The sequence below is a fragment of the Daucus carota genome, chromosome 9 (genome assembly GCF_001625215.2).
Source record: "Daucus carota subsp. sativus chromosome 9, DH1 v3.0, whole genome shotgun sequence".
NCBI lineage: Eukaryota > Viridiplantae > Streptophyta > Magnoliopsida > Apiales > Apiaceae > Daucus > Daucus carota.
The window spans coordinates 4085319-4157407 of record NC_030389.2 but is presented as its reverse complement, the minus strand read 5'-3'; the positions used below and the strand labels follow the sequence as shown (position 1 = coordinate 4157407).

Genomic DNA, 72089 nt, shown 5'->3' with positions numbered 1-72089 from the left:
GATGGTGGTGAAGCAATGTTCGTGTTGGCTTTGTTCGAGGTATTAAAGAAAAATAATTTCGGAAAGTTTTTCTATCGGTTTGATATGGATGAAAAACAAATGCTTACAACTTATTGAATTTTCTCAAATATTTTGAATAGAACAAGTAATATTATCTTTCCCGTAATGAAACATAGCGGGGAAAATGTACATAATTTTCCTCTCCACGGTAATGAAACATTGACGGGATTATGTACCACGTAATGCTTCATTTATTCCGCCACAATTCAATTATTGTTGAGAGTTTATTCTTCATTTTGAAGGTGGCTAGGTGAGGTGGATATAACAGTTTCCCGCAATGATTCATTGTGGGGAGTTTATTTTTCAAAAGACACACCAAAACGGTAAAATCGAGTATCATGATTCGAACACATCACCTATCAATTATAGTAGAGGTGGTCATACCGGTTCAACAATGGAAACTTCCTTGATCATTAGTCATTACCCATTTCAAAGATATATAACCTTCGAAATAAATTCAATAATAAATCAATTTTATTATATATTGAAATTGATATTGTAACTCAATTTTATTTCATATTAATTTGACATGATAAATAGGAATTTTATTTTATTATAAATTTGTTTAAATTTTTTGGTTCTAATTTAGTTTTATTATGCATTGAAATTAATAATTTAATTTAATTTTATTAATATTATAATTTAAGTAATATCAAATTTAATTAATAATATAATATAATTAATACTATATTTTAATTTAACAATAACTCAAATAATTTTGAATAATAATAAAACAATATTAAATAATAAAAATAAAATCAATTAATATTATAATATAATTAATAATATAATATAAATATATTATTTTAATAATAGTTCAAATGATTTCGAATAATAATAAATTAATATTAAAACAAAAAAAACATAATAAATTAAATTAATAATATAATTTTAATGAAACATTACTGGGAAAATTCGTACTGACAATGAAGCATTATGGGGAGAATTCGTACCCACAATGAAACATTGTTGGGACCATAATTAATGTTTTAACTACCTATTACAACAAAATTACTCCAGCATCTTCACCCATTTCATTCTTTCATTTTGAACGTTATAAAGATCAAAAAAGGAACTCCTCTTTACCATATTATGGCATCTTTATTTGATAATGATTATAGTTATTCAAGTGATCATAATATTTTGATTATGCTTCCGTTACAAATCCTTTTATGCGTTGGGAAAAAGTTAATGTTTTGAATGAGGTAATTTATGTCGAAGAAAATGATTATATTGATAAAGGGAAAAAAAGATTATTTTTGTTGATTATGAAGATGATTGTGATGATAATATTAGGAAAAAGGATGGTAATAAAGTTTTGGAAGAAGTGAACAGAAAAATGATTATGATAATGTTGATGATGTCGATGTTGATGTTGAGGTTAAAAATTTATGATTTTACTTTTTCCAATATGAATGATGTTGTTCCTTGTAGTGGTATGCTTGATAATTAAGATGAAGTCGAAAGACTTTATCGAGATTATGGGTGTAGGGTTGGATTCGAGGTTATCATTAGAAATATTCATAGGCATTTTAAAAGTAATGAAACTTTTTCGCGTATGCATATTTTTGTCGACTGGGTGGGACAATATGTTCAAGTTCGGTTAATGTTGATGAGGAATTAAGTTTAAAAAGGACTCAAGATACAATTGATCGGACATATTGTAAGACTCGAATTTCGGTTGTTCATATAGTCAAGACTGGTAAATGGGAAATAACCACAGGATAGTTAGAACACAATCATCCAGTGATTACCCCAGACAAAGTATAATTCATGAAAAGATCACGTAATATAAGTCCGGTCTCCCGATCTTTAATTGAGACGTTGAACAAATCTGGAATAGGACCCTCAAAAGTGTTGAAAGTAATAGGGGAAGCTCTGGGTGGATTAGAGAATGTTGGTTTCACTAATCAAGACATACGTAATGTTTTACGTGACATTCGACGTCGGGTGTTTGATTGTGGTGACGCAATGTCCGGGTTGGCTTTATTAGAGGTATTAAAGGAAAATAATATTTGAAAGTTTTTTTTATCGATTTGATATGGATGACGAGAATCAGGTTAAGGCTTGGTGTGGGTTGATCCTCGACCGACAAACGCATACAAGAATTTTGGGGATGTGGTTACATTATTTGACTCAACTTATCAGACTTATAGGTATTGTATGTCTTTCATACCTATTATGGGAATTAACCATCACTACCAAATTATCTTATTTGGATTCGCATTTATTAGGGATGAGAAAGAAACATCTTATGAATGGGTTTTGAAAACTTCGTTGGAAGCTGTTGACGACAAACCTTCGATTACAATCATTACTGATCACGACATCGCATTGGGAAATGCTATTGCCAAGGTTTTACCAACCACCAAGCATACATATTGTTCTTGGCATATAAATCAAAAGTTCACCGAAAAATTGTTTTCTTTGCATACTTATTATCCGGAGTTCAAAATGGAGTTTAATGCATGTGTGTATAAGTCGTTATCTCCGGAGGAATTTCAAGAAAGATGAGATGATTTGGTTGAGAAGTACCATGGTCGGGGTCTCCTCAGGAGGATGAGTCTGGACCAGGACCTGCAATTACACATATCAGCACAACAAATTCATACATAATTAAAAATAAATCCATATACTATACGAATAGCGAATATAATTTGCTATAATTTAATATGTTTTTTTTAAGTTATGTCATGTTATTATTATTACTTAATGCCATATTAGGTGTTTAACGCTAATTTGATTTTTAGAGACACGATTATCTCATTCACTAGACTTTCTTAAACAGAAAATAAAATAGCATTATATTACCCGAGTAATAGGTGTGGAGGAGATAAGATTCTAAGTTTCCTTGGGAGGATGAGTCTTGACCTGCAATTACACATATCAATGTCAGCACAACAAATTCATACATAATCAAAATAAATATATAAAATTACTTGAATGTTATAATCAACATGAGGACGCTTCTGAGACACGTGGATAAAAGTCTGAGGACAAATTGTGTCAACCTGTTATGATATACATATCTGTCACCGAGGGTTCAAAAAATTAAGCCCCCCACTAAATGGAAGAAAAATTGATATATTAGTTTTATAGTGTCAACATCACGTGGATGCATCTGGTGAGAGACCGGAAGTGTGGACTACAGAAAAAAAAGTAAGGTCACAAAAATCAACCTCCATATGATATGGGCCTATTAGACAAGAGGAGCAACTCTGTATGTGGGGGAGGCGGAGGCGGATGTAACTCTATATGAGAAGAGGGAGGCTGTTTTATAAGAGGAGAGGATGGGTGAGGCTACTGCCTAACAGGAGACGGTCTCTCATATGTCATACCCTTCCACTCAGTGTCCACCCGATCATAATGAGACAAGAAGTCGGGTATATGACAATCATATAGCCAATCTGGGGCACCCCGCATATGAATGGCGTGCGCCATCCTCATAGCACTCCTAACTGTAAATATTATTAATAGACATGTTAGGCAGGTATTGCTACATTCAAATGCGTATTTTATGGACATAAATGTAAAACAAGTATCATTACATGCAAATGCAACAAAGCAGTATATGTTGTAATTAATGTAATATGCAACATACAACATCGACCATACTCTGTTGCAGGAAACAATCATGGGGTTCTATGATATCAGGAGGAGGGGCTACGCATGGAACAATCCTCAAGTTTGCTGTGGAGTCTAAACCAATACATATACTCCGACATAGGTACATAAGCACCCACCGTGATAATGGGCATACCCGTAAATACGAACCTATCCCACTCATATCTATATGCACTCAGCCTAGCAATGTGATCATCCCACTGTGACGCAGAGTTCCTCTCCACCCTTAAAAAGCTCCTGTCAACAGGCCACTCCGATATATGCTATAAAATGCCGAACTGTCTCAATAACCTGTCTGGCATTTGATACTACAATCTCGACAGCGAACATAGGGATACGAGCTAGATCCATATGAGAATCAACATACAAATCGACATCTTCCTCCTAATCGACATCATCTAGCTGATAAAAATGAGCATACGGCTGCCAAGTGACCCACTGTGAAACAAAACTATCAAAATCCCCATGATACTGACGTACATGATGGTGAGGGTTAACCATCATGTCTTGTACTAGCTCAGCCCATGCGCGTGCCCTTAGCCATATACGCTCTGATCCACGTGCAATCATAGGATGACCAGGCAACAACCTCTAATAAGCTTAGAGCTGAAGAAGCATCACGCACCCGTAAATGGAAGTGTTGATCTTCTTCGCAGCTTTACCCAACTCCTTGTACGGATATGCCAAAACACCAGCACCCTAGGCATAATCAAGAATATCATATGTCTTATGCAACAACTGTAAGTATCGAGGATGGACAATAGCTTTAGATGATATAGGAAAAAGAATAGCCCCTATGATCCAGAACACATAGGCCTGGGTATACATCCTGGTATCCTACTCTGAATAATCAGGAAGCTTTGACTTGGGCTTCTTCTTAAATCTGTCTCGTAATGAACGCAACTTAACAACACTCGCCTTATCTCACCACATCTTCCTCCATTCAGACTTCTTCTTCCAGTCATACACCTTCTTTCAGACAGGCTCCTTCTCCAACCTTATATCCTCCCACTCAGTAAGCCAATACTACTTCGGACTAGAAAGACCCGTAAGAGTAAGAGCACTACCGCTGATCGGCAAACCCATAAAGCATGTAGACATCCTGTAGTTTGATGGTCATCTCACCAAATGAGAAGTGAAAGGTGTTTGTCTCTAGCCTCCATCACTCAACAAGGGATCTTATCAGGGCAATGTCGTTCTGACTAACAACCCGGGGGTCAGCAAATACCCCAAAACCCCAAGAATGAAGAAGATGTCTTTGTTGATCATCCAAAACCCACTCATCCATACATGTGGTATACTGTCTGACATCAAATCTGCGCCTGTCACCGCCCACCAAGATGGTGGTGCTAATATGATCCTCCTGCATGAACATCAGTGATCGATCTATAGGGCCGCAAGCTGAATTCTTACGTATCTCCATAAAAACTAAAGATTTTAAAATAATAAAACCAATCAATATAATGAACAATTGCTTTAATTGTAATCCATGAAAAAAATTAACTAATTGTCACAAAATATCATAGGAACCTTTAAGAATGCAATTAAGCAAAAATGTATGTATCTTTGTGTCTTTGTGAAGTACTATTTTCTTGCACATGCAGTAACTTTATCTTACTTATCGTAATTAATTAATTGTTTGACGAAAAGGAGTAATTCTTTGTCTTGGCTGATTCTGGAAAGATATTTATTAATTTAAAATGCATACTCTTCACCTTGATGGCCTTTTACTCAAGGCGTATTGAAAGTAATACAAATTTGATTAATAGGAATGGTCATGACCTAGTTTGATCAGCAACATTATTGAATTGTGCCAAATACCCAATACATTGCTTTAAGATAGTGACGCATTGTGTATGGTTTGGTACCTTTGATTTGATTCAGTTACCTTGCCATATGTTCAACCACAAACTTATTACAATATACTAATAATATTTTCAGTAAAGGATTAGCTCATGCAATATTATATTTCTATTTCATAGTTTGTTTTGTTGTAAATTTGACCTGTGGAATGAACAAAACATTAACATTTACAAGGCACAAGCTGAGTCATAATACTATATCTGATATTTAAAAAAAATATAATTTCTATGAATATTTGGTGTCACAAATAAGAACTCTGAATATGTTATAATTGTGATATTCTACTTCCTATCCATTTAGTATTTATATATAGAGATGAATGTGCATCATAAAGTAAGTTATACTTGCACTAAGAAGTTTGATCTATTTTGTATGCGCTCAGTTCTACTATAAATCTGAGATTCTATCCACTAATATTATTTTAATAAAATGTTTCTATGTCATATATGGAATTAATATGATGTACAAAGCTACCGTTACAATTGGTAGGATATCTTCATACCGAAGCTTATGAAGGAATATGATAAAGTCCCACCTCTGATCTGCCCAATGAGAGAAGTAACAACAAGCATTTTTCACTAAACTTAATCAAAGTAGTTGTTAATAGCACTCCTTTTAGTTTGATATCAGACATACTTAACTATAAAAACACTTGTAGGACACCATATGAATTTTAAGGTCAGGCAGGTAGATTATATGAATTTCAATTTGGTTAATCAACACTCACTGTTGCAAACAAGCCATACAAGCAGTGGTTACTTTCTATGTTCATTTATTGTTTTCACTAGATGATTTGGGATTGATCTTCTTGATTGAGGGGTAAGGCCAACATGCGAATTAAATTCTATAAAGTCAAAGCTTCATACATAATTTCTCATAAACAAACCATCGGAATATTTACTATTTACAACAGAACGTAACATAATGAGTGTAACATCCCATGACCCATGTCGGCGAGGTTCATTAAGTATGAAGCCGTAACAAGGACAAATCAATTGTGCGCTTGGGCATTACAATGAGCTACAACATATTTCCAATCCCATCTCACAATTTGAGAAAAGAGAACATCAACTCCACTGATTGTTCACAAAATTAAGCAGTTCTAAAAATAACTTAACAGTATTAAAATAATAGCCCTAGAACACCAAAACATTCCAAGATACTAGTAATAGTTACACTTGTTCCCGAAATTAATCATTTCCCTTATTGAACAAACAAAATGCAATCTTCTCTAATCTCAGTATCAATTAACATTCAAACAAGCTAGTTGTATCATACAAACACGAGTAACAGAATCAACAAGAGAGGGGGAGAGAGGGGGCGAGAGAGGGAGGGAGAGGGAGAGGGGGAAGGGGATTACTATGCGGAAGTTGAGAAAATTACCAAAATTCCCGCAATGTATCATTACGGGTACTTAAGACCCCGCAATGAAACATTACAGGTACTTAAGTCCCGCCAATGTTTCATTGCGGGTACATAAGTCCCCATAATTTATTGCGGAGGTTATTATCATCCAACGGCTCTGATTTGGTGGTTCTGCATCTAACGGTGGCTGTATTAACAGCCCCATATGTGTGTGTGTGTGTGTCATTTCTTATAATATGACTTTTTATATTGACTATATGCGATTTTTAAGTGATAACTTATTTATTTTGAGCTAAAGCCTTATAGTTTATTTCACGCTCCAGATGAAAAAAATATATTAAAGTTAGCTTCTCTCCTTTGTAACTATTTTATCAGTTGAACCGCAAACTCAAATCTCAACCAACCGCAATTACATGGGGGGATTTGGTTGGTTTTTCTACAAACAGTTTGGCCGCGCATTTGGATTTTAGAAAACTGCAAGTTGTGGTTTTGTTTGGTTATCACCATCCAACCGAAACAATTCGAACCGCGTACATGCTAGTCTTGTATATGGGTCATAGAGGTCAATCCGCAGATTTGATCGAAGATCTGGCGGTGAGCATGGTGATGACTATATTATCATGGCACAAAAAGGGGAGATGTGTGAAGGACGAGATATTCTGCATCAATGCACTCGTACCGGGTACTTTGAAGTTGGGATCGTAATTATGATTATGCTAAACAACCCAAATTGTTAAGAGTAGATAATAGAGTTTAGTAAGTTTAATAAGTTTGACCATGCAGAACAAGAAAAATCTAGGATATTAATAAAGTTGAATGAGTACTCATCTCAGAATTCTAAGTACCGAAATTAAGGGGTATAGAGCTAAATTATATAATCTTAGTTCTGCCCCTCTCATCTGTTAATTTTAACGAAAATTTAGATGGAAAATGATGTAAAGCGGGTGGAAAACGCGAGAGACCGAAAATTTGGGAAGCCACATTCAACATTTTATATAGTGAGGCCAAATAAAAAAAATATAAAATACTAGATGTAAACTGAAAACCTCATATTAGCTCATATTAGCTGGCTATCTGCTTCCATGTCTTTCTCTTGTTGTCCTGTCTGCAAAACAAAAGTTGAATTCTTGTGAGAGATCATTAATTCATATGATAAATGCTCCAAACAACCTTCTTGCACTCTCTTTCTTTACATACAACCCCTTGGCTCACTCATCATTAAGACATGATTACAAAAGCGTCAAGGTGGTCCCAAGCCAAGGTCAAAACCCACAACCATCTCACACCTGCCACGTCACTCTCACGCATTTCGAGGTTGTCTTGTCTACTCCGTCTGGGTCCCACCTGCCCATCTACTTAGCCTTTTCATTTAAGTCAATCACCTGGCTAGCTACTGAACCCCTCCTGCGTATGTTAGCCACTTTGCTTGACCACCTCCAAAACCTCTCTCAAATTTCAAATTCTCTTCGGAATCTGTATCCGTCAAAAGAATTTTGTATTATTTAAATAATTGATAAATATTTTAAAATATTATACAATAATTTAAAAAATTCGGTGTTTATAAATTTTAACAAATATTGAAAAAAATTATACGGGGTTGGAAACGCAGTACTCCCTTTATTTCAATGTACATGTTCACTTTTACAAAAACAATTGTTTCAAATTATTTGCCCTCTTCAATTTTCAATGTAGAATCATAATTTAAAAATAAATTTATACTTCACATATCTCTTATTTATATTTCGTACATCAATCCATTCCACATATTATGATCATTTTATGTAATTAATATGAAAATTTATTTTTTTAATAGTGTAGTTTTTTAAAAATACTGTATGACATCTGAATCGAAACGAAGGGAGTAATATGTGCACTTTCGTAATATCACATTGGTATCACACAAGTGATCAAAACTTACGCACGGTATTTGATGAATCCATATTTTCCGGGTTATCTGAATCCACCGAATCCGCTGACGAGAAAACCCGACATTTAGCGGTTACAATCCAACCCAGCTTCAGACTTGCACCAGAACAGAATTTCTTCTTCTACTAACCAAACACTATCTATACATTATTGTTACCCTATTAGAATTTCCTTGTCATTTTTTATCATTTTTATTTACTTTTGTTTAGTTTTTATATCTAGCCTAGATTAGATTTTTGTCAAGTCGCTTTTACCCATTAAATTATTGGTGGAATAAAAGGACAAATTTTCACCAAAATGATAGCAAAATTATTGTGGTTATAGATTTAGGCTTTTACTGTGCCTACATTTATATATTTTATAATAATTTAATCTCATTTTTTTTTGTGAGCTTAGAACTTATAAACTAATATTCCGATACTAATTTTTGAGTTAAATGTGATCTACAATTAATCACTATAAGTTAGGCTAGTAATTGTTAAAATAAGAATTGTATAAAGTTAAAGCACCAATTAACTGCTACACAATCTGTTTTAATTAAAGATAAAAATCACAAAAGATTGTGATTTTCCGGTAATTTAATAGCTATGGGACAAGATAGCCATGTGTATAACATTAATCTCTACTGCGAATATTAAATTGACTACCAAACCCACGAACTAATTCAGGACATTATTATATGCGACACAAACTCATCTATCACAACGAATCCAATCGAATAATGGAGCAGATAATATAGTGCACTATCACGTACGTAATTAACGTACGTATATCTCCAAAAATAATTAAAAATTCAAGTCTTTTGAATATTAAAATCGAATCAATTTCATCATAATCAAATTTCTATTATTATTTTAAATTATCAAATTATCAAACTTTATTATAACAGTTATATTTATCGAATCTCTAAAAATTATCCGAGTTTGGGGTACATGACATAATATTGATGGGCGGTATCTACTTAATTGCAATGGTATTAATGGGAGGGTAGAAGAATTTGATTGCATGGTAATTAGGAAAAGACATCAAGAGAGGTAGAGGCAGTCAATAACCCTAGCTAGGCTGTGTGAATGTGAATGTGTTTGTGTATATAAAGGCTATAGCTATCTCATCACATCCATCTTCTTCACCGCCTCTCACTTGCATCCTACAAATCTACCTGCTTAGGGTTTCCATCCCGCCCTTTCCTTTGCCTTATATTTGTACCCTCATTTCCTCTCCTCCGAGATAGAGAGATAGAGAGATAGAGAGAGAGAGGGAGAGATGAAGGGGACGAGTGTTTGTGGGGGATGTTGGCTGGCTCGATGCATTCACGTGTGATGATGATCTGATAATATTCGAGATCGGAGCATGTGGCGGCATCGGACCAGGCTTCATTCCTCTCAAACCATTTGTTTTCGTGCGTGCTTCTTTACTCCGATTAACCTATACATTATTTGATTATGCTGAGATTGAATTTTTTTGGTTTGGTTGTGTTTTGCAACAGATGAGGTCTCTTATTATGCAATGCTTCTTTGAGTTCTCTCTCTCTCCCTCCCTCCCTCTTCTCTCTCTCTCTCTGTCTCCCTCTGCTCTCTCTACCTCTGTCTCCCTCTTCTCTCTCTCCCTCCCTCCCTCTTCTCTCTCTCTCTCTCCCTCCCTCTCTCTCTCTCTCCCTCCCTCTTCTCTCTCTCCCTCCCCCTCTCTCTCTGTCTCTCTCTCTCCCTCTTCTATATCTCTCTCTCCCCCCTCTCTCCAAAATGGCTGATCTGATCTTCTTCTTGCAAGAAGCATGATTAAAACTATATATACACACTATAATGTTATATATATACACTATAATGTTCTGATTATAATAATGTCTATACAATTTTGCAACTATATGTAGCTATTTACTGAGCTTCTTAATTGTTTCAAAAGGATAAACATATATAAAATTCCTTTTAACAGAAAAGAGGAGAAGAACAAACCTATAATGTTCCATTGGAAGAGTATATACTGATTTTATCTTCCTTTAAATAAAAAGCTACTGCAGGGAAAAGCCCAAAAACAAGAGATTGATGAACTAGTATAAAACTAGCTATTTTGTGTGATGATTGTCTAGATTTCAGGACTACTGTGTTAATATGGATAATTACTCTCCTTGAAACTTGTGTTTTGAGCTTTTGCTCTCCCAATCTTCCATATATACAGCAAGTTTTTTTCAGTATCTTTGTTCCATGGGGTAATTTTGTTCATCCCCTCCCTTACCTGTTTACATTCAGTCTAGTCATTTCAATATCCTTTCACTCCTGTGCATCTACACAATCTCTCTCCCTCTCCCTCTCTCTCTCCCTCCCTCCCCCTCCCTCTCTCTCTCTCTCTCTCTCTCTCTCTCTCTCTCTCCCCTCAATTTCTCCAATGAAAAGTATGTTGATGCATAGTCATCAACACATCACTAGAAATTAATTAGCAAACCAAAAATTCTCAATTATTCCATGGAAAATGCTTGATGCACATAATTGTATATAAAAACTTGTACATAATGATATGTGGCGGGTTTTAATTGGAATGAGCCCCCTGCATTTACATCAACAACCTCAATTAAAACCCATCGCATCACTTGCCACATCATTATGTACAAAAATTATGTACCCAATTATATGCACCTAGCACTACTCTTATTCCATTTATCTGTAACACAAATGTAGGCTACTATTTTAAAAAATATATGTTCTTTCTTCAAAACGAAAAAGGAAATGACCAATGATTTCTGATCTGCAACATTAAAATTTAGAGAAAAAAAATAAAATATTGACTATTAAAATGTTACAAGTAAGTTCTCCTAGAAAAAGGTCAGATATACGAGTACTAATAAAGTAGCATGTAAGTAGTGGGAGTTGATTGAGTGAGGTATTCAATATTCATGCCAAAAATCATTCCGAAATGATTGTACACATAAAATTTAAAACCCTAGCAATAGTTACAGAGACACTAAAATACTAGTGGTACTAAATTTTTGGGGTAGTGTAGCATAGAGTATTAATGAATAAGGTGGTACAGCAGGGGAAACAGTAGTGTCATTCAAAGGGGTATCCATCTGTGTAACGTACAAGTTAGTCACTGCTCAGCTCATGACCATCTCTGTAGTAGTATATACTAATGTTACATATTTACGATTGGTCCTGATCGATCGATTATTAGTAACATATGTTTAGCGGAAAGAAAATCGATTATTAATATGATCGATTTTTAGTAAAGCTTGAGATTGTAGCTTCCAACACTTTCAATGGCATCTTCCATTTTTTCGGGCCTTTTCTGCTTTCAACTAGGGTTTTCACATTATTTTCTTCTTTTTTTCCCCTTGTAGAATGGAGTGGGCAGGGTAAAGATAAAAAGATAAAGTGCTCAGTTCAAAATAATTCCACATAATTCTCTTTTGGAATATGAGACGGTTTTCTGTTGGATGCACTACAACAAAAATCGAATATTTTTGACCGATTATTTTTACCGCCTTCTATTTGACCCAAAGTAGTCAAATTTGTATGGCATCAAGTCAAGATTAAAATTGACCAATTAATTTTTACTGCTTCCATATTTGACAGAAAATAGTCAAATTAAGGCACCAGTCAATTTAACATGGCGGGCCTCGCAAAAAAAAGTGGGAAATTTCCTAGAGGGAATTTTCTCGCACAAAAACTCAAAAAAAAGTGAACTACTCCCTCCGTCCCACCAGGTTCCTTACGTTACTTTTCGGCACGCATTTTGAGACTCGTATAAAATATAGTTCTATAATGTGTTTTTTTTGAAAAAAAATCCTGAAAAAAAGTTTGACGTTATTGAACTATACTTTATAAGAGTCTCAAAATACGTGCAAACAGTGAACGTAAGCTTTCTGTTGGGACGGAGGGAGTATATGTTTGACTAAAAGCGGTCAAAAGTATAAAATTGACCGATTGTGGTCATTTACCTATATTTGACCGGTTAATTTGGTCAATTATATAATTATGACCGATATCGGTCATATTTATAAATTTGACTGCTAGTATTCAATTTTACCCTTCTCAGATTCAATACCTGCTGCTCATTCACGTCGCTTTCCTTTTCTCTCTTCTATTCTCTCTTTTCCGCAATTTCTCTTCTTTCATGTCATTATATATATCATATCCTTTTCATAATATCTTTGAGATTATCAAGTAATTAAGTATCACATTCTTATATTGAAAATTTACCCTTTTTTTCCTTTATATAATATAAATGTAATACCTATCTATGATCATTATATAGGAAAAATTGGGTTTATTAATTTTTTTAAATTAGTGTAGAGTTGTCTTTGCGAAATTAGTATAAATGTTTGATATTTCTCATGTATAATGAAATTACTATTGATGTGTGTAGTAGTATACATTTTAGATATTTTGAGAATTTTGAGGAGGGACCAAATGCCGATGCCAAATAATTTTACAATATGGTGAATGATGCCTCTGAACCAATTTATCCGAATAACAAGGATTACACAAGATTGTCATTTGTAAACAAGCTACTACATTTCAAGAATAAGCATCATTATAGTAATAGTGGCTTCGATGAGTTAATTTGCCTTATTAGATCGGTGTTACATGAAGGTCACAAACTTCCCAAGAGCTATTATGAGGTGCGAAAGATGATATCGGGATTGCATATGGGATAATAAAAATTGATGCTTGTGAAAATGATTGCATATTATTTTACAAGGAAGACATCAACAAGACACATTGTGATATATGTTATACAACCGATACAAGGAGCAAAAGGATCCAAAGAACAAGAAGATCGCACGAAAGATCTTGCGCTACTTTTCTCCTACCTAAAGGTTGCAACGCTTGTTTACGACTGAGAAGATAGCTGAGTGTATGAGGTTGCACCACAACAGAGTTGTAGTTGAAGGCCAATTATCTCACCCCGCAGATGGTGATGAGTTAAAACAGTTGATAGTAGATTCCCGCACTTTTCAAAGGAGATTCGAAATGTTAGACTTGGCCTTTCCACTGATGGATTTGACCCATTTCGTGATGCACATGCAAGGAAATATACAGTGTGGCATGTGGTCGTTGTGGTGTACAACCTTCCTCCATCTATGTGCACGAAGGCTCCGTACACATTCATGCCTCTTCTGATTCCTGGACCGAGTGATCCTACAAAAGACCTTCATGTTTATCTTCGACCACTGATTGATGAATTAAAACTATTGTGGCACACCGGGGTGGAAACATATGATAGATTATCACATACCAAATTTATGATGAAGGCAACACTAATGTGGACTATTAGTGACGGGTATATCTTAGATATAGCCAGGTGTGTGAATTTTATAAAGAACTCTATTCATGGTATGAAATCACATGATTGTCATATATTTATGCAAAAACCGTTGCCTATCATTTGTCATGACGTGACCGAGACATGTAGCTGATGTTCTTATTGAGTTGTCCAATTTCTTTCAAGATTTGTGCTCAGCTAATTTGAAATACATGTGATTTAGAAAAAATAGAGAATGACATAGTGAGAATAATGTCCAAGCTTGAAGCGATCTATACTCCTAGTCTTTTTGATCCGGTGGAGCATTTGCCACTATAGTTGGCTACTGAGGCGAAGTTGGGTGGCCCATGTAATGGGATATGGATGTATTTTATTGAAAGATACTTGCAAAACTTGAAATTATAAGTAAAAAACAAAGCTCCGATAGAGGGTTCGATTGTGGAATTATATAATGAGGAAGAGTGTGTCCACTTTTGTTCATTATATTTCGACTCTAAAGTGGCAATTAATAGTGCATAATATATAAACTTCGGCGAAATGAGGCACCCTGACAATCTCATGATCCCAATTTCTTAGAATTCTACATGTATCTGACACTACTTGGTTTACGTAATAGAGATAGAATCTTGAGTGGTGATGAACATAAACTTATAAAATATTATGTTCTTATCAATTCACCTGAGGTTGGAAAAAATTTGTGGTGAGGTCTTCATATTTACATCTTCATATTTAATCTAAATAATTATTTATCTTAAGAATTTATTTGAATGTGTAGTGGATCCCAGCAGTTGGTAGAGAATTATTATCAGCATTACAATGATGCTCAAATGGATGAAATTCAAAAGGAACAATTTACATATTGTTTTTAAAGAAGGGTACATTTTTTAATCTATGCACAATTTTCATACTCATTCTTAAATTTCAAAGAGGGGTACATTTTTTTATTTTCTACAAGATTTTAGGTACAACATGATGAAGAGATAAAGGAGAAATTTATGGATTTAATAAGAAGTCTTATGTTCAAAGTTGAATCCTATAAAACATGCAAGTGCAATGGTTACAAGTTTGCTTGTGCAAGTCCTCATGAGCTTACTTCATTTAACTCCGGCATAGTTGTGATTGGTAAGATATTTAATATAATTGTAATATTCACCTAGTTTGTTGTGTGTGTGTGTGTCATAAAATTTTAATTGTAGGAACTTCTTACAAAGAAAGTTATGAAAATAATTATGGACGACTCGAAGAAGTTCTAAAGCTTAATTATGATAATGGTCATGAAGTTGTAGTATTCAAATGTCATTGGTTTGATCACAGAAGACAAGTCAAAGTTGATAGAAATCAGATTACTGTGGTGGACATCAAATTAAAGTTAAACGTCGAAGATGTGTTTGTGTTGGCTAGTCAAGCTCATCAAGTATATTATGCGCCAAGTATATAAAATTTAAGGTCATCATGGTACACAACTCTAACAACAAAGAGTCGAGAAGTAAATGAAAGTGTGACATCTAAGGAAACAAGTAGAGAGAATGAAGATGCTTTTCAAAATGAGGTATCAAATTCTTAGTCATCAAATGTGGAAAGAGTGATTATTCGTGATCTCCCAAATTTTTATTGACCTGACAATGTTTGAAAGCAATCATTTGGATGACTATGAAGAAGAAAAAGTTGCAAGTGACAATGAAGATCAAAATGTAGATATAGATGATGATGACCAAAGTGATATGATGATTTAGTTTAATTTATTTTTTGTTTTATTCAAATTTGTATTAATACTCATTGTGATAATTTGTACTAAATTTTCCAAATTTTTAATTATGCCCTTAATTTTATTTTTTTTAAGTATTCAAAATTAAAATCATTTAATTATTCTGTTATGTTGCTCTGTTTTACTCCAGTGGCTACTGTCCTTAAACCTATATCTTCGCTTATTTTCGGTGGATCCCGGTCAAATTTAATATTTGACCCACATCATAAGAAAATTAATAAGAAAATGAATGTGATGTATACTTGTTAGTTCGGAAATGAATGTGATGTATACTTGTTAGTTCGGAACGTAGGATCAAATGAAATTATATCCCCATATACATCATAGTTTGCCTGACCGATAGCATCTGTCCAAAAAAGGCCTGACAGACGACCTTTTTGTCAAGTTTATACTCATAATAAAAGCTGTAGTCAGTCAACTTCCTTTTTCCTATAAATTTAGACAGTAACATGTCAGTATCATGAACTCCAATTCGGACTTTTACATCGCGAAAGAAATTCTTAAAGTCGGCAATGGTTGCACCGACATCTTCACAAGAACCCGTCATCTCATTTACCAAACTGTGGGCACGTGTTGCACCTATATTATCTTTAGAGCAATCCATTATAAAATTCTGATAAGCGTCCGAGACATTACGATTGCATCTTAAAAACATACGACTAGAGCCAATTACAAAAGGGTGGTTATGGTCCTCTTTAAAACCCATTATCACAAAACCTCCAACCTCAGCCGATTTTAAAATAATTTGAGCCCTACAAAAGCATCTATGTGATGTTGTTCTCCTACATAAATGCTCACTATAATTACCATCAATGTCCTTCAACTTGTTTGCATAAGAGTTGCCACCACGGCTAAACTGCATATACTTAACTCAAAGATTCCCACGACAGTCACATTTTTTCGTGTACTTACGCACATCAAAACCACAATGGCGTCCATATTCCTTGTAGTATAAGTATGCATCTTGTAAAATGAGGGAATGCATATTTAGTTGAGGCTTGTACTGTTCATCACATTTAGGAGTTTAACTTTTTGTTCCGTTAGGATGCTCAGTATATAGAGCCTCAGAACGATTTTCAGAGACAGGCACGTTGTCATCTTCTTCAGATTCTGAAGAGTATGAAGATTATCATCTCATTTTCTGCTGTTGTTCCACTCCAAAAGGCAGGTGCTTCAATTTATATACACTCAGTGGGAATCTTGGCTTGTTGGGTAAATACAATTTTGATTTTTTTTCAGCTCAGAGTTCGAACATGATTTGGTGTTTTAGACTGTGACTTATTGGCTATACTAGATTTTATTTTGTGGAATTCTTCACTTAGTTCGTGTAATAGTTGATATGTATGAACTTGTCGATCATTGTAAACTCACATCATGCTAATTATACTTCTTTTATAATCTGCAGAACATATATAAGAGAAGAAGATATGTGGACTCCTCTCAAACAGACTGCATAGTTTGTAAATCCCTATAGGAATCGCCTACATATAATATATAGAAATCAGTCATGCATTATTTTAATTTTAATGTGGCAAAGCAAGTATTATCAAATGGAACTACATCTAGTTTATTTTTAAAAAAAAGCATTACTTTACAAATGAATACATAAACAATTATGCCTTGATTATGCCTCATTTATGTGAGAAGAACCCTTGTTCTCTAAAGGTTATTGCATATTTATGGATGCATAAGATACACTAACCAACAAACAAATAAACAATATAACATAGAGTTGCTGATATGGTCAGAGATCAGTATAGAAACAATTAGCAAAATATGTAACCTAAAAAATAAAACCCAACAAATTATCTTCTATATACGTAGTGAACAAAAACACCATAAAAATGCATTATTCTATTCAACTAGAAAATACAAAGTATAATCGAAATAAAAAAATCTCTTTTCGTTTGTAATTAGAGATTATGAGAACATTGGATTAAAAGATAAACAAAGTTTCGAAGAAATTAAACAAAAACTAGCATATCAAAATGAAGAACAAGATATAAATTAACATATCTGACTGCTTTTCTCGAACAACCATTTGAACAACACAGGGAAGATGAAGAAGTAAATTAACGTTACCCTAAATTGAAAGCATGTAAAACCACAACCACAAGCAAAAAAACAAGGGGACATCAGCTCGATAAACATAGAGCTCGAGTTGGTATACCAGAATAATCGCTCCCTAAATTGGGTTGCAGTTAGAATTTAACTGTGACACAAGATATAGTACACGTATACAAACTATAGAGGAAGTTCTTAGATTATAAAAGTTACTCCCTTTGTCATTCAATTGTTTTTCACCATTGTTTGGTATCTACATTTTTCGTTGACTATCGAGAAGCCATGGGAAATTAGAGTTTGACACGCATTCTAATGCTCCTAGAAAACATAGTTCAGTAACTTCTTTTTTAATTTTTTTTCTTTTGAATAAAAATTTGATGTTTGAATTTTATACACAAAAAGAAAATCTCATAAAAAAAAAAAGCTACGGAACTATGTTTGGTAAAAGTCTTAAAATGCGCGTTGAGCAGTGAAAAAAAACTGTAAAAAAATGAGGGGGACGAGAGGAGTAATTATGATAGCCATTAGATTAAAAGAAAATGGAGGGCCACGATAAGGGTCTACAATACTCCAAAGAAACATGGTCTTCAGAGAACTTAAACCCCTATCAGATATTTGATTAATTTATACGAGTACGAATTTTAAAGGAAAAGAAAAGCAAAATACTAAGTAAACAAAAATAAATATTACTCCAACAGAAGTAAGACATTTAAACATCATTTTTAGATATCTCATATGTGGGATACGAGAACTTAACATAGCTCCCCTATGTGAACTTGTCACGTGGCTTATATCCAGAACGAATGCAAAATCCATTGCTATAATTAATGATCGATTTTTGTAAATATTAAGATATTTTCATCACAAAAAAAAAGTCATTTTTTCGTACCGTTGAACTCATTTAAGTATTACTCCATCCGTCCCTCTCAATTGTTTATATTAGGGGACGGGGATTTGGCACACATTCTAATACTCTCATAAAGTATAGTTTGATATATTATTTTGAATATTTTTTTCTTTTGAATAAAAAATTTAGTGTCTAATTTTTATACAAAAAAAAAATTTGAAAAATAAATTATGAAGTTATGTTTTATATGCGCCTTAAAATGCGTGTCGAGCAGTCTAAAAAAACTGTGAACAAATGAGGGGACAGAGCAAGTAGTATATGGGATAACATGCTCATTAAAATAATATATCTTTATAACTCCAATATTATATAAATAATATATTCTTATTCTTGATAAAAATATAATTCATTATACCAAATATTATTACTTAAAAGAGATTCAACTATCCTGAAAAACCAGGGTCATCTTACGTCTTTGAACTAATAACTGTTAGAAAAATGGAGTTTTAGTTCATAATTTTATTATGTTCTTGTTGTTAATTCCATAATCTAATGATTGGAAGTTGTTTCTAGATATCGGAACTTAAACTTTCATATACGGGTTTAAGAATTTTTTTTAATGAAATCCATAAGAGAAATGAAGTTGAAGATAGTGGCTTGAAAGAGAATGTTGTATTTGTCCTACATTGAAAAGAAATAAAAGGGGTGTTGGCTTTATATAGTATTACACACATGGGTAGTGCACAACTACCAAGGTATGTGATGGTGCATGATGTTCTCACGAGCCCATGCGCGCCACCGCCGCCGCCCCGCCACGACACGTCGGGTCGGGTCCAAGGGCGATTTGGGCGAATGTCTCGGCGTACGCGAGGCGACCTGGGCGAGGATTTTATTTCGTTTTGATTTAATATCTAATTAGAATTTATTTAATCAGTTGGGATGGGTTATTATCTCTGTTGGCCTCGCTTGGACTGGGTTCGATTCATATTGGGCCAAGTCAAATTTATTCATTAGAGCCAAGTCATATTCAGCGAACGTGGACATGTAAGTAATGTTAAATTCAGAATTAAATATATTGAAACTGCTAGTTTAATGTGTGGATTAATGTATAAGCTGTTACATTTTATTTAAATTCAAAATCAACAGTTTTGATTTATTTATTTAAATTGAACAGTTTTTATTCTATATTAAATAGAGGGTGGATCAATTACACTTAGCCTCTCCTATAAATAGAGGCCTAAGCTGCTGATTAAAAACACACCACACCTTACATTATCTTCTTCAATCTTCCTCTCAGCTCTCTCTCCCTCTCCCAAACACAAACATGTTCGTGGTTTTTCCGGCGATTGAGGTGCCAGTCGTCGTTGAGCTTTGGAGGTGCTGCTAAAACAAAGCTCGGAGCTGTTTTATCCTGGAGGAGGCGTTGCAGGCATCCCAACGCAGCAGGTGGGGCAACTATCTCTTCAAGAGCAGCCAGGGCTTCGTACAAGGCCTGACGCCTCAGTTGTTCTTACGTTTTTTTTGTTTGTACCTGTTGGTTGCCTTAGCAGTTTCATAATCATTCTGCTCAAGTTATGGTTACGGGTACAATTTTTGTTCTTTCTCTTTTCTTACAGTTACTGATATGCATGCTTTTTACCTTCCCGTTTTGTTTTGATTTGCTTGGCCTTGGCTTGTTTAATATGATATATAACTGCCTCTATGTTGCTATAATAGTCATATTTTCCAACATTCATGAAGAGATAGTCTGTTATATAATATTTAGCATAATGGCGAGCAAAACTGAGGTTCCCGTTATTGTTGTTGGTAGTAGTGCTGGTGTATCTGCGCAACGGCGCGGGCGCGCCACCTCAGCAGGTTCAGGGCGCGCAGCTTTAGAGCGCGGGCGCGCCGCCCCCCTGGCCTGGCGTGTCCTCGCTCCATTTCCTTCGTCGTTTGCTCGTTTTCTCGCTTTTTCAACCACCATGCAAGCTTAGAAACCTTCATTCTTCATCAAACTAGATGCTCTACACACATCAAAACACCACACACTTGAGGCCAATTCATCAATTTAAGTCGAAACTAAGGCTTCCAAGTGGATACAAAATCCACTTATCACACCCCCAAAATTAAACTGATGCTTGTCCTCAAGCATAAACAAACACCAACACAACTAATGCAATGCATGAATGCAACTAAATGCCTACTTCTACTTGAATCATGAAGTGTCAACCTTGTTAACATATAGTCCTTAGAATATGCAACATTTTCGGCATTCACCTATCTCACATATTAGCCATGTTCTCTTCCACTACAAGTGCGGAGTGCTTTGTGTGTAATTAGCATGCTCTCTAGTGAAACACAGAAAAGACTATCGAACTTCAGCAGAGTCATCACTATGAACGGTTAATAAGAATAAGGCTTAAACACTTCGTCACATTCGAGCCAACTATAGTTAGGGTCACAAAAGAACTTCTATGCCTCTCCTATTTTTCTACTCTTTTTTTTCTTTTTTTTCTTGCTAAGTCTAAGGTTGGGATGCTTCTCAGTGTAAGTGAGTCACGACCTCCATTCGACTTCGCTAATTTTTCTTTTTCTTTTTAATCAAGTAATTCTCCAGTAATCAAGGGTTGTGAAAAGTCACCAAGAAATTGCTTGTTCTAATACATTTGCACTTAATACCAGCACAAGTATGTGAATCGTCCCTTCCACATGACATTGCATTTTACCCATTGATCTCAAAGGAGTACTTGATACTCTTTATTCTTCTTTTTATTATTCTTTTTTTTAGAAAGGCATATAGATCCCTCAGCTCCCCCAAACTTAAGATTTACAAACTCTATGTTCAAAAGGGAATAGTCCAAACTCTACGCCCGACTCAACGCAAGGACTCAAGAAATAAGTTAGTCTAAGTCTTATCTCTAGAGCATAAGTGTAATTACAATTTCCACACAAGCAGTTTCCAAGTAACAAGGCATTATATATGATCAAGACTACTAGCCAAAAAATTATGCACATAAACTCATCATAGGAAATTAACTTGGAAGACAACTTTCATGATTCATGCAAATGCAACTATATGAACACGCACATAAAAACAGATTTGAAAAACAAACATGCACTAATATGAGACTTATACTAATCTATATGCATCATGCAACCTATATGAAGATGCACTACTACTACTACTAATCCTTAGATTACCACCCCCAAACTTAAAATATTCAATGTCCTCATTGAAGGTAATAATAAGGATAGACACGTATCAAGAAGTTAGAAGGATCACCCTCCTCGGGTGGAAGATCAGGCGGTTGATACACCATGCCAGCTCCAAACACTGGCCAATCAACCTCAACACCAATGGCTCGAAAAGCACTCCCAAGAGCCTGAGTCAAATCCTTTGCAAAACGGCGGTGAATGTCATGCATGTCATCTATGCGCCATGACAACCTTCTAAACTGCACATCACTTAAGAGATCTGGTGGTAGTTTGAGTTCGAGTTTGGGAGCTTCTTCAATAGATGGTTTAAGATGCTCTTGAGAATTTTTAAGCTCTGCTACTCCTTCATCTTCGAAATCAGAATCCCCTGTTAAGACTCTCTCTAAGGTACTTGGCCTTAGCTGTTGCCCTATCTCAGAATTTACTACAACTTCTAGTGGCTCCACCTTAAAGCATTCTTCTTCATTTGTTGGAAATTTCATTGCGTTGAACACCTTAAAAGTGACACTCTAATCTTGAACTCTCATTGTAAGCTCTCTTTTTTGCACATTAGTCAAAGTTTGGCCTGTAGCTAAGAACGGTCTTCCCAAGATGATGGGAATCTTCTTATCCTCCTCAAAGTCTAGAATGACAAAATCAGCAGGGAAGATGAGCTTATCCACTTTAACCAAGACATTTTCCACTATACCTCTCGGATATGTGATGGACCGATCAGCCAGTTGTAAGGACATGTTTGTAGGTTTCGGCTCCGACAGACCAAGTTTCGTGAAGACAGACAACGGCATCAGATTGATAGTAGCTCCCAAGTCACACGAGCACTTGTCGAAAGATAACATGCCAATAGTGCATGGTATTGTGAAACTTCCCAGATCTTTGAGTTTCGGTGGTAATTTCTGTTGCAACACCGCACTGCACTCCTCCGTCAAAACTACGATTTCCAACTCCTCAATATTAAGCTTACGAGATAGAATATCCTTCATGAACTTAGCATTGCTCGGCATTTGTTTTAGAGCTTCAGCAAAAGGTATGTTGATTTGCAATTTCTTGAAAACATCTAGAAATTTGGCGAATTGCTTGTCGAGCTTATGCTTCTGAAGTATTCTAGGATATGGAGGAGGTGGATATACTTGCTTGACCCCCTCATTATGCTTCGGAGCAGATTTTTCAGTTGAATCCCTGCTTGCTTCCACGTTGCTTTTATTCAGATCAGCCCCAACATCAGTTTTTCCACTTTCTGACTCAGAGGAGAGCACGGGTGTTTCGTCTTGCTGTTTGCTCTCTTCTTTGTTCCGCTCTGCTGTTGATACTTGCTCCTTCGTAACCTTTCCAAACCTCAAAGTGATTGCTTGTACCTGTTCTTTCACTTCCTTCTTGCCCGGATTGGCCTCGGTATCACTAGGAAGAGTTCCTTGTGGTCTGTTAAGCAACACATTAGCAATCTGCCCAATCTGATTCTTCAAAGTTTTGATTGACACCGCTTGGCTTTTAAACATTAACCTCAATTCTTCCAATTCAGAACTTTCATTGGAAGTTTGTCCAACCATTCCGTGATTTTGTTGCTGGATACCCGGTGCCTGAAATTGCTGCTTCGGTGCAAACTGCTGTTGAAAACCAGAAGGGTTGAATGGTCCAGCTCCATGCTGCTGAAATTGTTGTTGCGGTTGTTGCATGAATTTCTGATTGTTACTCCAGCTGAAATTCGGATGATTCCGATTATTCGGGTAATAAGTAGCAGGAGCTAGCTGCTGAGACTTCTGAAAATTACTCACAAACTGAGCTGATTCGCTAGATATGGCACACTGATCCGTGGCATGTGTACCCGCACAAAGCTCACATATTGTAGGTAGTTGCTGAATTCCTAAGTTTGCCAAAGAGTCTACCTTCATAGTAAGAGCCTTAAGCTGAGCAGATATGACTGAAGTAGCATCAACATCCAGAATTCCTGATGCTTTGCCCTGATGAAGACACTGAGTAGGATTCTAAAAAACACTTTCGAAGCATCTTCTTGTAGCGTTCTCAAGCTTCACATAGAGTTCCACCAGACTACTGAGAAAATTGAGTGATTGAATTATGAACCATCTGAATAGTGCTCGGTTTGATTTCGAAAGTGTTGGCCTGGATTGCTGGCCTGACAATACTCGACTGAATGTCATTGAATTTCGGCTCTGAGAAAGCCTTAAGAGCCTTAGTATCATTAACCGCTGGTGGTTGATCACCCATTGTAATACTCACTTTCTGCTTTTGCCAATGCTTCCTTACGAGCCTGAGAACGTGTTCGCATACACGTCGCTCAAGTACCTGAAACACACACATACGAAATAAAAGTGAGAAAAGAATCCAGTCAGTGAACTTTAACGACCACTGATGAAAAGCACATAAACTAAAATATAACACCGAGTCCCCGGCAGGGGCGCCAAAAACCCGCCCCGCCACGACACGTCACGTCACGTCGGGTCGGGTCGAAAGGCGATTTGGGCGAATGTCTCGGCGTCTCGCGTACGTGAGGCGACCTGGGCGAGGATTTTATTTCGTTTTGATTTAATATTTAATTAGAATTTATTTAATCAGTTGGGCTGGGTTATTGTCTTTGTTGGGCTCGCTTGGACTGGGTTCGATTCATATTGGGCCGAGTCAAATTTATTCATTTGAGCCAAGTCATATTCAGCGAACCTGGACATGTAACTAATGTTAGATTCAGAATTAAATATATTGAAACTGCTGGGTTAATGTGTGGATTAATGTATAAGCTGTTACATATTATTTAAGTTCAAAATCAACAGTTTTGATTTATTTATTTAAATTGAACAATTTTTTATTCTATATTAAATAGAGGGTGGATCAGTTACACTTAGCCTCTCCTATAAATAGAGGCCTAAGCTGCTAATTGAAAACACATCACACCTTACATTCTCTTCTTCACTCTTCCTCTCTACTCTCTCTCTCTCCCAAACAGAAACCTGTTCATGGTTTTTCCGGTGAGTGAAGTGCCAGTCGTCGTTGAGCTTTGGAGGTGCTGCTAAAACAAAGCTCGGAGCTGTTTTATCCTGGAGGAGGTGTTGCAGGCATCCCAACGTAGCAGGTGGGGCAACTATCTCTTCAAGAGCAGTCCGGGCTTCGTACAAAGCTTGACGACTCAGCTGTTCCTACGTTTTCCTTGTTTATACTTGTTGTTGGCCTTAGCATCACTGTTTCATAATCATTCTGCTCAAGCTATGGTTATGAGTACAATTTTTGTTCTTTCTCTTTGCTTACAGTTAAGACGTAAGCCATAAGCCCAGCATATTCCAACGTTAAGTCATAAGTCACGTTAAGTCGTAAGCCATAAGCTCAGCATATCCCAATCGTCGACCAACTTTATGCCATCACAAAAGAGCAGCAGAACAATGTAAATTGCAGATTTTGGAGTAAGTTTCAAAAAGTGACTTCTTGCTTAAATTTTAAGGTAAAAAAGTAGACTAGAAGTGTGAAAGAATATAAGTTAATAAAGTGTTTGAAAAAAAAATGGAAACTCTAAGAGAAAAACTAACATTCTCAACTTCTAAAAAGTGTTTATACTCATTTACACAAACAAGTCTAAATAAAAACACAAGTTAAACGCCTGCTTCTCTTAAACAAACCCACGTTTTCTTATGTGCAAAAAAGTTAATTTATCTGTTTCACTTAATTGCTGAGTTTTATCATGTTCAATCCATTGCTACATCGAAAGCCATACCAACCGTAAAGAGTAGATTTGACAAATATTTCGATATGCCATCTATTTTCTGACAAAAAAAAATAAACTCCAGCATTCCGGTAAAGGGGAAAACAACGTTTTTTACCAGTAGACCACACGCTTCACATCATCACATGTATGCCAGAGTCACAGCCTCACGGAAACACTTAATAAAGACAAATATAAATGAATATACAGGCCATTTACCTATTTTCACTCAACAGATAAGACTAAGATATAATTTGCTGAGCACCATGTTGTTGGTATATGAAACAGAGCTTAAAATTAGACAATCTCACCAGACAAACTGCTGCAACACTCAGTGGTGCATGCATGTATTTATCATGAATTATTGATATACATAAAACCCCAGAATGCTAACAGCTTGTAAATTGGGCCTACATGCTGCAAAAGACTAAGGGGGTGTTTGGATGGTTGGTGGGAATGGGAATCGGGAATGCGAATAAGAGGTACGGGAATGGGGGTATGGGAAAGGGTAACCCAAGGGATGTGGAGGGAATGAGGTTCCCATTTCACACAAAAATTTTGCCAATCGAAACACGATGTATGGGGATGAGGTTCCAATTCCCGTTAACTGGGCTCGTTAACCATGAACCAAACGGCCCCTAAGAAAATACAGCAAGAGATGCAGAATTAGATATGGATGAAGAGGAAGAGTACTACTCATCTTAAGGCTCAAGTGGGAAGACTCTTTCGAGAAAATTTATGAAGCGTTTTGAATATAACTTGGGTTCGATGACAGATATTGACATAGGGTCGTATTGCAATGATTTATATGTATGTTCCAGTTTCTTTTTCAGGTTGTATTCTTGCAGTATATCAATTATGCCGAGATAGAGAACCACATCATAAACCTCAAAAAGTTCAGCTTCTGATGAATCGTCGCCATCCTGCTGAAGCTTGTGGTTGGCTTGAGCTGGCATGTTCACTCCTAATTGGACTCGTAATCTGGCGAATTTTTGAGGCAATAGCAATTTAGTAAGACTTTGTTTCAACAGTAAATTCACTAAGATATTAGTTTTACAAATTATGCTTTTGAAATTAATGTAGTGCAACAAAGGTTGAATGACAATACTGCATATAGAAAGATAAAAATTAGGATTACTGGATAGCCTTTTGGCAAATGCTCATCCACACCAGCTTCGACCCAAGACAAACTCATGGGTTTGAATCCTCAGTCTCTCCTACTCCTTTACTTACAAAATTATGATAATTACCCAAACAAAAGTCATGACATGAAACGTAAATTATATAGGAAGCGTGCCTATGAAAAATTTAGAAACCAAAGGCCTAAAGTTAATACATGGACCAACTTGGCAATGCAACATATACTTCACAAGTCATGAAGTAATAGCACTGGGTCTATATATATAAGAGACATGTTTAGCAACACAAAAATGTATGTTCTCCGTATAATGGTAAGTAAAATTGCTTCTACAGCCTATTCGGTATGCTCTATGGACTGGTTGCTAAATGTCCTTGTAACGAAGCACATTGCTTTTCCAACCATGTTGTCAAACTTGTACAAACATGGCTATAGCAGGTATCTGAAGTAACAACTTGAACCTAAGTAACAGAAATCTTAAGTGGACACAACATTACGTATGAATTGTGCTCCAATCATCTACGACAATTTCTAATTGTAACTTACCTGTTGCAACTGGCTTCGACAAGGCTGGCCACAGACCTTGCCAACAAGTAGCTAATATTTGGTTATATAAAAATTGCATTATTACTTACATTTGAGTAAAGGCGTTGTCGACACTGAAATTAAATTATCTGAGTTGGAATTTACAAGTAATATTTTTTATTTCACACCGGATTTTACAGCATAAGTATGTAATACACATTCTAATTGAAATATCTGAAGCAAGTATATACCTTGCAGTACCAGGCAAAAGAAGGTCCACCTCCTGCTCACCCACAGAAAATGCTCTCAAAGTATTTCCTCTAATGTGAGGACCTGGTTGAGTGCTTACGAAGTTGGGTTCATGGGTCACAAGTAGAAGTCCCTTTGGAGGTATCAATAGTTCATTCTGGGAGATTGCGCCTGTAACATGTCAACAATATATATTCATCAAATGGAGAAAAATGTGTACTAGCATTATTTTACCAAGTTCCCAAGTTCTAACTGATTGTTGGTTTAGTAGTTTCTAAGGATACCCGAATAAGGAGACCATTTATTAAACTTTAAACGAGGTCAGTTGTGCATATTTCTGTACAAGCAATAGGTGCCTACCAAGCCAAAGTGAACAAATACATGAATAACAACGAATATTGCTCTAGATTGGAAGCGGAAAAAAAAAAACTGCTTCGAAAACAGCAGCACACATTCTGCACTAATAGATTCCAAATGCATTTAGTCTTAGAAAGCACATAAGCTCCTTGTCCATGAATCATATGAAAAATAACTCCAACGTAGCATTCGCAAGCTACTCAGTTGCACAAATTGTGCCTTCTGGTCACATTTACAACAAATTTTTTCTATCCAGATATCATACGCTATTTATTTACATGAACTTTCTGTATATATAAGGATGGCATTTTTCAAATGTGTTCTGTTTGTAACCAAAACTTCCATGATCCAAATGATAATCCTTCGACTATCAGACAGTTTCTTTCAGCTGTGGCCCTCACAGGACGTAAAAGTATCTGAATGGCATTCATAACACATATTTGCAATCAAGGTAAAAAGATGCTTTGCTTCTCTTGAATTAGTCAGGTTTCAGTGTCATAGACTTCACATGCTAGTGTTCTTATAGGAAATAACTAGCAGAACACAAGTAATAGATTTTTCTATATGAGATGTACCATGCTTAGCAAATGTATGCTCTGGCTTGTGCAAGGATCCTGGAGTTTCCAAAAGGGCTTTCAGATGCTCAGGAGCTCGGAAATGTAACCCCAGTAGAAGGCTATAATCAATAATTTGCTGAGACTCCAGGAACATGCAGTCGAGGGATATTTGTCTGCACAATGCATGAACAAACAATTCTGCTGGTATTTGGTAAATGGATAGTAGATAGCACCTTACATGATGTTTTAGATATAATTTTTTTTATCTGGATATTTTAACAAAAGCTGGTACAGAGTAGCAATCTTGTAATCAATGAAAGGAGTAATCATAAAACTAAATCTTGCTTATGTGCAAACAAAATAAATTATTTTGTTTTTATTTATCCCTAATCTAGATGATATACTCAGAATATCTGCATCTCCAACATAATTACAAACAAGAAACTTACTTCATAAGTGACTCACGCAACAGTTTGTCCATGTGGAATTCATAAGGCAGATCGAGGTCTTTAAATGTGGTATTTTCTGTAATCTCAACTTTACTGGTAACTCTTCCTTGATATGAACCCTTCAGGTCATAACGACGATGTATACGCAATTCAGTGCAGAACATATTCCCCATGACAACAAAGCGTATCTAAGTAGATATAAATAAGTAAATCATCATCCACGAGTAAAGTCACACACCAAAGAACACAAGGACAAAAGAACCTATACTACATACCTTTCGTCCAGCCTTCCATGCTATTTGGTGAACTCCAAAAAACTTTGTTATAAGGGTGTTTTCGTGCTCCTTCACATTATCATAGTAGCTAGGTAGCATCTTAAGTAGAACCTGAAAAAATATTTAAATAATAAAAACCAATCTAGGGAGAGATCTCTCTATTTATGATTATACGATCGGCAAAACGATAATTATACATGATGGGTTCAATAAAATAATTATATAGAACCCAAAACTCTTACCAGGAAGGGGTAAGAAGTTCAAAATTTCATCTTAAATTTGACTTTCTTGTCAATTTGTAAGTGCAGCTGCACTACATGCATTACAAGCTAATTCAATCAACCCTATTGTGTGATTTTGCAAATTGCAAGTGAATATATTCCTGAAGCATCACATATAGGTAGAGGCTCACATTCCTAATCTCACTTTACCGGTGGATGAGTCAGTAAGTATATAACTGACAGCAAATAAAGAACTATGCCAGTTAGAATCCGGCTGCGGTATGCACAGAATGTCAAGAATTTAGCGGCTACTATCAGGATGGTTTGTTTGGACAACAAATGATGAGAGGTAAGAGGACAGTAACTAACATGAAAGGTATCATAATCATATAATCAAAAAAGATAACCTATAATTCTTAATGTAAGGTAGCAGTTATTACTTATTTCAAAGTGCATCTGTCAGCTTTAGTTTAAATCTTATCAAACCTAAAGTTCTTAATGAAAAGAAAAGAATAACCCTCGTGGAAACATATAACATCTGACTAAAAGTTCTGCAAATTTATCAATTCAACAGGATAAATTTCAAATCTTGTGTTTGGTTCCAATGAATGAATTTGGAAGGAATGGAATGAAATTTGAACCATAAAATGGACACTTGTTCAAAAGTTCACTTCATGCACCATAAACTAGTTGTCACGCCCCTATTTTGAGAAAGAATGATCCATTCTCTCCTGTTTCCGTTTTTTTCTCAACAATAATTTTGCAGTAACTCATTTTTTTTCAACACTTCCCTTCTACCTCTAATGATTTCTTTTGTTTTTACTCATTTCATTCCATCCTCCCTAACCAAACACAACAAAAGTGTTTAAGAAAACCATTGGAAGTCTTTTCACCCAAGGCCTTGCAGCCAACTTTTTCATATAAAAACAGATACACACTTGGCATATCGAAGTGATGATCGAACATTACATTACAAACTCCTGGTACTTTATGAGGACGATGTTTTGCATAAACATGTTGATACAGCTGTTTACAAATTACAAAGAAGGCTAAAAGCTAAAATATTGTTGCTCCCTTTTCTTTTATTTCTCATGCTATTTAGTAGATATTACTCAAAAAGAAGTAAACAAAAACCCTTAGAACTAACATAATTTCTCCCATTCCAACTGTTCAGATGGCCAATAATGTATCAATATATTTTACCTAACATCCACCCTCACTGTGACAGCTAGACCTCAACCAACCATTCTTATAAGTTTAAGTTTGCCAGTAAATGGTGGGAAATGAGTGTCATTTACATCTTTTGTATATTCAACTCACAAAATGATAATTTTAAACACTTTATTAAGAAGATATGTACATTTCTGCTGAGTTTTAGAGAAATTAAATCTGAAGAACTCGTGATAAAATGAGTAACCCATACCAGCTATTGACATATTCACATGGATATACAATGGGATCTGGTAACAATTATAAATTATGTGCCAAATGTGTATGAAATGAAAACACCACATTAAAGTAAAAAATTCATATCTTTTTTATGTTCATACCTTCAGCTCGGATCTTTTCAAGGTTTTAATCACAAATCTGTCATCGTGAGAGAGATAGAAAATGCTGCCACTTTTTCCGGGTGAAGAAATCTCTCTTAAGCCATCATATCCACATATTGACATCATGTATTCAGCAGCATCTAGCTTGAACATCGCCCTCAAATTCCTGAGTACTCGTGTCCAAGAAAAATAATTCATTTCCCAGAAAACGATAAGTAAAAGAAAGGAAAAAGGATGTAGCTGCTGCTGTCAGAGAGGCATATACATACCGAAAAACCATAGGGCAGTAATCCGTCCAGTAAAAATCAAGGGAGTAATGTGGTGGAGTTGTTTGGGATCCCCTTCTAGGAAAATACATTCTTATTCTAGCCTGCTCTCCGAAATCAGAGGATCGCACTTCACGCACAGGCACCGGCGTAATCTTTCCAACAGTATACCTGTAAGTACCACACGATTCAATCAACAATGAATATCAGACAATGTGAAGAGTTAAGTTGATGAAAATATTTACTGTTAGATAACCAGTTTATGGTCAACAACAGAAGATGCAAAGGCAAAGACTGAAAGGTGTAGTGCGGAAGTACCATGATAATTTTGAGCCAGTACATGGGTCTATTAATTGATTGCGGCCTTCATGTGAACAAATCAGAGGATCCGGGCAACTTATATACAGTTCCTTTGTACCAGCCCGGTTAAAGAATTCAGATTTAGCACCCCCCCCCCCCCCCCCCCCCCCCCTCCCCAAAAAAAAATATAAGATTTATTTTGAGCTTTGACTGAGTAGTTTATGTACTACTTGAGCTAATAATCTGAAACATGGACACCTGATGTATGTTTGGCATAAAACGAAATGAAAAGAAGTTGACATATATACTCTCTATCGTGTGGTGCATCTTGTTACACCATGACATTTAAAGCCTTTTTCTAAGATATGTTCAGTCTGATTACTCTAAGTTTCCCAGAGTACTTTTTCACCAGCAGAACAACCTTTAGTTCAATGTTCAGTCTTCGGTTGATACTTTATATTTTTTTATAGCTGTTAAGGACTTGTTAATCAAATTATACAGCAAGATTCTTCATGATTCATGGCAAAGAATATGAGATATAACAGCAAAACAAACAAACACTTTTCTGTTTATGTACTTTACCTAATGCCAAGTTGCAGATTCAGCATCAAAAAATAGCTTCTTTGGTCTTCATATGTGTTCGCACACGACTTTATTTTTGCTTCCTTTGTCTTAGACCGTTCTTTACTACTGTTAGAAAGACCTTCACTATTTATAACTCTTTGTTTGATCAAAACCCCTTGCATGTATTCTCTTTCATAAACTACAGAACCACTATTCTGCACCTCATTTTGAAATTTATCAGATTTACTAGATAACAAGCAGGATGTGTGGCAGTGTGCAGCTTCTCTCATAGAATGACTAAGGCTCCAATTCTCCTCCAATGATATACTCTTATGTGATATACGACCTGAACCCCTAAAAAATCCATCAAATGAGAACTTCTCAGAAAGACTGCGATTAACCTTAGGTTTAATAGCCCTGCATTCTGACTTGATAGATGAACTACGAGAGATTGATCCCTCCTTATCATCATCGTGCAACCCAAAGCTACACCATTTCGAGAGAGATGGGCGTTTACTTCCTGCCGGATAGAACTGACCTCTTCCATCCTTTACGCCTTTGGTCCATGTCCCAAAATAGTAACCTCCATCTTCAAACCTATAGAAACCAGACCCATGCCTTAACCCATTTAACCAAAAGCCATCAAAGAGATCGCCATTCGACCATTGCATAACCCCTCTACCACACATTTTACCTGATTTCCAGGTACCAATATAAATGTCACCGTTACTCCAAGCATATCTACCGCTGCCTTCATGTATCCCCTCTTTCCATAAACCTTCGTAAACATCTGAGTTTTGGTACTGTTTTTCTCCAATCCCGTGCTGAACATTCAACTTCCAGGAGCCTTTGTAAACAGAACCGTTTGAACTAATTAAAGTTCCACAACCATGAAAATAACCCCTGGAGAAATCACCCTCATAAGATGCCCCAGAAGGCCAAATAATCTTTCCCTTACCAGTCAGATTTCCACTGTCCCAATCACCGTCATAAACTGTTCCATTCGACCAAGTGTATCTACCATTTCCATGAGGTAGCATCCCTTTTAATTCACCTAAATAAACATCTCCATTTGGAAACATGTTCTCTGTATTCCTTTAACGGCAAAAAAGAAGATATAAAACACTATCAATTACTTGAAATCACTCAAGTCAATAGTAAAGCAAGTTTGTTGGATAAAGAAGATAGGTTGAGTCTGAAGAGCAGGACTACCTTTCGTTGCTCTCCATGATGGTGGATGACAAAGCAACCTACCACCTAAAAACGACATTAGCTGAGCATTCAGAAACCTATGTGAGGCTAGCTAATCAAACTAAAATTGTCATGACAAAGGTGTCAACTGGACATTTTCCAATCAAATTAAAGTATTTCACTATCAATAAACAATGGTAACAGAGTTTGAATTTTGTGGTCTTTATTTCTGCTGGAACAAACTATGATTAACGATATCAACACAAAAAAAAAAACTTAAAGTCTACATTAACCTAGTGATATATGCTAATCTGAGTAACCAAAATTAACTCCTACCTTACTTGACATATCCGCATAATCAAAATTCTCCCTTACTTTATAGAATCAGTATTCTGGTGAGCATAATAAGGCCTTTTGACATCAACAGGCCAATTTCCCGCTATTCCACTGCCTCCTAAAATTCAACTTAGCCTTTATTATACAGCTTTTTTTTTAATCTAATAAAAGCTTTATACCATAACATTAAAAATTGCATAAACCTCGAACTAACTTATGCTCAACATACTTTTGTGCATATATATAGGCAACTTCCGGTCTCGGATAACCCTTTTAAAGATAAAACACTTGCATTCGACAAACTTAAATCTAGCCAGGAAAAAAACTCAGTTTCATATTATAATTCAAATCCATTAGTGTGGTAAAAAAGTTGAGAAAGTTCTAATTGCTATCCTAATTTAGATGCAAGCATTATGATCTGTAATAGCATGCTATTGTTAGGCAATTTTACTACCATTTACCAAACGATCTTTAGACAACTCACAAGAGGCCTTTTGGGTGAACTTAAAAAAACCGTTTGAGAAAGAAGTATATGTTACAAAAGCTAGTATTCTCAGCTTTTTCCAAGTAATTCCGATTTTTTTTTACACAAACGGGTCAAGAAATGCAGAAGCCGAATTCTTATCAAAAAAATCATAGCCAAACAGGCATGTCAGGTAAGCGGAGCGAGGGCGATACCATGCAATTTAAAAATATTAAATCTATAGACTTGTACGCAAATCTTGTTTTACACCGAGCCCAATGAAGAAAAGTTGGTGAAATGAATTAAATCATTGAAATCTGAGATCAAGCTTATAAAAAAAGAATGTAAATGAAGTGTAAGCAGTTAGAACTGGCCTTTAAATGAAACGAAGATCACCAAATGAATCAAACCAGTTCTAGTGTTGTAGAAAGTTTAATAATATAAATTGCAGGAAGAGAAAGAAGAATCTTACAGTTTCATGTGACTTTAGCGTGAACTGCAGGAAAGCTGTGGTATGTTTGTGTGTACACACAGAGAGACGAGAGAGGGAGGGAGGGAGGGAGAGAGAGAGGAGAGGAACAGCATTAACTGGTACTATTACTGCAACAAGGTTGAATAGAATAAATAAAGAGAGAGAGAGACATTTGTACCTGTACGACTCCTGTTTTGTAAGATTAGGCACTTCCACGTTCTCTCTTTCATCCGGGAGAATCGTGTCTTTATTCTATAATTTTATTATTATATTTTTATATTTCCCCATGTATACCAGCTCAAAAGTGTAAAAAATGAGTAAAGTTAGATGAAAAGTGAGTATAGTGGTGGGACCCATTTATATTTAATAATAGATTTGAGATAGTGGAGGAAAGTAGTGGGTGTAATAGTGTTTATATTATTATAGATAGGAGATAATGGAGGAAAGTAGTGGGTGTAATAGTGTTTATATTATTATAGAATGGAGATAGTGGAAGAAATTAGTTGGTGTAATGTTATTTTATATTATAAAAGTTACTACTTTTGGTATGTATACAATTGGTGGGACGTCCCAAAAAGGAAACTGTATACAATTCATTGGGACGGAGGGAGTAGCTAATAATACTCTCTCTTTTTTTTTCACCGTCGTTGGAGATTTCATCGATCTTCACCGATGAAAAGCTACAAATCAGTTTATTTCTCTTGATTTATTCTTGTTTTCCTAATAATATCCTCTACCGGATCCGTTGCAAAATTTTAGATCTATTTGATTTTCAAGTTTTTGAGTTGGTGATAAATCAATTGAGATGAGTCAATGACGAGTTAAGCGATTGCAATTCAATCTTAGCCATAGCAATGATAACATATATTTATATTCGATAAGGTAAGGATCGTGTGAATTGACCCCACGACAATGGTATGAGTTCTAAATCCTTTGTTTTAGTGGTTTTAAATATATTTTTCTTATATATCCTTTGTAATTGGTTATATATTTAGTATTGATTTTTATGATTCGTTTTATAACTAGATTTATAAGACTTGTTGTTTCTTTGATTTTTATTATTGTGCCCCTTTCGAGGGAGTGCCATAGTTGATGGCTTTTTGATCGTGTACTGCGATTTTGTTTGTCGTTTATTAACGATTGTGTCATTTTTTATGACTTTGTTTCGGTGCCTGGCATAATATTTCGTGTTTAATTCTTTCTTTCTTTCCTCTTTTTTCTCTCTCCCTCTTTAGTTTCTTCCTTTCTGCGGACTTTTGTCTTTCATCCCGGTTTTCTTTTCAGTTATTGAAGTGTTATTGGCTAAATTTTCGGGGTCATCTCTGCATGACCTTTGGTTAGTCAGTAAACTTTTTTGAATCAAAGTTTTCCTTTCTTCTTAGTTGCGCAGATTTTACTTCTCTTTCGAGTGTTTTTTTTAGACATCAAAACTTTATCTAATTTTGTGGGGGTTTTCGACATGTCCTTTGATTAGATGAAAGTTTTTCATGTATTAAAAAGCTCTCCGATTCTTTCGTTATTGTATTTCGATACAATTCAATGACGTGAAAGTCTTATGACAAAAAAAAAATAGTAATTCATACCTTATTTATATTTTCATGTTTTAAAAATAAATTTTAGATAGCAAAACTCAAAGGTCTCTCTTTCAACGGGATAATCGTGTCTTTAATTATATATAGTCTCAAGTATATTTAACTCACATATAATTTATAATTATATAAATTAAAATAAAATAAAGATGGCCAAAATCAATTATTTTTATTTTAACCACGAAAAACCTCTCTTTTTTATATAATTCAATTATAGGTTGTTTATATTACCCCATTTATATGAGCTTAAATGATAATTAAGCTTAATTATATGCCAAACATATTATTTGTTAACATATTGATTGCAAGACTACTGTTATCTCCATTTTGTTGTAATTTTCTGTTCTTTGAAAAAAAAGTTAAAATTTTTGCATATTTACGTTAATACCAGGCAATTTATCAGTCTCTATCACTATGGAAGAGTTAGAACAATTAGAAGATCAATCTCTATCACTGTTTGTCAAGAATTTTTTAACATATTATTTTCTTTTTTGAGTGGTTTTTAGAAGGTAAAACAACATCCTTCTTTTCTTCCGGTTTGGGTGATTCAACAACTAGAGCTCTCGAGAAACCAAGTGTTTTACCTCAGTCATATCTCTGCTTAGTCTGAACTTGTTCAAGTTCATAAGTTTTTAAACTCCATAGAGTTTCTTTAGAGAAATCTCATTGAGATCTCTACTTTCCCTGATTGCAATGATTCTGTGTTCCAGGTGTTCAGGCTGTGTCAAGAGAAACTTCAGATTCATCTCTTGTTGTCGTAGTATTTCCCATTCAGATTTAAATTATTAATCAAGTTATTAAATCTGATAAACACTTTTGAAATCCCTTCTCCGGGATTGGAACCAAACTGTTCTTACTGAGCCATCAGTACTTCTTTCTTGTTTTCTCTGATCTTTTCTGAGCCTTCATTTATAATCTCCAGAGTATCCCATATCTGCTTCACATTTTTACAATTGACCACAGCATTGTACATGACAGGATCTAGAGATTCAATTAGAATCAGTTTAAGACAATCATCTAAGCTCAGCTGTTCATTCTCTTCATCTGTTTACTCAAAGGCTCTTTTGGAACAGTTCTATGAGGTATTAACACACCATCTTCCTCGTGTGCTAATATGACGTTCATCGGAGTCGTAACTCGCTTGGTTAGTATGCCAATATATTTCTTGTTGTTAGTTCGGAGGAACAACAACATGTGCCTCTTCCATAGGCCAAAGTGTTCTTTACTGAAGGCTAGAATTTTAATGCTGCTTATCTTTTGTGTACTCCTTCGGAAGGTTTAAAAGTGTATGGTGTTTGGATGAGACTTAGAATTTGAAAAAAAAATAATTTTAAATCAGAAGATGGAATAAAATTATTTCAAATAAAAAATTATTTGGAAGTCACAGAGTGTGTATAGGATCTGATAAGGTATATTTTTATCAGCCGCTCAGATACTAATTGTTAGGTCCGAAAACGATTGTAGAATGGGGGTTGAATACAATCGTCACAAAATAATCGCGAAAATAATCTGATTTGTATTTAACTGGATAATCATATTTTAATTTAGTTAATATAACAAGGTGGAAGTTGTTATATAATTACGGGGTTCAGTTTTAATGTCCGCTAAAATTCGTAGAATAAATTTGACATGATGCATTCTAGTTTAGTGATTAAAACAACCGAGTGATCAAAGCACAAAACTTCTATGAATATAACAATACGCAAGTTAGCAACTTGATCAAGGTTTACAAGTCTTTGAACACTAGAAAATGAAGAAGGGAGGCCATATTCATAGGCAAATCCCATGAACAAGGCAAGACAATGTTGGCAAGACAATCCTAAATTATGCTAAGACAATCCCAGAGAATGCTAAGACAAACTGGACATTTATGTTGCTAGAAAAACTCGGCAAGACAAACTAAACGTTTGTCTTGTTGGAAAACTCTCGGTAGGACAATAGAGACAATTGCCTTGCAAGTTTGTCTCGGCAAGACAAACTAAGACTTAGTCTTGCCAACCAAAGCTCGGGAAGACAAAGCTTAACTTTGTCTTGCCGAAGACATGGAAGGGTAGTAGGCAAGACAACTGGTTAGGTAAGCCAAACTGCCAAAGTAGACCTTTGTCTTACTGTGTGCTAGAAAAGGGAAGTAAGGCTCGGCAAGACAATCATTTGTGTTAAAACACACATTCTTTAGTAAATAATTAATTATATCAATTGCATAAATTCATGAATTAAATTAATCCGAGAGTGGATTAATTTAATAAATAAATTATACAACTAATATAACTATTTTGATAAGTGAAATAATAATCAAATAATTATCTAAACCCTCACCTTCAGTAGCAGAGTCTTCTGTCTTCTATATAAATACTTAATATCTTCGTCTTGAATTATCCATCGATTGAACGACCACCTTTGTTTGATGCTGAATACTCCCTCCGTCCCACCCATTTCTTATCGAATGGGTTGGGCACGGAGGTTAAGAAATATGTATAAAATAGTGGAAAAGAGGAAGAAAAGTGGGTAAAGTGGTGGGACCTATTGATTTTTAATGTATAAAAAGTAGATAGTGGAGTAAAAGTAGTGTGAAAAGGAAAGAAAAGTGGAGAAGTGGTGGGACCCATTGACTATTTTTGGTAAGTTTTGAAATGTAAAGAATTGGATGGGACACCCCAAAAAGGAAAGTGTAAAGAAATGGGTGGGACGGAGGGAGTATTTAATTAGAGTAGCTGATATACAAATGCACTATCTAATTCATATGTATCTAGCTGAATCAAATATTTTTCGTCAATTAATCAATTAAGTTGTGGCATGTTCATCGAGTCATCGTCTTCAAAGTTCTTCTTCATAAGTAGAATCACTATGGAATCTTTTGAATAAATAATGTATATAAACTTTATATCTTCTGAACTTCTGAACGTGCTACAAAAGATTATTTATACACTGCGGCTCGAACATATTAATGAACTTTTTTCAACAGTGTTCAGCAGCATCCTGGAAATCTTCTGACACATAATTCCAATAAATCATATGACATTCTTCATACGAATTTCTGTTAACAGTACTTATTATACTAGTAAAAATTAAATTATATCTAGATTAATTATTGGATTGCTACTTTTTAAAGTTTAAAGTTCCATCTCAACCCAAAATATAATAGGTTGGCAGAAATCTTGACTTAAGATTCGGTTTATATCTTGTATTGATATTATTCTGTTGCAAGTTGAAAATTGCCTTTCAAGATGCTACTATGCCTTCTTTTGGGAGGATTATACGAATATTTTTTTAAATTTTAAACACTTTTATATATGATAGGCCAGAGATCAGAGTCAGTAATCTTTTCTCGGCTCTACATTGATTCATCAACAACAATTATTTAGAAATAGTTAAATTTTAAATAAATATATCAAAATAGGTTACATTTTCAAATTTTTTATTTAAATTATGACCATTGATTAACCCTTGCATATGGATTTACAGATGATATTTCATTTATATATTATTATTTCTATTTATCAGTCTACAAAGTGCTACTCAGACTTAATCAGTATGAATGAAAACATGAAATAAAAAATAATTAGATTAATCGAGAATTGATCAGAAAATTAATTGGATAATCGGAAATCGAGTGAGTTGGGCGAGTAATGAAAAAATAATTATTTAATCCATATTTAATTGAGAAGATTTTTGGAAATAATTATAGAAAAGAACCAGGTGCTGGCCTTGTGCATCAAGGGCCATGGCCTATAAACATGGGTCCATGTTCTAACAATTTTCTTTTGTTTTTTTTTTTGACGAATCATGTTCTAACAATTCACTACTCAAGATTCACGAATATAATGTGCAAGTAATGTCAAATTAAATGAAAATTTTGGATTTGGAATAATTTAACAGGCCGACCCGGAATGACTTGATATGGGCCACTCTGTCGAATATTCTTGTTGTCACATTGACTACTTATTATATATTGCACAAAATCTAAGTCTGGATTAGTTTCCAGAAATTAGCATGATTTTATTTATTCAAAGTTATACCAAAATATATCTCAAAATCCTGGAATTCTTCTTAAATGACATACGACGAAAATAATTAAATGACAACTTACTATTTGAGAAAAAATTTGGGTGCCGTAAAATTTTCTTGAAAACTATATGAAAATCCTGAAATTTGTATTTCATTCTAGTTTATTGACCAAATTCCACGAAGATGAAAAATATTCTTACAGTCTAATTAGGACACTGGTACAAGGTAGAAAGATGAGAAAGCAAATGTGAAAAATTGAAATAAAATCGGAAAGTGGTATAATGGAGAATAAGGTTCTAACTGTGGCAAAGCCTCAAAGTTGAGGATTTCATAGGGAAGAACTAGATGCCTACCCTTTTTGACAACCAATGGCCCTTGCCCTGCAAACATCATGTTATTCATGAATACAATGTGTTCATATGTGATGACTATAACGACAAATTCGACCGGATTATTTAGTTCGAGGAGTGGTATGACATTGTAAGGAGAAATCGGGTCAAAGTTATATGAGTTTAGGATATCATATCTCATATCATATCATATATTTGGTTAAGTGTTATAATTAATATAGTTAATTTAAAAAAAATTAAATTATTCATTTATTAAGAATATTGGTAGAATTATTATTATATATATTTGTATTATTGAATATTCTTTTATTAAACATTAATATTTAATTACTCAAATAAAGACAAAAAATTCAAAATGAAATTGATCTCATACCGTCAATGTTCTGAAAAGCGCAAATCGGTTCAAGCAGTGGAAAGACCTTCTAGCGGTCTAGCGGTAAAGCGGACGTTTAAACGGAATTTTAAGCGGTTCAATAAGGATTAATTATATATAATTAAATATTTAGTTATATTATTAATATATTTAAAAATAATATTATCTTGTGATAAGAATTCAAATTTATATTATATATATATATTTTTTAATATTTTAATATAATTATAGTTATAGTATAAAAAAATTAATATTTCAAAATTAAAAAAATTAGCAAGTCAATATCATTTTGACCGCTTAATCCGTTTAATGACCGTTTAATCCGCTTAATTTTCAAAAACGCTTAATCATCTACTTAGTACAAAATCAAAGCGTTTTAAGGCCCATTCTGCTAAGGCGGCCGCTTAAGCGCCTGCTTAATGCGCCTTTTACAACACTGCAGTCATACCTCAATCACATATCCACGTCCTTGCTGGGTATCAAAAACACATACCTTGGAAATTTGAGGTATTTGTTTGATCTTTTTTTTTTTTTAATAACCAAACACCAAGTATGATTTTGAAACGCACAAAACCCATACTAATTTCAGATACTCGTGAACCAAACAACCCATTGCAAGATTGGGGTTATAACTAATAAAGTTGATAGAGTGGTGAATAAGGTCTCAGAGTTCGATTATTATTGGAGAAAATTTGTTAAAAAAATTATTAATAAAATTGAAATTATAAAAAAAAATGATTATTTACATCGACAATCAACTAAGAGTTTAACTAAAATTTTAACATTATCAAGAGTTGTGAAGTTGATTTCACAATAAGATTAGACGCAAATTTATGTAATTTTGGATCAATAATCGTCAATAACATGACAACTAATTAAGAGTTTAACTAAAATTTTAACATTGTCCGGAGTTAGGAGGTTTATTTCAGAACGAAGATAGACGCAATAATTTATATAATTTTGTATCAATATTTATCAATAACGGCCAAAAATATTTTACTCGAGAAAAACTTAGGTCTATAATATATATTAATAATCGGTGTTCAGCCATGCTAAAGTATAATTCCTTCTAAAACATATCTTTTATCATTTATTATGTGGGCATTAAGTTCGTCTTATTAATTTTAATATTTTGAATAATATTATATTTATTTAATATGTTTTTTAAGAAAATATATTAGATAAACTTAATTTTGTAATTATGTGATTTATATGCTTCTAGAATTAAAATTGGTTGGTAATATATGATTTGGATTAAAAAAAGAAATTATAAACATGTAAAAAAATTTATTTTGGATGAGGATAAGGAATCATAAATATGCAAGCAAATATCAGTTGACTTAAATTTTGTTTTTTCTAATTTAACGGTGCTTATTTGTCCAGTATATGATCCAACATATGATAAGTTTTAGAAGACCATACAACTATGCACATGCGACCAAATTATCTCCCTTACGCTTATTATATATAAAGTCAGTTTAAGAGAGAACCTCTTATTATAATTGTAACAATCAAGCACCATTATAGATTAAGAGCCAACAAAATCCATGCATAATGATATTAAAAGAAAGAAAATTATATTCAAAGAATATAATCTGGATAGTACATCTACATATGACATATAGTGCAAAGGCTTACCGCAGCTCAACTGCCCAAGTTAAAATCGCAACTACCTTTTCCACTTCTCCATATGTTTTTCAGCTTGGAGTCTTTTTCAGAATTTTCTGATTGGCACATGAGAGCGACTGCAATACTCTAACCGGGTCATCATCATCAATTAAATTTAATTGTGCCTGGACTTCTAAATAGCTCAATTTATTTGCAGAATTAAACGGTAACAAAGCTGCAGGCTGGAAACAAATGAACCACAATCTTTGTGACTGATTAGAAGTCCTACTAAACACAATGATAATCACAATTTTTTTATGTCAGTTTTATATAAACAAATAGGATTATTCTTTCTTTTTAAGACTTGCATACATTTCAAGAAATCCATTTGCACTTTTAGTTTAAAAGTGTTTGCATATGATTTAGAATAACAATGGTATCTTTTTTTGCTAATTATAACAATGGTATTTGAAGTTAGAAAAGACATGTATACTCAGAAGAATTAAAAAGCTACCTACCCTGAAATATTTCTCAATTCAATTGAGTTCACAAACAGAGTCAACACGATAAAATGGGATCTAGGCTTATAACTAACTGTATATGACGTATATGATCATTTATACATTCATGAGACCTTGCATTATAGTTTAGTATAAAACAATCAAACAATACAGTCACTTGAATAACTCTCAGGCGACTTCTACCAAACATTTGAAAGTCACCAGAGAGGCATATATGTTGTGCAAAAAAATTCTGATAAATAAGAAAATGAATATGCAATGCGACCAATGCTATTATTGCTATAGAGGAATTTAACCTTCCAAGGACAATTAGTGAAGCAAGTCTTAGTAATAATACGAAAAGCTATTGAGTCGCACAATGACTTTATCGCTTTAACTTCTTTACAATCCATACCCTTTCTCCAGAACAGAAGATCCAACGAACACAGTCGGAGTTAAATTGAACTACAAACAAATTGAACTATTTTAACCCATCATTTGATTCCATCATATGAACCCTCAAAGCTGCTCGGTCATGTTTTTTTTTTGACAAAATTGCACTTGCTCTTATCGAGAAAACGCCGCTACTCTGAAGAGTTTCTTTCATCCAAAAAGCTTATTATCTAACCAAAAGACATGAAAATGTCTCCGGATTTTTAGACAATAACACTAATGTCCGAAGGGTCCTGTTCCCTGACAACTGATTGTCAGGGAACGTTTAACCAACACACTGTTTCCCAGCCGTTGGATCGACGATCCAACGGCTGGGATAAAAGATTTTTTTTAAAGCATTTCGCGCTTTTTTTCCGCGGATATGGGCCTTCCGCACATAATTTACGCGGACACCCGCTGTCCATCCGCGTTTATTTTGCGCGGATAAGAATAAATCTCCATCTTTGGGGAAAGTTTTCTTAGATCTATATCACCGAAACTTTCGATTTTCGTTCTTATTCGCTTCCAGAGTCCTTTTTGGATTTGTGAGTGGATCGATTATCTCCTAAGCGTCGTGGTGTAGATCTAATTGTTTTAGTTTGTTTTGATTATAGTTTGATTTCTCTCCCTGGTGAGAGTGTGTGATTTTTCTCTCCTCTTTTGTGAGAGTGGTTTGGATTCATAGATAAAGTCTTTCGGGAATTGCATTTGTGGTCGATAGCTCAAACGGAGTTTTTGGAAAAGATGGTGAACACAGAGCAAGGATCTATACATGTACCATCGTCAATTTCAACATCGCTTATTTGTCTCATCTTGGGTATGAAGACAGGCATGTTAATTTTTTCTATGTTTGTTCGACTCGATCATTCTTGTAGATGCCGTATGGCCATTATTTATTGAATTATCTCCTTTTTTTTCAAAAAAAAAAAAAAAAAATCTATTTGTAACAAGTCAAAACATGACTTAAAATTAATTAAATAAATTATAATTTACAACTTATTTTACTTTTCTAACTATGAAAATTTATGTTTACATCATTTACTAAACACTCTATCAAATTTGTTTTTAGTATTATTTTTAAATAAAACATAAATTACTTGTATAATATATAATTAACCGAATAGATGCTAACTTAAATTTAAACTTTTACTTTATCATGTTAAAATTTTAGACCCGAGTTCAATAGAGTCCTTTTGGAGTCCAAAATAAGATAAATTATGATTTAGTCATTTTAATTTTTATTTTTTACCTGCAAATTACGTTAAACAACATAATCATTTTGATCAAAAGCTGAACATTTATAACTTATAAGCATAATAATGACCTTAATTATTATTAAATTTAAAGATGTTATTGATTAATAGATAATTATATTTTATACTACTTATAAACGATAAAAAATCATATATAAATTCGAATAATCAAAAATATTATTTATAATTAAACCGAAAATATCATAAGTGATTCACTTGCCTAACTTTTTTGTTTTTTGTTTTTTTTGTTTTTGTTTTGAAACCATCACTTGCCTAACTTACTTTGTATTTTAAATTTACAAATAATTTAAATATGGTCTGAAGATAGTTCTTTTTCTTAATATCCTTTAGGCTTGGTTTATCTTTGATCGTCCATCGCACATTCACTACTTGGTTTCTTTTTACCATATGCTTGTGTAGTTGATGTCTAACATTAAGATAGACGACTTCTAGAAATGATGTTTATGGTCATTCTTTGTTGCTTTAATTATCCATAAAAGTCTTTCGTCAAACTTTGAAACGAATGAAAACCTTCAAATTATATTTAAGTCCACTTATTTGCCTTGTAGAATCATACTATCATAATTTGGATTCTTAACACCATTTCTATTAGAATTAAACGAGTGGTGATGTACAAGTATGTTCTTAAGAGTAATTTTGAGTATATCTCGTACGCTTAATTCTTATTCACGAACATCTTGCTGTCGTCATTAGTTTCGGCAGCTATCTTAACGACGATGGTATTATCACCGTAAGGATAACTGTAATATTTGTAGTTTTTGTTTAATTATTATATATATATATATATATATATATATTGTATAAATTTTTGGAAAAACATTGTATTATGCAAGATTTTATTAGTATTTTATTATTCAAGTATTTTTATAGTGCAAGATTTTATTAGTATTTTATTATGCAAGTATTTTTATTGTGTAAGATTTTATTGATATTTTAATATGCAAGATTTTATTAGTATTTTATTGTTCAAGATTTAAAAGTATTTTATTGTGTAAGATCTATTAGTATATTTTTTCACAAGATGTTATTAATGTTTTTCTATAGTATCCAATTAATTCTATCTTATTTATATTACGGAGTTTTGTAAATCTCTTAAAATACAAAGATATATTTTTTAACTCCCATGTTATTCTCTTGTGTTATTCTTTTCTTTATATTTCTTATACGAAGTTATGCAATCAGAGTGTTATATTGGTTTTACTTCTGCAATAAATTTTTTTTATCAAAATCTATATTTTCTTATATTTAATATATTTTATTATTCTATGACATTAAAAATTATATGTGTGGATATTTTTATGCATCGGTAATATGCTTTGTATGTATTAAAAATGTGTTACCAGTAATATTTATATTTGCCAAAGATTTTTAATATTTATTTACTATAATATTCATTATTTATATTGTGATTTTGAAATGATTAGATTATTTAACTACTTTTATTCATTTAATTGATTTTGTGTAAATCACAAAAATACAGTACCACCGGGTATTAGTTGCCTAATGAACTGTGAAACTTATTTATATTGAGTTTATGAAATTATGATTTATGATCTTTGATTCTGAAATTTTGAATAATAAGTCTTAAAAAAAATTCTTAGTATGTTAGTCGAATTTATTTTTTACTGGGCTGTATAGCTAACGACTTACAAAATTTCAGGTTAATATTGTTGACGCAACTTTGAATTTAGATTTGATTGGAGTGGACAAAAGCCTTATAATTATGATTATATTTTGTTTTCAGACATTTTTTAGGAGTTGTGTCTCTATGGAAGATTTTTAATTTAATTTCGTGTTATAATTCAGTTTTGGGATTTTTGAGAGATTGATTTATGATATTATGTGACTTACTTTATATTATTTATGGAATTAAATTTTAATTTTTATTATTTGATAAAATGGCAATAGTCCGAAAAGTCGAGCTGTTAAACTATCTTACTACCATCGACAGCATGACTTGTACAGAAGCTTCGTAAACGGTATTACAGAAATCTAGGCCCTATGTCCTACGGGATCACCGATTTTGAAAACCAGATTACCGAAGTTAAATTCATTATGCATCCTGGTAATAAAAAAACAAAAAAAAAACAGTTGTTTAACAACCAAAAAGAGCAAGAGAAAGATCAATAAGTAAATGACTTCTAAGTTAAGATATTGGATAGGGAAGACATAGTGATTTTGGGTGGGTGAGAGAATTGTTGAAGTAATATTTGAAAGAAATAAGATGAATTGGATATAACTAGGAAAATAGTATGCGAAGACATGGTTGAAAGAGACTGAGCGAGGGAGGGGCAGGTATTTTAGAGAGATAGAAAGATGTTAATGTAATGAAATTTTTTTTGGAGAGTTATGTGATTGTGGATATATATATATATATATATATATATATATATATATATATATATATATAAGTCGTCCTTCCACGTTTGTGGTTCTTGGCAAGTGACAACCACGTTTGCCTTACTCAGGTGCAGATTGGGAGGGGAGAGAGAAGGAGATAGTATACGGAGAAGTAAGACGCGTGTCACATATATTCAGGGTTGGTTTTTGTATCCAATTTTATTAATTCGGATCAGTAGTAGATCTAGAACAAATAAAATTACAATTCAGTTTGTGGCCCCAAGATACATCCACCCTTTTATGTGGCGCAGAGAGAGAATGAAATTTGATGCACTTGCATACGATGCGTCTGCTTTTCAATCCGTGTTATGGTCCTTGTAAGGCGAAGTGTTACTCAGGTCAGGCAAATCTATAAATTAGTTGGTGACGTTTGGTCCCACACAAATTCATTCCATCCGTTTTCTTTTTTCCATCGTTATATGTTGCTATTAAAAGTAATTAATTTTTAATCATCTTTGATACATAAATAAAATGAAACTTGTATAGAGTGCTACTCCAAATTTTCAATATTTTCAGCAGAAATTAATATGAGCAGACATTTTTAAAATTCTACCAAAAAATGCAAATGCATTTGATCTAAAAATTACGGTACCGTTTCACTAATGTATATATTCACATCAAAATTATTTACAATTGAAAAATAAAAAATTGTGACACACATTCCCCCCACATTTATTAGATTTTTAAAAAAAATTCACAAAATCTTAATTTTTTTTTAAAAAAATCAGGATAAAGGATATGAGAAGTGTATATTTTATCGATAAAGAAGGTTAATAAAATGAAATCGAATATCAGGTAATCTTAAACATGTATAGATAATATTAGAATTAATAATATGCTCATTACCCTCATAAATAAAAGTGATTATACCGTTTACAGAGTCAGATGGGGCTGAAGTCCAAATTTCCTCAACCACTTCATAGTAGATAGAGGGATCTTCAGTCCTGGCATAGGATAACTTACAACTTTTGATGAAGTTTCTCATCTTGTCGAATTCAGTGGAGAACTTGCAATGTCCATAAAGACCGTAATTCAGTGTGTATAGAGATTCAAACACAAGTTTGAGGATTCAATCATATGTATGTTTGCAGGATTAATAAAGCACGATGATTTGGATTTAGTTTGAATTTTTAGGATTACCAAATGACATCTTTTCAGCGCAATTACCAGGTTGAAATTGACCCTTTTGCTTGTTTTTTGTTTATCTTGTGTTTTCGAGATGACCCATTTGTTTAATTTGATTCATTTGGTGATTTTTCTGTGGTGGGTTTGCTTGTTCGTATTTTTGTTTGATTGTTAGTTGTTTATTACGTGTTTTCGAGATTGCCCATTTGTTGAATTTAGTTTATTTTTGGATTGTGTATGTTGGTTAAGCTTTTGTGTGTGTGGTGGATGGATAGTTTTATATTTGATCAGTTAGATTTTGGGCGTTGGCCCTCTCAGGCACCGTCCTATGGCCCAAAAAGGCACCCTGCCGTATAATGGCCCCAAGTTTCTCTATAAAACGTAACTTCGGTAAGCCTTAAGAGCAAAACGTGAGTTTAAGCAGCGTTGTTTTTTTTTTTCAAAAGAACAGGATGAAACGTCTCTTCAACAGACGTTTTAGTGGATTATTTTAAAATTAAAACTATAAAACGTTACTTAGTCTAACGTTTACGACATTTTTAAATTTTAAAAAACTCAAAACGCAACTTTAAATTGTGTCTTATATTCTAAACGCCTTTTAAAGTTGCGTTTTGTATATTACTTTTTTTAATTTTTTAACATTAATTTAGTTTTAAGTATAAATAAATCATTCTAAAACCCAAATATGAACCCTAAAATATTAAAAATTATTTATGGATGTTTTTAGATTTATTTTTTAATTTGGTTCCTCGGCTTTAGGGCCTCACGGCCCTAAAGCCTCGAATTAATTAGGGTTTAGGCTCGAGTGTTTAGGGACTAAAGGAAACAGTAAACCCTAAATGATAAAAAACGTAAAATATTTCTTTCTCCGGTTCCATGGCTTCCGGGCCTCCCGGCCCTGAAGCCTCGCATTAATTAGGGTTTAGGGCCTAGAGATTAGGGCCTAAAGGCCCTAAACCCTCACCCCTAAACCCTAACCGGTCGTCGGTTACTGTAAAGCGTACGCGCATTATTCTAAAACCCAAAAAGAAACACTAAACCCTAAATGATAAAAAAGGCAAAATATTTCTTTCTCCGGTTCCTCGGCTTCCGAGCCTCCCGGCCCTGAAGCCTCGCATTAATTAGGGTTTAGGGCCGAGGGATTAGGGCCTAAAGGCCCTAAACCTTAACCGATCGTCGGTTATTGTAAAGCGTACACGTATTATTCTAAAACTCAAAAGGAAACACTAAACCCTAAATGTTAAAAAACACAAAATATTTCTTGTTTCGGTTTCTCGGCTTCCGGGCCTCCCGGCCCTGAAGCCTCGCATTAATTAGGGTTTAGGCTCGAGTTTTTAGGTCCTAAAGGCCCTAAACTCTCAATCCTAAACCCTAACCGTCAGTCGATTTAATTTCAAGTATAAATAAATCATTTTAAAAACACAAATTGTGAACCCTAAAATGATAACAATTGTTAATGTCTAAGTTTTTTTGTTTATAAACTAAATTGCTAACGTGACTTCTTGTTACGTTTTGCATGTGCACAAAAGTAAATCCTGGTAAACGTCAATGCGTGCTCCATTTTAATGTGTTATAGTAAACGCCACTTTAAGTGGAGTTTTGAAGTGATTGTGGGGGCCTTTTTTCTAGACAGTGACAATTTGGGGCATTGTGTACTCAAATTGTGCCTCTCAGGGCCCTTTCTCTTAGATTTTAGAACAGAACTTTTTGTGACGATAATATGGCGCCTAACTAGTACAGATTGAAGTTTCTAGTGCAGTTTAAATGTTGGGGGTTCTTGTTTCAATTGCCTTTAACCAGATTTTGTGTGTGTATAGAGATTCAAACACAAGTTTGAGGATTCAATCATATGTATGTTTGCAGGATTAATAAAGCACGATGATTTGGATTTAGTTTGAATTTTTAGGATTACCATTATAATGACATCTATAAAGCTTATATTATTTGTATGGCTCGGGTTTATCTTTTTCTAGTGCGTTTTAGATGGATGTCAGTTGAAAATCAGAGCACAAGTTGTTCCTGTAAGATATTTAATCCTTTAATCATACATACTCAACTTTGATGCAGAATTACTAAAGCATGATTCAAATTTAGTTTGAATGTTGAGGATTACCATTGGAAGGACATCTACTAGTAAATTTTTTATACTTTTGCTTTAAGTAGTTAGTGATTTCATTTTTCCTTGTACCTCTAGAAACTAATCTTACTTGTTTTTCCTGTTAATAGTATGTAATAATTTGCATGTGCACCTTTAATATCTAAATGTGTCTTGCTAATTGTTTATTTCATGCTTCAAACTCGCATGGTTCATTTGTTTGACAATGATAGTATGAAATTGTCCAATTGGGGCTTCTAGGTCTTTTTCTCCATATTCTGAATTGCGGCACTGACCTATGCCTGTTTTTCTTTCACCATTTCACCAATTTTCTTTGATGAACATTTAGTCTTTTTTCCTTTTATCAATTTTTATATTAAAATCAGTACATGGACCCTATGCTGGTCACTCGTATTCATATAGTGTTGTGTGGGTCCTGAATTGGTAGTTGTGGTAAACAGAGCTATTGGCAGCATTCTTTAGTTCAGCTTCTATGGAAATAGACACTTTGCGTTGCCTATTATCAAGTATCTAGCTTCCACATCTATTTTGTCCCTATCCTTCAATCTGCTAAAGATGCAACCAACTTGTTGCTGTAATAATAATTGATCAGCTCATATTAACAACCTTTTAAATTGGATGTAATACTCCTAAAGCAAGTATTTGTTTTAGCTTATTTAAATGACTGGAAATTCTTGGCACTATATTACACCATTCCTTGTAAAACATATTTTGTAAAGCATCTGATGTGAATCTTTGCCTATGTTGGTTTGTATCACCTTTGTGTAACACTGTCCAAATTGGAAGAACAAAGTTATACATTTTGCACCATAGTGTTTTGTTAAATCCTAATAATAGGCCAGCTTTAGAAATTCAAGATTTAGAATCTCCATTAGTGATAAATTTTTATATACCATCCTGGGTTGTTAGGCCCCCCCCCCCCCCAGTCCTTATGTTCTGTAATGAGTGAGATTTATTTACTCTTCTTGATTGGTATTAGTGATAGTTTTGTGTCTATTCTCGATGACAACTACCATTGACAGTTACTGGCGAAAAACTGTCATAGATTCCTGCAGCTTCTTAAATTGCTTGATTCTCCACCTCTCCCCAGGTTTCCTACATTATACATCAACTGCCCGGACCAGTGTTCTTTTGAGTCGTTCTTGGCTCCTAGGCATACGAAATTAGTGAATGAAGTTGAGAGCTCAAGTTAAAGATGTTATGCTAGCTTAATCCTTGATCTCATGGCTCCTTTGTTCTTACTTGTGTTACCTATTTCAAACTTAAACATAGTTAATTTGGGTTTGCTGGTAAATAACCTTCCAGCCAAAGGGCTATCTGAAATCCTGTAGTAGAGACTTTTGAATAAATCTTCAAAAAGTCATCTATAATTATAAACATTGTCCCTAGGACGTCCTATACCATTTCCGTACCATACAAAATACTTGGATAAACACTACAACCAACCCCCTCTGTTACCAGTAACTCGAAGTTTATGCAAGTAGATTTGCAACCCATCACACATGCATGCAGGGAGGAGCTTTATTTAATAAAGTGTGTATTTCATCAATTAATGATACCAGTTATACATGACGTCCAAAAAGATTTTCCTCATATGTGGAGTTGAAGATAGGTTGCAATCTTGGTGCCTGGTACTATAATCTTATTATTATTTTAAAAATTTAAGATACATAATGTCCAGCTTAATGTGTTTATAATGAATATCTTTGTTGAAGCTCTTAGGCTTTTTTATATAAATGGGAATAGCTTTTTGTTTCTTATGACATGTATATTAATATATTTTGTTCTTCCTGAAGTTGTGGCAAATCCATTAGTATTCAATAATTCTTTGTGATGATTTGTACTGTTATATTTTTTTGTAACTTACTGCATACCAGTCCTATCACTTTCTTTGCATGCTATAATTGTTCTCCTGTCGGTAATGTGATTTTGAATTGTTATTTATATGTTACAAATTTATGTATTATCTGTCTGAAATGCAGTTTCTTCAGAGCGTGTTCAGTATCGACACTATTGTCAAACCTCTTCCTCCTGCAATGGCATATAATGTTTCTCGCAACTTGAGTTTCTTTACGCGCATCTTTACCCAGTTCTTCGGTATGATATCTACATATATATTATATTACGATACCTTAGTTGTAATTGAATTACCTTCATATCAGGTATGAAAAATGTGGCTCTAACTAATTCTCATGATCATATCATATAAATAGTTATAGATTACTAACCTATGATCATCCCCTTTTTTTTTGCTATTTTTTCTTTTTTGGAAACACTTTCTATTATTTTTTTATGCACCTGGAGAAAAGCTGGGAAAGTGAACTCTAGACATCTATTTTCAGTTACTGCTCTCTTTGTGGAGACCAGTTATCAGGGACACACATGATAATGTTTAATTTTGGGTCCGTTTGTTGCCGAAAAATAATTTGATTTTTGAAAATATTTCCGGAAACTATTTTGAGAAAATATTTCTAGGAAATCATTTCCTGGAAAATATTTTCCGTTATTTAACTATAGTGAAAAAAGTCATCGCAAATGATCAATTTGAAAAATGGTTTCCTCTTTTGAAAAGGGGTAGTCAGTTCCAGAAAATCATCTCATTTTATAAGGAATTTTCCTCTAGATGTAAGCGGAAAGGATGTCATAACTGGACATGGTTTAAAAATATGAAAATGCAAAATTATTGCACTAAGAAATCTGAGAACTGGTACATAGAGAGCGGTATGTTTATCATGCAATCATGTGCTAGACTCGATATTGTATTATATATCATGAAGACATGGACTATTTCCACATCCTCAATACTCATTCTGTATTAATGGCGAAATATATTTGTTTGTACCTAAGTTCTTTCTTCCATGCCAATCAGTTTTAACTATTTTATCTGCAGATCCAGAAGGAATTTCAAATGCTCAAAAATCACTTGGACTGGGACAAGAAGAAAAAGTCCGTCAAGTTCGTTAAAAGAAACTCAATATATTTTCCCAACCAGCTGTTAATTTGCTAAATCTGAACTTTGTATTGACCATGTATAACTGTTTCTGCATCGACTCATATATGAAGGATAAATATTTGGTCTAGAGACTGCTCTTTTCTTAAAATTTATGATTTGAGTTGTTATCCTAGTCTGTGTTTTGACAGCTACATGGACTTACAGGATACCTAAAACAGAGTTCTCCCAAATGTTTTTTCTAGATAAAGTACAGTAAAAACTTTATAATAAACTAGCTTATAGCCCGTGCCTGGAGCTTTTTAATCATTTATAAATTTTTTAAATATATTTTAAATGATGTGAAAAAATTTAATTTATAAATAATAAATTAAAATTGTATATATCATGCCAAAGTATTAAATTCTTTCTATCAATTTTTAAATTATTTTAAGTAGAATATGTGATGCCAACTCCTATTAGATTATATTTATAAATGTATTTTATATTAGAATTATTATAATGTCATTTAAATATTTTTTTAAAAAATTTTTATGGTTCGAGATTACATTTGATGAACACAATTTGTTTTGAATTAAGAAGATGAATCATAAACGTGCAATAAGATGGTAGAATTTGTTTTGGATTAAGAAATATTTTATGTATTTGTTCCTCACATAAATCGGGCTTATTAATTTTGAAATATATTAGGTAAAAATAATTTTGTGACTGTGCGATTTATATGATTCTACAAATAAAATTGGTAGAAAATATTTATTTTGGATTAAAAAAAATCATAAACACGTGAAATACTGAATTTGTTTTGGATTCAGAAAAGGATTTATAAACATGCAAGTAGATATCAGTTGTCTTATGGAACAAAAGTTAATTTTGTTCTAATCCAACGGTGCTTATTTGTTCAATATTCGATCCGATGGATAAAAATAATTTTGTGACGGTGTGATTTATACGATTCCACAATTAAAATCTGTAGAAAATATTTATTTTGGATTAAAAAAAACCAAAAACACATGAAAGACAGAATTTGTTTTGAATTCAGAAAAGGAATTATAAACATGCAAGTAGATGTCAGTTTCCTTATAGAACAGAATTTAATTTTGTTTTAATCTAACGGTGTTTATTTGTTCAATATACGATCCAACGGATGATAAGCTTTTGGACCACAGGACCATGCGACCAAATTATCTCCCTTACGCTTATTATATATAAGTATATAATATATAATATAATAAGTGTTACAGTATTTTTCAGTAGCAATCAAATCTGATTATACATGCATTACATTTCTCAATTTTGAATTTCAAAATTTCTTTATTAATATCCTTATTTATTTATTTTTGTGTTTAATGATTTGCGTGTGATTGTTTTAAGAAAAAATGAATCCATAAACGCGGGGATAACAAATAAACTTATTATGTTTAAGAAAAATAAAAATCATAATATAATCTTTATTTTGAGCAAGTAATAGGCTTTGTATTTCCAAAATAATAATAAATTGAATCTTATATTATGAATATATAATAGACTTAAACATAAAAAATTTGAATCTTACACTAGAATATTTAAATTGAATCTTATACTAGAATTGAATACTCAAATGAACTTTATTTTGGAAACAAAGTAAACTTCGTAGTTATAAGAATGAAAAAATTAAATTTCATACCAAAATATCTAATTTGGATAAATGATAACACCTGAATGAATAAATGAAACTGAAAGCACATATGACAAATATACAAAATTTGGATACTCAAGTCTAACAATACTCAAGCATCTCCTCGCAAGCGATACCTAAGTCTACATATTGAGCACACATAACAAACACAATAAAAAATGTGTTTACGCTGAAGGATGAAAGTTCCAGAATTAGTGACTTTCATGGAAGCAAGAGAAATATAGGATAGATTGCCTTATATTATTGACACAAGTGATGTGGCCTGTATCGCAAATAATCTTCTATAACCAATATTACAGCAGCAAAGCTTTCTATATTGTAACGGTACTAAGAAGAAATGAATTGTACAACTGAATGAATTAGAATGACCAGCAGGTACCGTATACCAAGGTTTATGAAGATCTTCGTGACCCAGGCCGTCGCTTTACTGATTTTGAGCCTCCGAGCGGAGGGAAATCATCTTTTCCGATGCTAAAGGGAGTACTACCAGCTGTTATTGGAACAGATGGAGTGATAGTTTCAGTCTTAAGCTTGTTTTGAACTGGTGAGTAGTTTAAGGGCTTAGAGCCCAAAGGCCTTAATCCCTGCAATTCTGGATCCGGTGTAAACTTGAATGGTAGCTTGCTGTCGTCCATTTTCCTAAACGTGATTGAAATCCTGCCAAGGAAAATGCCAATTACATATGACCATTTTGAAGAATTAGAATGCAAAAGTAGAGTGGTGTTGGCAGGCAACTATTACTCGTGAGAAGCTTCTATATACCTTTTTGCTGATACGGCAGGGACACAATGTTTAGCAATGTCTGCCCCATTCCCATTTAGAATGAGCACCGACCTACAATAACATTGGATACATATGTAAAAAGTTAAACATATGATTAAGATATGTATAGGTAAAATTTATTAGCAAAAAAGAGAGACTTGTTTATTCTTTTGGAGTGATGTTTACATGGAGATAAAAAGGCTTTTAGTACATATTTGTTATAGCTATAAAATATTAACTGAGTATTACTTGGACAAGATTATATAGAAAAGTGGATCAAAATATAAATCATACCCCATTGGAAGAGGTATAGATACAGGACCTTCAAACTCTCCGGGACCACTAATCTTCAGATTTGAACCGAAGAGTATATTACTCTCGGTCAAGAAAGAAACAGTGCAAAATGGTCGCAAAAAGTCATGATGATCAATATGAGGTGGAATGCAATCCCCCGCCTCATAAATATTGACAATGCAACTGTTCGGAACACAAGATGGAGGCAGGACATGCCATCTAACCATTCTCTTTATCATTTGTTTGAACAAAGGGGGTAAAGGATCAACTTCTTCGTCTCTAATTATGCCCGGGGGATTGCCATTTTTATCCTGTAACACAATAAGAGTTTTGAGTTATTAAAAATCCTAAGAATAGAGACAAAAACATCGTAAATGGACTCGGGTAGAAATATTACCACTGCATAATTGTAACAGCAGCCAAATTGAATTGTGATACGCCCTTTACCTCGCATCCACTTGGTTGGTTCTGAATATGTTCGTTCTAAGAATATCAAAGGAGACAAAACACCATTATTCCAATATAGGATTACGAAAGTCTAAAACGTAAGATTATCTAAATGCAATCCCTTAAAAGTTAATACGAAATTCTGGATCAAGAATATAATAATCCTGTAAGGCTATAGAAATAGTAATATGATGCCAAAAAGTACAATACCTTTTGTCATACAGACCCCTATATATATTACAATCATATAGCATGCAGTGAGCATATAATTGTTGAGAGAAATACCTCTAAGCTGCCCGTTCTGCCCCCTGCGCTGAAAATCGTAAACACACTCAACAATTTTCTTCTGCTCATCAGCACTAAAGACTTTAGTGTGCAGCTCAAGCCCTTGAAGCACATTTGTTGCCTTTCCATTAATCTTCTCAATATGCACAAATTTTTTATTCCTCCCTACTTGTGCAAAACCTATACGTTCTATCTGCTCATCTGATATCTCTTTATCAGCAGATTGGGGAGTTTGAGGGAGTGCAGAACTCAAAGATGAATCGGGGCCTATACTAGTTGATGATTGCTTGTTGTTCACTGTTGCTGGTGAAGAAGTAAGAGGACTTGCTTTCCGTAATCCTACGTAAACAGATTCTGGTGTTTGCAGAGATCCCCATGAAGGGGTCTTTATTGATGATTCCAAGCTCTTCTGTTGTGAGTCTAAATTTGACGAATCAGCAGACTTGAACTCTGGGGAAGATTCAGAAGCAATTTCTGATATGGAAATATTTTGGTACTTCTCTACAGATGAAAAGGGAACATAATAAGATAGATGCATATACACATTCCTCTTTTCAAAAAATTAAAAACAAGCAAAGAATAACATATTATATGCTGATATGCAGAGAATGTAAAAGCAGAAAGACATGCATAATAAAGACATACACATTTTATCAATTCATATGAAAGTAGTTCTAGATTTTATTTGTTTGTATATAATAACATTTCAGGAGTTCCATAATATATATGTACAAAATTCATCGTGGAAACCCCAAGTGGAGAAAGAAAGCTCAGAGACCTCAGATACAAAAATTTAATTCCTGGAAATGGCAATTTATCAGAGCTCATAAAAAGAGGAAAAAGAACATCTCGTCCATACAATATCAGACCTCAAAAACAGGGATAAATATTAGTGTACATTCATTTAGCACATTAATAACTTACCTAACAGTACGAGACTAGAAGCAGGGGATACAGCATCCTACAACCGCTGACTAGGATCAACAAAAATTACCTTTCCTTTCCTCTCTTTCTACTCCATTAGTACTAAAACCAGAAGTTACACCACCCCCATCACCTATGCTTCTTCTTAAGAACTTAATTATTTTCCCTAATCAAGACTCCAACTATAAACTTCTTGGTAAGGTAAAGCTTTTGGTTATAGTAATTCTCCTTGCTCTTCAGCTTCCAAATACGTAACAAAAGCAATAAACAAACATTACATGCGAAATTACTCTAAAAAAAACATTACATGCGAAATCAAACCAAACATATTCATGATGCCTCACTCACAAGTAAGGTCTCACAGAAACTAAGGTACACACAGACCTTAAACTATTACTCATTAGCCAACATCACAATACAATCTAATCAAGCATCTTACGCAGTAGACTAAACAAAATCAAACTTCACTTTTCTTCCTTTTCGATTATTTAACTTCAAATTTCCAAAAACATTGCCAAAACTCAATCCAATTATAAACAGAGATAGTATCTCAAGCTTCTCAATTTCCACTAAAACCATAAAAGATTCAATCTTTACATCTAAAAACAATTAATTCAATCAAACCAATCATAAACAGAAACAAATACATATAATTAAATAAAATTCCACGAAAAATTAATTTATACTTACTATTCAATAGATCAAGAACTCTAGCTTGTATATTAGATTGACACTGATCACAAACCCCACGAGATAAAATCTCTACCATCTCTTCACGCTCAAGCCCATTTATCAAATTCAACCAACCATCGCCGGTTCCAGATTCCGGCGACTCTCCGGCAGGTTTTCCGACCATATTTGCTTTTGGCGGCGGAAGTTGATCAGTAATAGTAAAACCCAGATGAGAAACTGGTGTATGTATGTATGGACATGTAACATGAGTGAGAGGATAATATAATTCTGAATTGTTGTATTTAGATTTTTGGAACTTTGATTCTGATTTTGATTAAATTATTGCTAATTCTAATATGATTCTGAATATCTTTTCAATTTTAAAGTGTGGATGATAAATTACCGCCAATCAAAAGACATCCTTACGTTAAAATTAGTTGCCATATCAATATAAAAATATTTTTATAATTTGATGAAAATAATATGACACTTCGACTAGGACTGGGTATTCGGTAAAAGTCAAACCGAATACCGAAATATCGAAACACTAAATAAACTCAAAAATCATAATCGAATAGTAAATTTAATTTAATTCGGTTATTTTACCGAACCAATTTTTTTATTTCGGTTAAAACCGATACCGAAATAAAAAACCGAAATTTAATAATATTGAACAAAAATCACAAAAATAATAGAGAAAATTCACAAAAATAATGGAGAAAAACATAAAGAAAAAAAAAATTAAGCTCAGCGTCGTATTATTTGAATTCCCTGTAATAAAATACAGATTGTAAAATTGATTAGCAAAAAATAGAGATTACAAGTGAAAAGAACTATGAACAGACTTTCACTTGAGTACGTGAAAGCAGACTTTCAGTTTAGTCTGTGCATCTTTGATGTAAAATACTGAGTTAATATGAGCACATAATATTATGTGACCAAACTAGCCTCGAACTATTTTAGGATTGATATTTATTAAAAAATAAACTTTTTATGTATATAATATATATATATATATATATTTAAAAAATATTTTTGTTATACGGTTTTTTCGATTAATTCGGTAAAAAAATTGAAAAACCGAAATAGCTTGAAAATCATAACCGAATTGAAAAACGAATTATTTCAGCTCGATTAAATATTTCGGTAATTTCAGTTCGATATTCAATTAATTATACCGAATGCTCAACTCTAGCTTCAACCACATTCTCTTCTTTTTCTACCCCTCACAAAAGATAATTTACGTTTACCCCCTCACAAAAGATAGTTTAGTTTACCGTTTGCAAATATTTTGAAACTCTTATAAAATATACTTTCATAACGTTTGCTTAATTTTATATGTTTGAATAAAAAATTTAAACGTCAATTTTTATTTAAGAAAAGAAAATTTCAAAAAATATTATGAAGATATACTTTATAAGAATCTCAAAACGCGTGTGCAAGGAAACTGATTGATCATGATTGATCAGTGGGAATATTAGTTTAGTCAATCCTATATATGGTTATATAGTATTTGTCGAACCATTACAAATATATAACAAATGTCACGTCATCCATTATTATATTAAAATAATAATTATAATAACTTGAATAATAATATATTATATTTAACTATAACTAATCAATATAGTCATTATAGTTCATACAAAATGTATTACATGTTCAACAAATTTTACATAATCTGTTGCGGTTCTGATTTAACCATTTATTATAGTCAACCCTGCTCGAGATGCTCTATGGACAAGAGGAATATATTAAAATGTATATATTTTTATTTATAACATGTATTAATAACTTTTAGTTACGAGTTTTTCATGGTTGGAGATACTTTTAAAAACAATATATCTCATGTTATTATGGATTGTATTTATATATGATATGTCAGTAATATAATTTTGACAAAATTATGATAATATATTGGCATCACAGATGAATAACCATTAACAATCTTAACAACAAATTTCAGGCATCCTCTCCTGAATGAAATGTACTAGCAATCTAGGGCTTTATGGTTACTGCAAATTCTTCTCCTCTAAGCACAGCCAAGGCCTGCAACAATAATAGCAACAAATTTTGTTCACAACAAATGTACTACAAGTTTTTTTTTTTTTTTTTTTTGTATAGTATTTAAACCGGAATTCTTCCTTGTCTTATTGTCTAGCGAACTCCCTTGGTAACAAGAAGTTGATGGTTTCTCGAGCCAAAGAGGTCGTAGTACTGATCACTAGCAGAAATAATATAAACTAAACTAGTTTTATTTTATTTTTTGTTGGAGAAGAATTTGATCCATATCTAGACTGACAAATTGCAGATTTTGCAACAGTAGTAGTGCTTACTGAGGTGAATATTAATAATAAAATTCATCAAATTAAGTGTTTGCGTTGCTTTGCTAGAGGGACCATCGTTTACTACCTCTGTTTCAGAATACCAGAGAATGCAAGGCGCAAACAATGATCTGTTAATGGTATTCAAGTGATGGCCTGGTAATTTGTGATGGTAATACTGTACAAAAAGCAGGAAATTTTGATGAACACATCGTACCTTGCTAATTACAGACTTGTGGCCTGAATCTCTTTTTAGACAGAGTAATGCAGCACGAACCATGTTATCAATCATAGCAGAATCATTAGAACGTGCCAATCGCGGATCCATCACTTGGTCAAGTGAACCATTTTCAAGAAGTGGCAATGCCTGTGATCAATATGGTTTGTGTAGATTAGATCAACAGTCTCTGCAAATAGAGAATATATAATTCCTCCTGTAAATTTCTGAATATCATAAATAAATTTGACATGAAACGTATACGAGTCCATCCCAATTGTTTTACAATTAAGACTAGTTATGTATTTAGGCGAATAATTACCCAGTCAACTAGAGAAGGGTGCCCCTCAGTCCGCTCTTCATAAGTCGGCTCACTCTTTCCAGTTATCAGCTCTATGAGGAGTACTCCGTAAGCACTTACATCAGCAGAAAGTCGTTTTTCACTTTCTGTATCCTGGCATCTTCAATATGCAAGAAAAATATGCAGCAAAGTTTGAAAGTATTCAGAGTAAACATGTGTCTGAGAAAGAAACAGTCGTAATTATAAGAATGACAACTTACTTGTCTTGTGAAAGTTCGTCATAGAAACTATCATGTTTGAGCCACTTTGCCGTGTGGCTTATGTTAAGCTTGAATTTTCATACGATACAAACTGTCAGTTATGTACTAAGCTGTTCAAAAGAGGGACTTTAAAATATCAGGAAATTCGGGCAGCCACAACTTTGTTGAGGCATGGAGTACAGATGGGAGATTCATGTAAAATCAAGAGAAAAGAATTTTAAATTTCAGTTAAATGGCTAGGGTACTCCACCCGAATTTCTTGACACCAGTAGCATGAGAATGTGATGTACTTACTAAGGAAGACGAACCATGACATATTACTATATTCCACGAATCTACGATGACATCTACTATAGGTCCATCAATACATTCCTCGTGAAGATAGCGGATGGCTGCACCTATATCAAGAGCAATGTACCACCTAGCTTTCCACGAAAGATTCTTGGCCGACTCATCACCTGCAGCACAAAAACTAAGACCATATGTAGGCTTACTTGCATATAATAATTACTTAAACTACATTTTTCTGGAGGACTTTATATACGAGACAAGTAGTCTTACTTCGCAAGTACATTTTGAGAGCACCACTGCAGGGATAGTCAAATAGCAGAGCAAGAGAATCATGAGTTGAACAATATCCAACCAGGTTAAAAATATTGCGATGTCTGACTCGTGAAAGGATCTTCAGCAATGCTATTGCTTGGTCATCTTCCGCGGAGAACTTCTTGATTATGACAGGAGTTTCCTGACATATACCATCATAGACTATCTTATCCCCATCTGCTATCAACAAATGTTCTTTAGAAAAGCCGTTTGTCATCACTTCAAGTTCATCGAAAGAGAAAACTTTAGGGAAACCGCTTCTCCATGAAAGTGGATACCAGCAAGGACTCCGGGGTGAAGATAATGTGGGTAAGACCCAAATTGAATCTTGAGCAAGATCATGACATTCCTCTTGCTCTATGTCAGCTCCTTTTTCAGTATCGTTATCTTGTCTGTCAACAGAAAATCGCTCACTGGCAAGCCCTCTTGATGGCATTAAGGTTGCTACACCCTTTTCTTTCATGACAGCAACATTGCAGGTCACATGGCCGTATATATACACCTTATCTCTTTTCAAGTGACTGCCATAAGACAAGAAAATTATCTCCGAAACCAACACCTACAAGAACCATCAAATTTATTCAAAGACTATATGAGGTACCTGTCTAGAATTATCCACCTAGGGTTAAATTTGTGTGCATTTTCCACTGTGATTGTTTTCGGATCATATCCAACAGCCAGTTTAGCCTCCAGTTTTACCTGCATCGAAGAAATTTCAAGTAGCACATGCGTGTTATCCTAACATGACAGAACATAGAAGTTAACTGCTAACCCCATTCTTCTTGCATTGCCGGTAGAATGGCTGGATTGCAGACTGGTATTCTTCCCTCTTTCTCTCGAGCTCTTCTTCAAATTCTTTGGGGCTCAATTCTCCTTGCCCCGAAAACTCCAGTCTCACCCCTGTTAATTGACTGTTAGCAAGACTATACTGACAAGGTAACCCATGGACTATCCTCATAATTTACAGTGCCCATGATTAGGTTAGTATTCAAAAGAATACCGCATTTCTATATATTTCAGATCTCCAATTCAGCAGAAACATATTCTGTAAAATATTTAATAGTACTAATCAGAACATTCCAACTTCTCAATCAAGACGAATGTCCACTAGTTTATGCATTCGAATCATAAGAAAACATTAGAATTCATCAAATCAACAACTCATGAAAACTTAACCGAAATAGGAAAAGGGAACCAAAAACCAACGAAAGACCAAATTGATAGCTTCAACTTAAGGATTTTCTCCATGCAGTCAATAGTTACACAATAAACTCTTAACTAGGCATGTTTTCACCATTGGTAATACCAGAGGTCTCAGCGGATACATGTGTGCCTGAGTATTTAACTTTCTGATATTAACATGTACCAAAAAGTCAATAACATAACCAATGTCTCGGTTTGATTATTTAGTACCTTAATGTTCTCAGAAGTTTATGTGCAAGTTAATATGTGCAAGTTAATAATTTTTTGGACATAAATAAGAAGGAGGTATTTCATATTCATTAAGGGCTTATTTCAGAAAAAGTACAATTTCAAATACTTTTTTCCAGAAATAAGCATTTATTTCTAAAAAATAAGGTTACAGACGGCCTCAATACATGCCCATTTCACAAAACAAGAAAACAAGAAGAGCCGAAGCTTACATGTACCAGAAAAGAGTGGAATGCATGCGTTCTTCTTCCAGACCTCGGATAAAAGACCAAGAACCACCACCGTGTCTCTAGGCTGCACAATGTTTCGAATAGCCCATGCAAGTGCATCTACCATGACTTTGTTCCGGTTTGCATCGATCACAACAATCACACTCTCCCCTGGCGATGCCAGTGTCGATTTTGGTTCCAACCCTGCCATGTTTTTCCCCTGTTTCTTGAAACTTTTGAAGATGGTTCAATGCAAAAATCATGACAACATAGGCTTCTTGCTAGTAGAATATTTAAAAACGCTGGGAATCTTCTCTACTTAGTTTCAGCCGCCAGAACAAGGGATTTTTCTTGTTTATTTTCATTGTTAGAATTTTTTTAGTTGGTGCTTCTTTGTTAGTCGTTTTCACTATTTGTTTTTTTTGCTTCCGCCGACAAAGACTGCTTACACGTAGTCCAATCGAAATTTTAATAAATTGTTTTTAATTTAATTTTGATATCGCGGAGATTTTTAATAAAATATCATAGAGTTGATCTACATTTTTTAGAAATTAAACAAAATGTATCAAAATCTCATTTATTTTAGTACGGTTTTAAAACTTAAATACACTGAATAATGCCACAAAATCCATCATTTTATGAAACTCAAATTGTTTATCAATATTTGAATCGGATTTTAATGGATTTTCGACAGTCACAACTAAATACTATCAGATTTTTAAGCATAATTTAAAATCATAATCGAATATTATCATATTTTTTAGCATAATTTAAAATTTCAATTGTATACCCTAATATGAATTTTAAACAATCCAAATTTAATATCCTCAAATTTTATGAATGAAAAAATCTTTAATATTCCAATCGAATACATCCCGTAGTAACTAAAACAATAAGTAGATTATTTAATAATTTTGGATAATAATTGCATACTTAAGTAATTTATGTCACAGATCAATTATAAATTATTTAAAATATAATAATAATAATAAATTATTTTTATAATTCAATAAATTATATAAATATTTAAAATTGGAAAGATGAAAATTGGTTTCTACATGAAAGCAAATGAAAATTGGATAGATCACATGTTAACAATTTGTTTCTGCATGAAAATTGGAAATTTATGGAAAATTGTCAATCAAAAATATAAAAAATAGTCCAAAAACTATTATAAATATTTAAAATTAATATTGATTTAGCACGTGAAGCATGAACATAATTCTCTAATTGGAGTAAAACATGTTCGAGTTAGGGTTAATAATAATTACACCATAATTTGTATTTGTTTTCGAGTAAAATATTTTATAAATAAGAAGAGATATTTTTTACGTAATTATTTATATTCAATTTTAGAAATATGAAAATGAAATTATAAAAATTATAAATCCGAAGGACAGCGGCTGCGTGTTCCTACGTTAAAAAAGAAAATAAAAAATATGGGAGCAATCATAAACAAATTTTAAAACAGTAGTACTATTTAAAATGGGAGTCCTATTCCCGCTAACCTCATGATTTGCGGTAACAAAATATTGGGTTCTGCTCTGCTCTGCCATTGATGATACTCTGCTCTGCTCAGCTCAGCCAGCTAATTTTTTTGAGTCCCCGACAAGTAGAGATATGATGTTGATGAAGAAATTTGTGATTTTAAATTCTCGATTCTTACGACATTCTTCAGCTTCAGCTTCAGCTCATACTTGTTGTCTTGCATCCTTTGTTTCTGTTATTGCAGTTTCTCACTTCTCCACTAAACCTAACCCTAATATTCCCTTGAAACCCAAACCCCAATTCCCTTATTCCTCTAATCCATCTCATGCTCGTCTTCAATATTTACTCCTTGAGAAGTCCAAGGTTGGTTTCGATAAACTCGATGATGCTCTCCAAGTGTTTGATAAAATGCTCCTTATCAAACCTCTGCTTCCTGTTATCAACTTCGCTCAACTACTAGCTGCCCTTGTTAAAATGAAAGAGTACTCTGTAGCCGTCTCCCTTTTTAGAAAGATGCGTGTAGAAAGCATCCCTGTTTGTGTAATTACTTTTAATACTCTTATTAACTGCTTTTGTCACTTGAATCGTGTCGATTTTGCCTTTTCACTATTGGCTGGAATCATCAAGCACGGTTTTGTGCCAAGTGTGGTTACTTATACCACTCTCATCAGGGGCCTTATTTCCCAAGATATGCCTCATGAGGCTCAGCTTTTGTTCCAGAACCTCATCAGATTTCAACTTATTAAACCCAATGTTTTCACCTATAACACAATTATTAACGGCATCTGCAAGAGAGGGAATCCTTCTGTGGCTGTTACATTGTTTAAGTATATGAAGAACAGAGGTTGCAAGCCTGATACTGTGACTTACAACACACTTATTGACTGTTTATGTAAACATAGATTAGTCGATCAAGCATTGGGTCTTCTCCACCAAATGACAAGGGAAGTCATATCTCCAAATGTTAGAACCTACACCTCATTAATTCAAGGACTATGTGACATTAATCAATGGCATGATGTCAAACTATTGCTCAACGAGATGGATGTTAGGAACATTTCTCGAAATCTTTTTACTTACAATATATTGGTTGATGCGTATTGCAAAGAAGGAATGATTGAAGATGCAGAGGATGTGATAGAGTTGATGATTCAAAGAGGCCATTATCCTGATGTAGTAACGTATAATGCACTAATGGATGGATACTGCTTGAGAGGAGAGGTTGATAAAACATTAGCAGTGTTCGAAAGCATGACGAGAAAGGGAATATTGCCTGATACTCTTAGCTATAATATCCTCATCAATGGTTATTGTAAAAAGTTGAAAGTGGACAGAGCCATAGACCTTTTTCAACAAATGCCCTCTGAAGGTTTAACCCCAACTATTGACACTTACAATACTATACTGCAAGGTTTTTTTCGTGCGGGTAGACATGTTGAAGCACGTAAATTTTTTAAGGAAAAGATGATGCTGAACAAAGGTCTTCAGTTGGATAAAGTGACTTGCGCTATTATATTGGACGGTCTTTGCAAGAACGGTTATGTTCGTGAAGCACTGTCCTTTTTCCAAATGATGGAATGCAGTGGGCTAGTTCCTGATATATATATTTACACCATTCTGATTGATGGATTAAGCAAAAACGGACAACTTGAAGCAGCAAGAACTCTTTTTAGCAACCTTCCTGCGAAAGGTCTGCGACCTAATGTCAAGACATACACAATGATGATCCAAGCATATTTTCATGGAGGGTTATTGAATGAAGCGACTGAACTATTCAGGGAAATGGAAGCTAATGATTGCTTGCCTACTGATGTCACATACAACATGCTTATCTGTGGTTGTTTACATAATAAGAAGTACTATGAAGCAGGTGTATTCCTAGATGAAATGCTTGGTCACAGCTTTGCAGCAGATGCATCTACAGCATCTGCATTACTGGACTTACTTGAAGTTCAAGAACCGGATCCTCCTCTCCTTGCCTTGCGTAATAAGTACTCTCCGATCCATAGGTGTGTGAAAGGAAGAGAGTGCCCAGGTACATAATCTTTTCGATTTTGCCTGCATTTTTCACAAATGAATCTAATAATTTATTTAATCTGAAAGATAAGTCTTATTGAAGCCTAAACTAGATTATGTTAAGTTCGAGGAACCTCTTTCTTTGTTTCGTCAAATGCTTAGGAAGAGGCCTCTGCCTCCGGTTATCGAATTCAATAAAATCTTACTTGCACTTGTTAAAATGAAAGAGTACTTTGTTGAGAGATGTGTGTTTTTGTAGTTCCTGTTGATATATTCACCTTTAGTATCATCATCAACTGCTTTTGTCACTTAAATGATGTTGACTGTGGGTTTTCATAGCTTGGGGAATTATTAAGCGCGATCTTTTTCCAAGTGTGGTTACTTGCAAGAACTCTCATAAACGGTATTGTGTCTCATGGTAAATTCTGCTGAGACTATGCATCTATTAGACTATTATATATAAAATGCTGCAACATACACCTTTACCAAACCACTTTATATCATCTCGGCCTGCCACATCATATAATTACTAGCCACATCTGCCCATTAATTTATTTTAAATCATGCCCTCAGTTATATATTGTTCCATATTCAATACTGACATCCCATGTAGATATGACCTGCTCGTATTCTAAACTTCAGCTTTTTGCGTACCTGTTCTCTGACTACGATTATGCATCTCTCCGCTGTCCATATCACCTCGTATTGGTATTATATTGTATTTTGCATATATTGGAAGGCAGGCTATCCGGTCTTTGTGGTTATTAGACCAAAATTACATGCACTGTTTTTACATTCAGAAAGGATGGAATCTCACTAATTTTTGAGGTGATGTGGGTTCCTGGGTTTTGGTGTGCCATTGCATTTTTATGTTGTTTATTTAGTGGAGCTTTTTTAAGAAAATCAGTAAGTTGTTTTCTTGATAAACGTATCACTGTATGCTTGTGTTATAGTTTGATTTTTATGTTTGCTCAAAATATAATCGTAGCAGTTATTGGTAGATGATAATATTGTTAAAGGCAACATTGTGCTCTGCTGGACGATCTTAATTGTCGAGGCATATTACATCTTCTAGGTAGGCATCAATTTTCAAATTGTATGTGTTACCTTTATGAAATGTAACCACTTAAAAAGTTTCTATTTTGAACTTGTAACATTTTATTTTATTCTCGCATCCTCTGATCCTTGTATACAAGTATTCATATTGAAAATTCTTGAAAAAACATCACAATTTTTAAAAATAACGCATAAATAAATTGCGCATTCAACACATTTGTAACTGGGGTTCAACATCGGGTGTAGAACACTAATTATCATCATGTTGAATATATCTATAAAGATACTTAAACTATACCTCTGGGGTTTGGGTGGGGTTTAGAAATATAAATAATAGTTGTATAATACGTTTAACTTAGTTCTTACATTAAAAAATTAGTTTATGTACTTCTCCGACACAATTTTAATCGATGTTCAACAAAATATGTTAAAAAAATGTTGAACTCAAATTATATATGTGTTGAACGCAGAAAGTTTGTAAGTTTGTAAGTTTGTACCAGAACCCACCCCTATATATATATTTATTTTCCAGTTCACAGTTGTGCAATGTTTATTAGGATAGCCTTTCATTGTGTATCAATTAACATTGTAAATTATTTACCATCGGTGACTATAAATACTTTTATATTGTGAAATTCTATAAAAAAAAAAGGGTAGCAAATTAGAATTTTCATTTGTAACCTTCTCCACACTCTAATCGCAACTAATCAATGACAGGCAAGTATATGTTTCCAAATGTATATCTTCCTATATTATTTTTATTTTAACACATACCAACTGCTTGTTACATCATCTAATGTTTTGTTAATTATGCAAAGCTTATCCAAACATTTTTTTGTCTATCTTTATATTTGAACTCAAAGAAAATTGTTGCTGCCCTATGAATCTATCATGTTTTGTTAGTTTACTATAGTAGGGGGTCATCGTAAAATCACATACTGCACTGCATTATGTGATGTGTTACCATACATTTAGGCAATGATAATTGATAGCATAGTGCTCCAAAATTCTGCACTTTTGGCAATCTTTCTAATGTTACTATCTTAGTAAAAATCCTATTTGTTATTGTAGCTGCAGGGGTGGCTGACAATGACACCAGTAGTGATTTTAATAGCTCCCAGAGTATCACAAATTATTAGCCTTGAGTCCTTGACTTTGACTAAAATCCTGATAATATTTTCCTTATAATTGACATTTAGGTCGTGTCTCCTAATAGAGATGAATGAATGATAATAATACAAATGATGGCTTCTTTTGGTTTTTGATGATGGCTTGGTATTAGTGCCGGGTCTTTCGAAGAGTCGCACATGGAGGTTAGAAAGATCGAATGATGAAACTGTTGAGAAGGTATGTATCAATCTTCAAGATTGTATTTGTTAACCTTATTTTATCTGTAAGGGCAAAGTGAGTATCTTCTTCTTAATGTCTATCAGGTTATCTTAATCTAACATTCACATAAACTACTTGCATTTACATCATATGACAATTTGTTAATTGTCTGAGGCTTATTCAAATAGTTTTTACTTTTTTAAAATTTTATATGGAAAGTAGCTTAAAATTTGCGACCTTAAGTGAATTTCGAACTTGGATTTATTCCCATTAAAGATAGCAAACTTAAATTTTCATCTGTACTTGTAATCTTGTACACATCGTAATTGCAACTCAGCCATCCACAATCCCACCCACACATAAAGAGTACACTTAAAAAGTGAGTTTAATAGTGTTTGCTACGGAAGAAATGTAGATAACCTGTACTCCTGGATAAAGTTCGAAGATGGTTAGGAAATAAATATGATGTAAGAATATAAGTCCTCAAAGCCTTTACAAAAAACAACATTGGGCTCATAAATAGGGATTACACTTTCTGATTTGTTGCCATTTGCTCAGTTCCCCTCAATCGCTGATACCTGGTGGATGATTGATGAACATTGAACGTTTACCTGCCATACTATTCAGCCACAAAGATAACATACACAATTATTTAATTACACAGCTATTGGTGCTGAAGTTACTGAACCTCTGACTAACATTTCGGTCTTGTTTCTACCTTCTTGTCACCTGAGTTTTGTTCGTATTAAGCCATTTTGTTACTATAGCATGTAGCAGTTCATGAGTAAAAGTTATTTCATGTTCACACCACATGATTATCTTTCGGAAAGGCTTCTTGATAATGCATATTGTTGTATGATCAAGACAAGTTGCAACTGATTTTTGCTGAAATTTATTACTTTTTTTTTTTATAATTTTCTCAAGATTCGGATTAAGATTATGATTATGTGCAGGAGTTTGAAGCTCTTAAGGATCCAGTTAGGAAGGAGGTTATTGAATCTGTAGGTGACAAGGTTGATTGGGTGAACAGTGAGTACAAGTCTATAACATGGAGCTGTATTAAGAAGGTTAATTGTAATTTAGAGATTGAAGCTAGAATTATGCACAGAAGACATAATGGGTGATATAGTAATCAAGTTGGAATGCATATATTGATCATCTGTGTGGGGATGTGCAGCTCCGAGTCCATGTGGTCCTGTCAATATTTCTTGCTGCATTTGCTGGATTTGGAGGAGCAATGTGTGGGGATATTTTATAATTGAAGTGCTGAAATTGCACAGAAGGTGGCTCTGGTTTAGAAACCAACAGCACGATTTTGATGAAGCTAGGGAAGTGCAGCAGTCATCAGGTTCCGATCATGTGCCTCACTCAAATCTATTTAAGCCCGGAGGCCAAGAATTTGTGGAAGGGAGCCAACTCAATTCATATTCCACCCAGTTCATTTACGTTACAGTGAACAATGCACTAACCTTTTTCATCTGTAAAAGGGAAATTAATGTGAAAATAGTGAACTAAGATGTGGATATAAGGGTATTTTCCTAGTGTACTGACAGGTGATGTCTAATCAGGAAGTAGTTGATTCGATAAAAAATATAAGGAAGTACTCAAAGGTAGAGCTGTAATTCGAGTCGGGCGGCTCGCGAGCTCGCCCGGCTCGAACTCGTTTAAGTGGGCTCGGCTCGACTCGTTAAACGAGCCGAGTTCGGGCAAAGGTTTTGGCTCGTTTAATTAAACGAGCCGGCTCGACTCGACTCGTGAAATTAAACGAGCCGAGTTCGGGTAGAGGTTTGAGCTCGATTAAGTGTAAAATTATACGAGCTGGCTCGCTCGACTCGTTAAAACCGGCTCGTTTAGCTAAACGAGCCGGCTCGACTCGACTCGTGAAATTAACCGAGTCGAGTTCGGGCAAAGATTTAGGCTCGATTAGTTAACCGAGCTGGCTCGGCTCGACTCGATTAAACTTGGCTCGAATTAGGCTCGGCTCGAAACTCGCCCGACTTGACTCGAATTACAGCCCTACTCAAAGGTGGCTGCAAAGCATATGCCGAGGAGGCTCGTACCAAGAAAAAGCGACGATGATATTTCCTGCATTGTTGTAAGGTTTCAATAGTTTTACTTCTGTAAACCTTTAAGTTCTATACTTTCATTCTTTTATGTTTTACCAGAAAACACCAGTTTAATTATGTAAATGGGAGACAAATTTCTTAACTGTCTTAAAATTTGTTTTGTAATTCGTGTTTTTAAAAGATTTATAGCTTAGTTTAGTGACATATGTTAGTTTTTTGTCGTTAAAGATTGTCATAATTTTTCGTCATGACATGTGTATTAGTTTTCTTGTTCAAATTATTTAGATTGGAATGATTGGTGAATGAAAATTATAGACACTTTCTGTAATTACCCTCAATTTAGAGTTTAAATTTCATTTTATTTAAGTGAATGCAAGGCAACTTTAGTGCTGCGTTCATTTGGATAAAATGGAATGAAGGGTGAATG

General features: G+C 34.0%; 5 protein-coding genes and 1 long non-coding RNA gene across 11 annotated transcripts; 2 read left to right on the top strand and 4 right to left on the bottom strand.

The window, feature by feature from the left end:
• Positions 1-22477: 22477 nt before the first annotated feature.
• LOC108201067 (uncharacterized) lies at positions 22478-24188 on the bottom strand. The gene is made up of 2 exons (XM_064084518.1): positions 24045-24188; positions 22478-23923 (listed from the first exon to the last, which is right to left on the bottom strand). Exons 1-2 carry the CDS (start codon positions 24186-24188, stop codon positions 22478-22480), a joined length of 1590 nt encoding a protein of 529 aa, XP_063940588.1.
• A 1647-nt stretch (positions 24189-25835) lies between these two features.
• LOC108203134 (phosphatidylinositol 4-phosphate 5-kinase 7) lies at positions 25836-34737 on the bottom strand. 2 transcript variants are annotated; one of them, XM_017371891.2, is made up of 11 exons: positions 34582-34730; positions 33647-33764; positions 33332-33376; positions 32138-33214; positions 31259-31426; positions 30990-31155; positions 29219-29329; positions 28944-29131; positions 28513-28667; positions 27583-27751; positions 25836-26649 (listed from the first exon to the last, which is right to left on the bottom strand). In XM_017371891.2, the coding sequence occupies exons 3-11, from the start codon at positions 33346-33348 to the stop codon at positions 26370-26372; spliced, it is 2331 nt and encodes a 776-aa protein (XP_017227380.1). In that variant the 5' UTR covers positions 33349-33376; positions 33647-33764; positions 34582-34730; the 3' UTR covers positions 25836-26369. The 2 variants fall into 2 exon arrangements, with proteins under 2 accessions (XP_017227380.1, XP_017227379.1); XM_017371890.2 differs by lacking the exon at positions 33647-33764 and having other exon boundaries at positions 34582-34737.
• A 13424-nt stretch (positions 34738-48161) lies between these two features.
• Positions 48162-53433, top strand: LOC135149135 (uncharacterized). Its single transcript, XR_010287269.1, has 3 exons — positions 48162-48282; positions 52336-52450; positions 53244-53433. It is a non-coding gene; the product is annotated as an uncharacterized LOC135149135 (long non-coding RNA).
• A 1764-nt stretch (positions 53434-55197) lies between these two features.
• On the bottom strand, positions 55198-58666 carry LOC108200644 (RNA demethylase ALKBH9B). Its single transcript, XM_017368864.2, has 6 exons — positions 58381-58666; positions 56767-57267; positions 56432-56517; positions 56035-56345; positions 55741-55812; positions 55198-55635 (listed from the first exon to the last, which is right to left on the bottom strand). The coding sequence occupies exons 1-6, from the start codon at positions 58544-58546 to the stop codon at positions 55371-55373; spliced, it is 1401 nt and encodes a 466-aa protein (XP_017224353.1). The 5' UTR covers positions 58547-58666; the 3' UTR covers positions 55198-55370.
• A 1581-nt stretch (positions 58667-60247) lies between these two features.
• Positions 60248-64061, bottom strand: LOC108202217 (serine/threonine-protein kinase CDG1). Of its 3 annotated transcripts, none has more exons than XM_064084186.1 (9): positions 63717-64059; positions 62840-62967; positions 62669-62766; positions 62026-62588; positions 61759-61922; positions 61465-61532; positions 61226-61364; positions 60904-61053; positions 60248-60411 (listed from the first exon to the last, which is right to left on the bottom strand). In XM_064084186.1, the coding sequence occupies exons 1-9, from the start codon at positions 63916-63918 to the stop codon at positions 60361-60363; spliced, it is 1563 nt and encodes a 520-aa protein (XP_063940256.1). In that variant the 5' UTR covers positions 63919-64059; the 3' UTR covers positions 60248-60360. The 3 variants fall into 3 exon arrangements, with proteins under 3 accessions (XP_063940256.1, XP_017226103.1, XP_017226104.1); XM_017370614.2 differs by having other exon boundaries at positions 63711-64058; XM_017370615.2 differs by lacking the exon at positions 60248-60411 and having other exon boundaries at positions 60954-61093; positions 63711-64061.
• A 1135-nt stretch (positions 64062-65196) lies between these two features.
• Positions 65197-71142, top strand: LOC108201085 (putative pentatricopeptide repeat-containing protein At1g12700, mitochondrial). 3 transcript variants are annotated; one of them, XM_064084599.1, is made up of 3 exons: positions 65197-67230; positions 69339-69614; positions 70550-71142. In XM_064084599.1, the coding sequence occupies exons 1-2, from the start codon at positions 65328-65330 to the stop codon at positions 69404-69406; spliced, it is 1971 nt and encodes a 656-aa protein (XP_063940669.1). In that variant the 5' UTR covers positions 65197-65327; the 3' UTR covers positions 69407-69614; positions 70550-71142. The 3 variants fall into 3 exon arrangements, with proteins under 3 accessions (XP_063940669.1, XP_017224861.1, XP_063940670.1); XM_017369372.2 differs by having other exon boundaries at positions 65198-67230; positions 69467-69614; XM_064084600.1 differs by lacking the exon at positions 69339-69614 and having other exon boundaries at positions 65198-67230.
• Positions 71143-72089: the final 947 nt, after the last annotated feature.

What these genes read in the sequence shown, in the direction of transcription:
- LOC108201067 (XM_064084518.1), bottom strand. Translation starts at nt 24,188, where the DNA reads ATGGGTGATCAACCACCAGCGGTTAATGATACTAAGGCTCTTAAGGCT. An exon ending in AACCGAGCACTATTCAGATG is followed by an intron (nt 23,924 to 24,044) that starts GTTCATAATTCA and finishes TGTCTTCATCAG; the next exon opens with GGCAAAGCATCAGGAATTCT.
- LOC108203134 (XM_017371890.2), bottom strand. An exon ending in TACTGCCCTATGGTTTTTCG is followed by an intron (nt 31,156 to 31,258) that starts GTATGTATATGC and finishes ACGAGTACTCAG; the next exon opens with GAATTTGAGGGCGATGTTCA. An exon ending in TTGCGTGAGTCACTTATGAA is followed by an intron (nt 28,668 to 28,943) that starts GTAAGTTTCTTG and finishes TGCATTGTGCAG; the next exon opens with ACAAATATCCCTCGACTGCA.
- LOC108200644 (XM_017368864.2), bottom strand. Translation starts at nt 58,546, where the DNA reads ATGGTCGGAAAACCTGCCGGAGAGTCGCCGGAATCTGGAACCGGCGAT. An exon ending in GCTGTTACAATTATGCAGTG is followed by an intron (nt 56,346 to 56,431) that starts GTAATATTTCTA and finishes ATTGTGTTACAG; the next exon opens with GATAAAAATGGCAATCCCCC. An exon ending in CCTGCCGTATCAGCAAAAAG is followed by an intron (nt 55,636 to 55,740) that starts GTATATAGAAGC and finishes TTTCCTTGGCAG; the next exon opens with GATTTCAATCACGTTTAGGA.
- LOC108202217 (XM_017370614.2), bottom strand. Translation starts at nt 63,918, where the DNA reads ATGGCAGGGTTGGAACCAAAATCGACACTGGCATCGCCAGGGGAGAGT. An exon ending in AGGTGGATAATTCTAGACAG is followed by an intron (nt 62,589 to 62,668) that starts GTACCTCATATA and finishes GTCTTATGGCAG; the next exon opens with TCACTTGAAAAGAGATAAGG. An exon ending in GACGAACTTTCACAAGACAA is followed by an intron (nt 61,365 to 61,464) that starts GTAAGTTGTCAT and finishes TGCATATTGAAG; the next exon opens with ATGCCAGGATACAGAAAGTG.
- LOC108201085 (XM_064084599.1), top strand. Translation starts at nt 65,328, where the DNA reads ATGATGTTGATGAAGAAATTTGTGATTTTAAATTCTCGATTCTTACGA. An exon ending in GAAAGGAAGAGAGTGCCCAG is followed by an intron (nt 67,231 to 69,338) that starts GTACATAATCTT and finishes TTGTTATTGTAG; the next exon opens with CTGCAGGGGTGGCTGACAAT.